Source organism: Lactuca serriola, chromosome 5 (genome assembly GCF_051521515.1).
Source record: "Lactuca serriola cultivar US96UC23 chromosome 5, Lser_US96UC23_V15, whole genome shotgun sequence".
Classification (NCBI taxonomy): Eukaryota; Viridiplantae; Streptophyta; class Magnoliopsida; order Asterales; family Asteraceae; genus Lactuca; species Lactuca serriola.
Genome location: NC_136412.1, coordinates 38,920,490 through 38,992,578, shown reverse-complemented (window position 1 = coordinate 38,992,578; position 72,089 = coordinate 38,920,490). Strand labels below are relative to the sequence as shown.

Sequence of the window (72,089 nt, the reverse complement as noted above, 5' to 3'; positions counted from 1 at the left end):
GACAACACCAGTGCCATTCAGATCACACAAAATCCTGTTCAGCACTCAAGACTTCGGAGCAACTTGCTGATATCTTCACAAAGGCACTGGATTCTCAATCAACTGCTTACATTATTGGAGAGCTGGGAATGATTTCCTTGTAATTAAGTTTGATGCTTAATTGTACTAATGTTTGATTTTGTCTTATAAGCTGATGTACATTGTGCTGATGATGACATACTGATGATATTTGCTACTGAGCACTTTGGTTTGATTTTTTATCTCTATCTCTTCCTCAAATCTTCTAAATAAAAGTTGAATGATTCACTGTATTAAACCATACACTGATAACAACTTGCAACTCTTTGCCGATGGTTAGATCAAAACACCAAGATCTATCACACGCAACTACCCCTTCTTACCAATCTTACACTGACTCTATGATTCAGTGTGCCAAAACACACACTGATGAGAATCTAAAAATCTTTGCCGATGGTTAGATCAAAACACCAAGATCTATCACACGCAACTATCCCTTCTTACCAATCTTACACTGATTCTGTGATTCAGTGTGCAAAAACACACGCTGATGAGAGTCTAAAAATCTTTGCCGATGGTTAGACCAAAACACCAAGGTTTATCACACGCAACAATCCATTCTTTATCCTCCTCTTATTCAGTGTCTAATGATTCAGTAAGATAAACCACTCACTGATGAAGTCACAACACTCTGTGCCGATGGTTAGATAATGTAACTAGTATCTATCACACGCACCAATCTCCTTGCTAGCCCTGAATAAGCAAGCTGTACCATGAATTGACGGAGAAATATCTTCAGCATGTAACTTTTGTGACACTGAGCTCAGCGCTTCCGCAAACACTGATTGACGTTTCACCTTCAGTCAACGGCTCTTTTATCCAACGGCTATTTTCTACTCTGACAGGTTGTTACGATGCGCCGTTATCCTTAATGAAGATAATCATCACCTTTTTAATGAAGATAATCATTACCTTTTAAAAACCCCTTTTTCATTCCATATTTAAACCTCTTTCTCCCTGGGTTTAATTTTTTCCTTCCAAAAACCTTGAACTTCTCTCAAAAACCCTAGAATTCTCAAATACTCTCCAATGGCGGCATCTCTGTTCACATACTCCTCAACCTCTCGAAGGGTCATTCCTGCCCCAAACTCTCCTCCTCTTCCCATTCACATCAAGGCCACCAATGTAGTCTTCAACCCAGACATTCCAGAGGTTCATCGAGGTCTTGGACTCGATGATTTCGTAAATTTCTTGGCTTCTTGTCGCCTTCGATATGCAATTAGCGACGTACCATCCGAGTTCTTCCCAGAACAAGTATGTGAGTTCTACTACACAGCAACCGTTAATGAAGAAAACAACGCCATCACCGGAACCATTGGCCATGGAAGACACTCCGTCTTCATCACCGCAGAACTTCTCAGTGCTGCTTTAAGGTTACCAATTTTCGAACCCTTCTCTGAACCCCCAACTATTGAAAGATGTAAACGCATGTTTGATCAACTGGGCTATGATCACTCAAAGGCTGGTACTCGATCAGCTCTTATTTTGCGTCAGTGCATGACCCCAGGCTGGAAGTTTTTCACTGGAGCTCTATGCAAGTGTGTGGGTCACAAGTCTCGTAGTGGTGACCAACTGAGCAACTATGAGCAACAAGTTGTCTGCTCCCTTCTTCTCAACAAAAGGCTGGATTATGGGGCACTATTCTTTGATCAGCTTGTTCAGCTTCTACGTGCAAATGTACGTGCTGATCATGTTCCCTTTCCACGCTGGATTGCCCTGGTATTCGACAAGTTCTTCGCTGCTGACTACTTTTCTCACTCTAGGAATCCAATCCAATGTCCTCGAATGTCAGTTCGTATGTATCAGGATGATCCTTTAGATACCGACATTGGAATCTCCGATCGGATGAGAGAATGGATTGTCAATCCATACACTGTGCCTTCTCTCACCGCTGACACTGATGAAGGAGGTGCTGATGGTACTCATATGGATCATGCTGATCAAGAGGTGGAGCATCATGATGGGGATCATTTCTCCCCTCAACTGTCTCATCACATCATCTCAGACTCTGGCAAAGCCTCCTCAGCACCACATGATTCGATGCCTCAGGGGGAGCATCCATCTCAGGGGGAGCATCCCTCACAGGGGGAGCATCAGTCTCAGGGGGAAAATCCCTCACAGGGGGAGCATCAGTCTTAGGGGGAGCATCAATCACCGGCAACTCACCATTTCTCTCCAAGGATGCCTCCTAGCTCTCCAGTTCCACCAGGTACCTCAATGGTTCAAATTCCCGCTTCAGCATTTTCTGAACTGATGTCACTGACTCGGGACATGAGTCAGCGTCTGCTTCGAATTGAGGCTGATGTTCAACAAATCAAGGAGGTTCTCTTACTTACTCCTCCCGCTAGTCCCCACTTTGATGATGCTCAAAAAGGGGAGATACTGATGAAGATGCTGATGCTGATGATCATGCTGATGAACCAAATGCTCATGATGATGGTGAACCAAATGAGAAAGACACAGAACCTGCTGCTGACAACACTATCTCTCAGCATGAATCTCCCAACCCCGTTCGTGAATCTGATTCTGCGGGGCATAATGGTCCAGCAGCTACTGAAAAATTGTATGAAGACAGTGAGCATGATGAAGAGCATGATGAACCTGATGACGAATGTCAAATTCTTGACATGAACTTCATTGATCCTCTCATTCCAGTTCAGCAAGAAAGCTCATATGACCTTGATGAATCTCATCCGATTCTAGCTGATGATATTGCTGATCCTATCATTCCGGTCCAAGGAAAAGATTCGGATGTTGCCAGTGAAGAATCTCATCCATTGTCTCGAAAGCGGAAGGTAGCAGATACTGACTTGGATTTTTCGCAAACTGATACTTCTTCAACTGTGAAGAAACCCAAATCTATTGTCAGTATTTCAAACCTTTCCACTGAATGGAACATGTCCCCTGACCAAGTCAAGCAAATTCTTGATGAAGCCAATCGAGCTCAGCTTCTAAAGAACATTGCTCAAGCTGATGAATCCCTTATTCAGCACAAACTTCAGGCCAAGGGATCGTTTGAAGCTCAGATGCAGAAGTTCCTGGAATTTCAGTCCAAGGCTCAGTCTTCTCAACCTCCTACTGGCCCTAGTAAGCCTAAAGCTGACAGTGTTCTTGACCGGATTGATCGAAAGAGATTTGAAGATGTTTTCAATCGGCGAATGTGTGGTGACAAGATCATCAAGGTCAAAGCTTCCAAACCTCGAAACGAGAAAATCCTTTCGTTGCTGATTACTCGTCAAGGTCCTCAGCATTCATATACTGAGGTTGTCAAAAGAGATGAGCTGATCAGATATGGGTATTCGGAATGGATGGAACTGCTTGATCTAGCATCCAAGCAAACCTCAGCTCACTCTTCTGAACTAACTTGTGCTCTTCATCTACTGATCAAGAAGGTTCAGCGTTTGGATCTTGTTCCTAAAGAACGACCTCAGCATCAAGGCCAAAGGTTGTCAGTTCCTAGATCTCGAAGGACCAAGTTTCATGTTGATGGTGAAGAAGTACTGGTTTTAGACTTCGGTGCTGATGTGATTAATAATTCTCTTCCTCTCGGTGTTGATCCGGTTCAGCATCAATTCATCTCAGCTCCTAAACACGGGATGTTCTACCTTGATAAAAACAGGAGGATGTGCTTTCAGCGCACTACTGAGATTCCAAAAGCTCCAACCACTCACCTTGTTGGCTTAAGGCAAATATGCATGAGTCATCAAGATCTATCCGGAGAATTTCACATTCTTATCGCCATGGAGCTGCTGAACAGAAGACAGGAGTTGCTGGACAGTCCTTACTGGCCCGTTAAAATTGAAGCTGAAGCTGAGTATGAAGAATTCCTTTCAAGGGGTGTCTTAATTTAGTTTGTTTTGAACATCATCATATTGGGGGAGATTGAAAGGTCAAGCCTTGAAAATATGATAATGCTTAAAACAGACTCAGCATCAGCACGTATCTCAGCAACAGCGCCAGCACGTCAGCAGCTCAGTTCGTAATAGTTTAGTTTATTCAGTGCTTTGTAACAAATCTTGTACTTATCATGTTTCCTTAGTTATCTTGATTAATTAGCTAGCGTATCCCTGAATTGTAGGGATCGTCTAGAATAGCAGTATATATTATCTTGTATAGGTTTGTGAATGGTCACGCCTTTCACAAACCCTAATTGTCGCTTTGTGCACACGATAATCTCTTTGTGAGATTATCTTTCTTAGTGAAAGTTTTTCTTCGTGAATTTCTCTTGTTCTTATTCATAGTCATTGTTTGATATTTCGATTGATCTAAAGGCCTCTTCACGAGTTTTGTGATGAAATGAAAAATACATTTCTTTAAGAAATGCTTTGATAATTTTTATTATATTTTGTTTTGGGGACAAATTCCGCAAGAGCTTTTGAAAAATTACTCTGATTTTATTTTAAAATCATAAACGAAATCGGTCTTTTCTGGCTGTGAAAAATAGGGATGCCACATCCTTTACCACATCTAGCCACGACGCTGCCACATGTTCAGATTTGGATGATCAATGAGGTACGTCAAACTCTTGTGATCCGTGTAAATGATACATTGGACCCCATAGAGGTAATGCGCCAAATCTTGAGGGAGAATACAACCGCTCCTAACTCCAGATCATGTGTCGGGTATCTTTATAATATTTCATGTTTTTTGTAGGGCCGGTCCTGAGAAATTAAATATATTCAAAGGCTCAGGACGAGTTAGAAAAAAGGGTGTCATCATTATTATAAGTTTTATTTTTAAACTCTAAAAAATATATATAATATATAATAAAAAAAATTGGACTCTGTGCAGCTGCCTACTTTACCCACCCTCAATACCCCATGCAATTTGTGTTGGCTAATATTAAGCTTTAATTAATGGTCCATTGGTAGGTCAAATGATGGACAATGGTTTCGATTTGTTTATTTTATTATACATGTTGCTTAGAATGTTATATCGAAATTGAAAACCAACATTCAGTTAATCATAATATTGGTGAATTGTTTCCATTACATAATATCTTAGAAACGGAACTTCGAGATACTTCCAATTATTAGGGAATTCGTCATCTATGACAAGGATATGATTCATTTCCCGATGAAGGACCCAAATATTGCTATAGGGTATGTGTTTGCAGTTTCGCATCATGAAAAATATGTATGATGCCATTGATTTACATTATTACTGATATTGGTTTTTCAACTAGTCGATTGTTTTATTAATATTATAGATAGATGTCATCAACATACGTAATTAACCCTAATGATGGACGAGCAGTCAATAGCTTGGTGGATACTCAAATATTTTATAGCGTTCATTAAGGAGCTTTAGCTACATAGAAGAAGAACCGATAAAAGTAATCATCTCATTCAACAACATATTGGCTATTACCATTATCATTTTCAAAGGATGACAACACCATCCTGAATTTGCTACACCACTAGACTTTTGGGTGGTACCCTAGAGGCAAGGTTGTAGAACTCGCTACTCAATGCCTGCTCGGCTGACTGTCGAGTAGCGAGTACTCGGGAGTACTCGGATTCGGTAATTCATGTACAAATATTTTTAAGAAAATTATATACGTCAAAATCATAAGTTAAAATCATAATTTGATTGAAATATATAACAAAATTAGATACATATGTGTTAAATAATAAATCACTAAGTGTATTATACATATTAATCTTGAAATTCTTTATTTTTTTTTCTCTTATATGACAATTTTGACCATTTGACCAAGTTTTACCGAGTAGGCCGAGTTTGACTTTGTTGACCGAGTAGGCCCGAGTTAGAGAGATTTTGACCGAGGTTGACCGAAGTTGACTGAATGTGACTTAATCTGAGTTTTTTTTGCCGAGTTCGCATAACTCGCCTCGGTGGAGGGCCGATTTCGAGTACTCGGCCGAGTAGGCCGAGTTTTGCAACACTGCCTAGAGGACGATTTGGCACGATCAGAACATGACATGATAAATGATCTAAGTTTAGTCAATGGTGACATGGCCTAATACATGAATGACATGACATCTACTCAACATTAGACCATACATGACTTGCGTTGTGCTTATCGAGCACCATTAGGAGTATGAATGGTTCCACTACATGTGTGTCCTCGACGAACACCAAGAGGGTGAATGACGTCGCCTAACATATTGAGGCAAACATTCTAAGATTTTATGGTTAAGTTAGTGAATTCTTTTTGAAAGGGAACTTGAAGTACCAAATAAAAACTTGATTCAGATTAATCTCCAAACACAAAATATTTATCTTAAGACAAAGCTCACAAACAAAACGCAACCACACAAAAATATGTGTAAGCAAAAATAAAAGAAGTTAATATTGCAAATAGAACATCAATATTTATAACGGTCCACCAAAATTTGGTTACCTTTACTTTCCATTTAACTTGCTAGACTAATCTACTAAATGTAATCTTAATGGTAGAATTCATTAGGGTCGGTCCTGAGGATTCAAATACTCCGGACGAGCAGGAAAAAAAAAGTGTTAGGCCTTAACGTGCAACGAGTTAAATTATATAAACTATTTTTTTTAAACGATGATAAATTTTATAGCAATAAACATAGAAAATAAGATCTTTATAGCAATTAGGCAAATAAATGATTAGCAGAGAATGAAATTGAATAGAAAATAAGATGGTCACCTATCAATGGTTATGTAAAAGCAATGACTTTCAAACGAGAAGTTTTACATCATTATTCACATATGTGTTCAAAATCCATAACAATTATGGTGAAGGTATGTCGATTATTTCTTATTAGTATACAATAGATAAGGTACATGAGAAAAGGAACAATACCTGACCACTTGCCTTTATGACCTTTGGTGCCATTTTGACCTTTATGATCGTTGTTGCATTTGAGCTATTGCAAGATCAGGTGGTCCACCTAGGAACATATGTAACCTACCATCTACAATACCTTCTTGCATAAGCATAAAACAACAAAATTATAAAATATCATTCACAATATTACGGAACACCAGAATCTGAAATTAACCATTTAATATACATATGAGTACCTGAAATGTAGAAATCGTGATTGTCATATACTACATCAACAGATCCATATGCATCAAATTTATGATCCAATAACCTTCCAAGATTGGTTAGCTAAGTGTTCCTATCTAATTGGTTCCGCTTTGGGGTTAATAAAGATTAAATTTGATTTTTTCGATGCATATTAGTTTCTTAAAGTATTTTGGAATTGATATAACCCCGAAAATGGTATAAGAGTCACTTTTATACATAATATTCACTAAAGTTAACTTATCTTGATCATTCTTGTTTTATGTTTTATGTGTTACGTGTTGATGTAATGATCAAAATACTTTTTTTAAGAGACGTAATGATCAAAATACTTTAATTGTCAAAATTGGATTTTAGCGTCTTAATGATTTTAGGAAATTTTATTTTAGTAGAACCTTATTGCTTATAAAAACTTACATGCAACAATTTATAAACAAACAATTAATTTCGTACAATATGAATGACTATGGTGGTGGACATAGGGTGTTTATGGGGTGATCTGTGCAACTCCTCAAATTTTAAAGCATAATGTAATTTTTTCATAAATTTTCCAGCATAATGTAAATTTTTCAGTGTCACCCCTAAAAATCATGTGTGCTACCACTGATATTTTTTCTTGCATCTGTGTCACATACCCATTTTTCACGGTCAGAAAAGACCAATTTTGTTTATGCTGTGTAAAAATAAGAGTATTTCTTTTTATAAAAATGTTGCGGAATTTGTTTCCAGAAAAACACGATAAATACATTATCAAAACATTTTCGAAGAAACGTATTTTATTCATTTTAAAACATTTGGGATGTCATCGTCAATACAGAAACATAAGCATAAACGGAACTTACATTTATTTACACTAGTGATCTACATCTCTTTAATCTCTCAGTGTAATGTGACTTCATATCAACATCTGTGATATAAATAAACTAAGTAGGTCAGGTTGGGAAACCTGGTGAGTACATAGGGTTTTCAACCCACAATAATATAATTATTATGTTTAAACAATCAACCCAATTACCCATCCCCATTATCTTCTTTACGCTTAAGGATCTATCCTAAGATTCATCTATCCTGCATTCGTTTATTATGAAGTCCCTTGCTTCCAGGGTTATATGACTGGCACTAAATCCATAACTGCCAATGCTCGTTCGTAAAGCACTAATTCCATAACTGCTATAGTTTATTCCTCGGGTACTAAATTCATAGCTACCAGTGTTTATCTAATAGGTACTAAGTCCATAGCTACCAATTCTTAACAGGTACTAAGTCCATAGCTACCAGTGTTTATCTAGTAGGTACTAAGTCCATAGCTACCAATTCCTAACAGGTACTAAGTCCATAGTTATCATTGTTTATCTAGTAGGTACTAAGTCCATAGCTACCAATTCCTAACAGGTACTAAGTCCATAGATACCAGTGTTTATCTAGTAGGTACTAAGTCCATAGCTACCAATTCCTAACAGGTACTAAGTCCATAGCTGCCGATGTTATTTATTAGGCACTAAGTCTATAGCTGCCAATGTTTACTCACATCATATTTTATCTCTCATCATTCATCTACCCATGTCATACCCAACATATTCGTATATATAAAATACGTATACAGTTAAAATCATTTAAATTATGTATAAAATGTTCATCCAGCATAGACAACAAGTATTCAGATAATATGCACACATAGCACGTAGTTTATATAAAATACTTCATATCTATGTGTAAGATGAAAGTAACTATGCACTCACCTGAAAGGTGGTGACTCAGCACTCGGACAGCGCTTCGATATTCTCAAAACAATTTCCTTCGATAAAACAGCGAATTCTAGAGAAAACCAGGCTTTGCTCGGAGCAACGTTTCCGAAACTGAAAGACCCTTTTTCTCGGGAAACCGGGAGCCTCGGGGCTTCCTTCGGGTGCTAGGGGTTCACCTAGGCTTTAGGGGGCTCAAAATAGGCTAGAGAGAGAAAGTTGTGAGAGAAAGATGAGAGAAAGGTGTGGAAATATCGGCTGCCCTCGCATCTCTATTTATAGGTGCGAGGCCTCGCAAGTACGTGTTGCGTTCAGCATAACTACGCTGGGCGTAGTTCGGATAAGGGTGCCAGCGAGCTTCGTACGAGCCATGTGTTGGATAAAGACCGGAGCTACGTGGCTGGTTGTGGACCGAGGGATACAGCTGTACGCTGGGTGTACCGAGCTTCGGACGTTGGGCGTATGCGAGGGCAACTTGGCGTGATCCGAAGTGACTCCTGAACCAACATCGGATGGCCCAGATGCTGACACGTCATCAGGTTCTTATCATACTTCACAATTTCGACTACAAACTTTAAAAATTCGTATTTTTCGCATACGAGCTCTGTTTTTGACATTCTTTATATCCACGCGAAGGCGGGAATGTACTCTACAACTTTTATTTAGACTCCGTCGGCTAATTTTGAATTTATTTTAAAAGTTACATTATTAATAGGCCGGACAGGATTGGTCCGTTAAATTCTCGTAACTTCTTCATCCGATATCCGTTTTTGCCCATCTTTTTCTCGTTACTCTACTCTTAATGAGATCTTCAATTCTCGTTTAGTTCATGTTGGCTAAAAACCGCTCGATCTATTATTCGAATTTCGGGTTATACACTGCTAATCCAAAACTTCGAAAAATCATAACTTCCTCATACGAAGTCAGATTTTGGCGTTCTTTTTATGGATGCTCTCGGTTTAACGTATTCTATGACTTTCATTTAGATCGCTAAGGCTAAATCTCGCTCTATTGTAAATTCACTATTTACGTTTCCCGGTATCGTGCCGATTCCATCGCGAAACTTCGACGGGTCATAACTTCTTTGTTATAACTCGCATTTCGGCGGTCTTTATATGTACGGAAACCTTGTAACATATACTACAACTTGGTTAAGATTATTTATTCTAAATAATATTTTCTGAAAAGTTATTTTCGACACTTATTGCCTCTAATTTGACTAGCCCGGATCTACGGGCGTTACAATTATCTCCCCCTTAGGATGATTACGTCCTGGAATCATCAACGAAACAGGGCTCGTATAATGACTCCATACGTCATCTCTTCATCCTAGGTAATAATTATAACTTCTATATTCCTTCAAGTCTACCTCTTAGACTTATTGATTGTAAGCAGTACTCGATCGTGCACCTGCTTTCTATCTCAGGTTAGACTCCAAATTATGACCTACCATCATGTGATGCACATTTAGACTCGGGTCTCTTATAGTTATATTCAAAAACAGAGTATGCCTTCCTTCATGTTCTAATGTGATACAATCACATTTTAAAAGGTAGCATTTCTAGCTACAAGCAACTTTTCGTGATACCTCTACTGATCGCTTTTTATTCCAATCTTTCGTCTTAAGCCAGATGCTACATCGAACTTGATTTTCTAAACCACATAGCATACTCAGCGTAGTCGGGCTTAATTCGATATGACCACTAGGGTCGTAATATCAACAATCTTTTTAGTCATTACCGAAACGATGGTAACGACATACTTGAATAAAACGGTATCAATTACTAGCTTCTTGGTAACCTTGTGACTTTCCCTGATCCAAGCGTGAGTCATATGCTTCCGGTAGTATATGCATCTACTACCTTTCACACCTACTCATACTCGTCCCAAGTATTGTCTCACAATTTTCCAAGTCACCATACAAGAAAATTACATAACAGTTTAACACATCAGATAGCAAAACGAAGGCTTCATTATTTCTTGAAACTATTACATAGGTGTTCAAGTTCACCCTAGACTATGCCTCTAATAGGCTACATCATATTGTTCTATCTCTTAGGCTACCTCATAACTCGATCTTCGGGTATGGATTCCTCATCCTTGGTTCCTCGCATGGTTTTCTGCCTCGTCAAGGATCATGTGGAATGCCCTTGGCCTTGGTGGTGTGTTTGGCTTTGCTGCTTCGTTTTTCTTTGGAATATTTCTAGAGAGGTGCCCCTTTCCTCCACATCTGTAGCACACCTTATCATTATGTGTACAATCCTTGGAATAGTTGTAATGCCGTAAAATTTTAAACAATTTTTCGCATTTTCAAAACACATTCCCATTCATATTTATTATAAAAATCTCAGTGTATCACATCTCAATTCATAAAACATATCCCCAAGATCAAAAGAACATATAAAACTCTGAGTGTGTGTACGAATCATACTGGCGCCTTCCCGCGATCGTCACTAGTACCTGAAACACAAAACACAAAACACTGTAAGCATAAATGCTTAGTGAGTTCCCCAAAATACCACACATATAACACATACTAGCCACTCAAGGCTATAGCTCTGTGGGCCCTTGGGCCCTAACTCTGTGGACCCTCTGGTCCTCGCTCCGTGGACCTTCCGATCCTAACTCTGATATACCCACAGCATAAGTCACATAGAAATAATGTAGTGCAACGCATCACATAGATATCATACAAGATTCTCTATCTCATAACTCTGGTTACCTACTCAAGGTAAAGTATAGTGAGAAGACTCACCTCGGGTGTCTCGGTATATCTCTGACTCGGTAAAATTTGGTCTAGCCTCTGCCTAATCACATGGATAAACACCCTAATCAATATCACTCTCAAAGGCTAGACTAAACTCTCTCATGGCACTCTCAGAAGGACAAAAGACCATTATACTCCTCCCATGGCTCAACTACCCATATATTGATCAAACCCTAAAAGTCAACAAAAGTCAACCCTCTCCAGGTTACACTGCCCGTACCAGACATGTACATTGGGCGTACCCGGCAACCTCACAGAAGCAGGGGAACACGACCCCTACGCCCCGCGTACTGGGATTACGCCCGGCGTAACTCCCAGTTTCAGTGTTCTTTGATTTTTGGGTCTTAATCAGTTAAGACTTGCGTCCAAATTCCAGATTTGACTTCTCTAATATGACTTAATCCATAAAGTCGGTGACTTTAAGCCTTTGCATGGCTGTGGAAGTCACCAACACCCAAACCACCCAATTTCCAACCTTTAGAGGTCTATATCTCATGCATGAACAACTTTTTACAACCAAGACTGGATTTTTATCACATAACAACCCTAAATGGGCTAGCATGGGATAGATCTCGGCTTCTAAGAGCTCATTAACTCATAAATTTATTAACTCATAAAGTTATTAACTTGGGGACAAAAACCCTAAAACTTCTCTTACAAGGTATGAACAGAAAAGATGTAAAGCTTGAAGCTTTTTACCTCAAAATGAAGCTTCTTTCACTGCTAATCTCGGATCCACAAGCTTGAGCTCTAACTCTTCCTTTTCCAAGGCTTTCACTTTGCTCCAAATGGCCAAGAACACACTACAAGGCTCTCCTAGACACTCCCTTGCTATATGAACGAGATTTAGGGTTTAGAAAAGATAATACTCTGGGAAGGGTGGCCAACAAAACGGCCATAAGGTTTCTTAAATAGGGAGGCTCAAGGAATTAGGGTTTCTCTTCTGGGCCGGGTACACCCCGCGTACCTGGCAATCCTTCACGATCAGAACGGGGGCAAGTACGCTAAGCGTACACCCCAGTACGCCCCGCGTACCTGCCAACCAAACATCTTCTTATCAAGAGCTAAATATGACAATCATTCAAAGAAAAAGGTTCACAAGGTATACCTGATTTTTGAGATGTTACAATAGTGACCAGTCCTTCCACACTTGTAACAAGTCACTTCTTCGTTACACTTCCCATAATGCTTCTTCTTGCATTTATCACACCATCTCGCTTCACCTCTTTCTCCTCCTCCTAGATTTGAGAATTTGCCTCCTTGTTGGACCTTGAAGATCCTTCAAACTTCCGCTTTTCTCCTGCCTTATCTTTTTCTAGACCTTTTTCTCTTATCTGGGTCTCTACGTTCTTAGCTGCTCTAACGGCTGTTTTCAAAGAAGTTGCCATTTTGACCATTGGGCCAAAGTCTGTGGGCAGTCCGTTAACAAACCTATCAATCTTGGAGAGTTCAGTAGGCACCAGGTAGGGGAATAGCTTCATCCTCTTGGTGAATGCGGTGGCGTACTCATCAACACTCATCTTCCCTTTCTTCAGGTTCTGAAACTCGTTGTTTAGGTCTATCAGATCTATTTCTGAGCAGTACTGCATTTTCAACTGTTCCAAGAACTCTTCCCATGACATCCTTAGGGCTTCTCCTCGTGGCACCGTATCTGCCAATAGCTTCCACCAGCTCAAGACTCTAGTTTTCAGCTGTCGTACTGCGAAGACAGTCTTCTATTTCTCGCTACAGCTGTAGCTCTCAAACACGATCTCCATCTCGGAGATCCCATCCATAATCTCAACCAGCTTCGGGCTTCCTGAGAGACTCGGTGGTTTCGCACCCAAGAAATTCTTGTATATTCGCCCATCCTTGTCATTTCTCCTCTCCGGGCCATCCCTTCGTTCACCTTGAGTCCCAAATTAACTCACTTGGCGGTTGTAGTTCCCTTCCTCCGATTGCTCGGGAATCAGCTCGGGTTGCTCAACGTGTAGGGTAGGCTACTCCTTATTTTCCAGCAACATCTGCCTCATCTCTTCCCTTTGTTCAGCCAACATAGCCCATATCATGCCTTGTACTTCAACCATTGTGATTGGCTCGGGTGTGGCTACCACAACAGGTATTTGCTCGATCACCGGGGGTTGATTCATATTCCTATTTCCATTCACGTTTCCGCTACAGGTCCTTGCCATCTTGATCTATACACCGAATAAGGTGAATCTAGTTCTTTATTTAGGATTGACGTTTTAAATCGTCCTTATCACTACGAAACGTTTATATGCTAGTTCTAATATCGTAGTTAAATGCTAAGAATTCTAAACACATAAGGTTTTCAGATCCGGTCGGCAATAGACCATAGATCCAAACAAATAACAGCATATTAGGCACAAGCATTTAGCACATAAAAGCATTTTAGGCACAATTCCTAAAATAAGCTAGTTCTCACACCTCACAATCATCGCTTAGCATTCTAAGTTTAAGCCTAGAAATAAATCCATATTCCTAGTTCGCTTAAACAAATGCTCTGATACCAACTGTGACATCCCCATTTTTCACGGCCAGAAAAGACCGATTTTTTTTATGCTTTGTAAAAATCAGAGTACTTCCTTTCATAAAAATGTTGCGGAATTTGTTCCCATAAAAACACAATAAATACGTTATCAAAACATATTCGAAGAAACGTATTTTATTCAATTTAAAACGTTTGGGATGTCATCGTCAATACTGAAACATAAGCATAAACGGAACTTATATTTATTTACACTAGTGATCTACATCTCTTTAATCTCTCAGTGTAATGTGACTTCATATCAACACCTGTGATATAATAAACTGAGTGGATCAGGTTGGGAAATCTGGTGAGTACATAGGGTTTTCAACCCACAATAATATAATTATTATGTTTAAACAATCAAACAATCAACCCAATTAACCCATCCCCATTATATTCTCTACTATTAAGGATCTATCCTAAGAGTCATCTATCCTGCATTCGTTTATTCCGAAGTCCCTTGCTTCCAAGGTTATAAGACTGGCACTAAATCCATAGCTGCCAATGCTCGTTCGTAAAGCACTAATTCCATAGTTGCTATAGTTATTCCTCAGGTATTAAATCCATAGCTACCAGTGTTTATCTAATAGGTACTAAGTCCATAGCTACCAATTCCTAACAGGTACTAAGTCCATAGCTACCAGTGTTTATCTAGTAGGTACTAAGTCCATAGCTACCAATTCCTAACAGGTACTAAGTCCATAGTTATCATTGTTTATCTAGTAGGTACTAAGTCCATAGCTACCAATTCCTAACAGGTACTAAGTCCATAGTTATCATTGTTTATCTAGTAGGTACTAAGTCCATAGCTACCAATTCCTAACAGGTACTAAGTCCATAGATACCAGTGTTTATCTAGTAGGTACTAAGTCCATAACTACCAATTCCTAACAGGTACTAAGTCCATAGCTGCCGATGTTATTTATTAGGCACTAAGTCTATAGCTGCCAATGTTTACTCACATCATATTTTATCTCTCATCATTCATCTACCCATGTCATACCCAACATATTCGTATATATAAAATACGTATACAGTTAAAATCATTTAAATTATGTATAAAACGTTCATCCAGCATAGACAACAAGTATTCAGATAATATGCACACATAGCACGTAGTTTATATAAAATACTTCATATCTATGTGTAAGATGAAAGTAACTATGCACTCACCTGAAAGGTGGTGACTCAGCACTCGGACAGCGCTTCGATATTCTCAAAACAATTTCCTTCGATAAAACAGTGAATTTTAAAGAAAACCAGGCTTTGCTCGGAGCAACATTTCCGAAACCGAAAGACCCTTTTTCTCGGGACTCCGGGAGCCTCGGGGCTTCCTTCGGGTGCTAGGGGTTCACCTAGGCTTTAGGGGGCTCAAAATAAGCTAGAGAGAGAAAGTTGTGAGAGAAAGATGAGAGAAAGGTGTCGAAATATCGGCTGCCCTCGCACCTCTATTTATAGGTGCGAGGCCTCCCAAGTACGTGCCGCGTTTAGCATAACTACGCTGGGCGTAGTTCGGATAAGGGTGCCAGCGAGCTTCGTACGAGCCATGTGTTGGATAAAGACCGGAGCTACGCAGCTGCTTGTGGACCGAGGGATACAATTATATGCTGGGCGTACCGAGCTTCGGATGCTGGGCGTATGCGAGGGCAACGTGGCGTGATCCGAAGCGACTCCTGAACCAACATCGGATGGCCCAGATGCTGCCACGTCATCAGGTTCTTATCAGACTTCGCAATTTCGACTACAAACTTTAAAAATTCGTATCTTTCACATACAAGCTCTGTTTTTGACGTTCTTTATATCCACACGAAGGCAGGAACGTACGCTATAACTTTCATTTAGACTCCATCGGCTAATTTTGAATTTATTTTAAAAGTTACATTATTAACAGGCCAGGACAGGATTGGTCCGTTAAATTCTCATAACTTCTTCATCCGACATCCGTTTTTGCCCATCTTTTTCTCGTTACTCTACTCTTAACGAGATCTTCGATTCTCGTTTAGGTTGTGTCGGCTAAAAACCGCTCGATCTATTATTCGAATTTCAGGGTGTACACTGATAATCCAAAACTTCGAAAAATCATAACTTCCTCATACGAAGTCAGATTTGGGCGTTCTTTTTATGGACGCTCTCGGTTTAACGTATTCTACGACTTTTATTTAGACCGCTAAGGCTAAATCTCGATGTATCATAAATTCACTATTTACGATTCCCGGTATCGTGTCGGTTCCGTCGCGAAACTTCGACGAGTCATAACTTATTTGTTATAACTCGGATTTCGGCGGTCTTTATATGTATGGAAACCTTGTAACATATACTACAACTTGTTTAATATTATTTATTCTAAATAATATTTTGCCGAAAAGTCATTTTCGACACGTATTGCCTCTAATTTGACTAGCCCGTATCTACGGGCGTTACAATCTACCACTGGATGACCCAACCATGAATTGCAATTAAAGTGGAAAATATTTACTCTTAAATGTAGTTCAACTTAATAAATCAATCTTCAATGAGTAATTAGTTTATTAAATCAAGATTTAGCTAGTCTCAACTTCAAAAACTACATTAAGAAGGCTATGTTTGGCGTACTAACTGAAAAGCTAGATGTTAGCTGAAAAAGTAGTTGTTAGTATATGAAAGCTGATAAAAAATGATGTTTGATAAAACTAGCTGATAAGTTGGCTGAAATATATTAAATGACATAAAATGACTTTTAAAAGAATAGGTTTTTTATAATTAATTAAGAGTATATTAGAAAAAAAATTTAAAGCTCCTGAAAATCTAGTCTGAGTAGCTTTTTAAGAAACTACTTTATAAGGTACTTTTGGGCTTGCTAAACATAACTTGAAAAAAAAACTCAAAAAATAAGTTATCTTATCAGCTAAGTATGGCGTCTAAAACATTGAAGTTTTTCATTGGAGATGTTAGTTTCATGATTTAGCAAATTATGTTGAGAATCTAAATTCTGATTTTCAATCGAAATCGACAACACAACTTTTTTCATCTGATAGATCAACTCCAAATCACACCAAATCTAGGGTTAGAAAGTTTATTAAACTACACGACAAACTCAAACATGAAAATGAGGCTGTACTTCTACTTTGATGATAAAATCATAGAATTATAAACAAAACTTTAGACTGAACCACAATCCATCTATGAAATTCAATATTGGAAAGAGTTGCAACATCTATAAGCTTAAATATAAATGAGAAATGGAAATTGCTACCTCTCAAGTTTTCCTTTGGAGATTATGAATGCAAATCGCCAAAATGTTCTACAAAGCTTTCAATTTCACCAACTTGGTATAAAAGAAATAGATTCATGCACGGCCAACCCATGGGTCTGGACAAGCTGGGCGGCCACCCCTGGCCCCCAAATCCTAAAAGGCCCTCAATTTATACTTGTTATATTGAGGTATATAGTGTAATCCCATTACTTCTTAGCCTATTGGACTAGTTATGGCCCAACACTCTGATAAGCGCCCAATCCAAACGAGGGAGCGGGAGCAAAAAGACATATACCGTAATGCCTAGCGACCGGAGTGCGTTCTGACTTCTAAAGCAACTTTATGAACAATTTCTATTGAATATCCAAACAACATCTAGTCGTTCACTTCTCCGGAACCTAATGCCCAAAAATTTAGTTCTCCTTGACTCCTTCTTCGATTTATTCTCCTTATTTTCTAATTTTCTGAGATTTTCTACAACTCAACAAGGCACCACAAGTCTACAACGTTTTTAAAAAACTGAAATTCTATTCTTTTGCCTTAATCCTTTCTTGTTTCCGATTTCCTTTTTTGAAATAACATTAAGCAAGACTATATCGAGTGACATTGAATTGGATTAGTGGAAGTTAGTTGATTTTTCTAATTTTTGAATGAGATCTTTTAGAGACTACAATCGATTTCTTCTCTACAATGGTTTCCTGCCTCACTCACTAGAAATCTGGAATCAAGAAATGTATGATATAGCCTTTTTGATTCTTGAAATATCTTATCATGTCATATGTGAAATTCGGATCTACTGAATCTTTGTATATAAGAGATTAATTGAAATTCTCAAAGTTAATCTGTGTAATTTAGAGAAGAAATCAAATTTATGAATGTCAATTTCTTTAAAGACATTTTGCCTTTGACTTCTCCGTCATTCTGACTTTTTTTTCTTTTTGTTATTAATTTGATGTATTGGCCTTTTGATGATTACACCGAAATTCGATTTCGTTTTCTTTAAAGATATTCTACTTAATTTCGTTTCCTTTGTCATTTTGAATTTCAATTTTTTTTAATATGTTGTATTGAGTTTTTTTAAACAGATTAGAGGGAATTTACACCGACATGAGGTACTCTTTTACTGTTTACTGTTTTACTTTTTACTAGTTTATAACCCGTGGGTACCACGGTTACAATATTAATTAAACTTATCTAGTAAAAACTCAAAGTTATTAATCAATTATTTTAAATAAATTATTAATTAAGAGATTTTTTAGTTATATAAAATTATAATCATTGATTTAAATAAATATATGGAATTATATCACTTTATAATTTATATTAATTTTATTTTAATGTTATTAATTTAATATAGATAAAATGGGAAATTTAAAATTTGAAATGAAGAGTCAATAGATTGACAAGTGACAAGTATTTAATTATGAGGCAAAATAGAGTGATACGTGACAAAAGAAGAATAAAATATGTATTAATTAGAAGGTCTAATAAGGTGACACATGTTAAAAGAAGAATAAAACTATTTTTTTATTAGAACAGAGAGAAAAGATGTGAGGGTTAATATCATAATATTTATATATGTTATGTTATGCATTGTAACTTATACTATAATTGATAACCATGCATTTAAAAAAGAATGTACCTATAATTTTTTTTATTTTTGTTATGTTTAATATTAACTTACAATTGTATTACTAATTATAATTAATAAAGTTTTCTGGAGTTGCTTTCCTTTACAATATATATATATATATATATATATATATATATATATATATATATATATATATATATATATATATATATATATATATATATATATATATATGGCTAGGTTATAATGTGGATGTACAACTATTATGCGGACGTGTGGATAATGCTATTCTTTGAGAATTACTAAAAGAATAAGTTGTTTAGTAATGTGAATACGTTCAATCTCCCATAATTGTTGTCATTTTCATGCATTCTCACTAATTTTTATTCGATTGTTGTTCTCATGCATCGTTTTTCACTCATTTTCATTCTTACAGAATACGACTCAATAAACATCCTGATAATATTCTAACCGAATGAGAATAATAAAAAAAAAAGTCTATAATAACTTTATAAACGATTTAATTGGTGAGAATGTGTGATAATGACAATAGTTATGTAACATTGAACATATTAAAATTATCAAACAACATATTTTCTTTGTCATTCTCACATAATAACATTATCCATACGTCCGCACAATAGATGTTAATCTACATTTGAACTTAGCTCTCTCTCTCTCTCTCTCTCTCTCTCTCTCTCTCTCTCTCTATATATATATATATATATATATATATATATATATATATATATATATATATATAAAGTATGTTATATTTTTACTTTGTCCTGGACTTCAAATCCTCTTGAACCGGTTTGTCGCTATACTTTCTAATTTATAAGGTTGGTGGATGTAGTGTCACACTTGCCATAGTCCACGTAAGCGTCACGCAATGTTTTAAAACTCAGGTTTTTAGTTGACCCGGTATGATGACCGGTTCACGGTTCAACCGGTTGAACCGTCGGGTCAACCCGGTTTATGGTCTTTTTCTATTTTTATACATTTTTACTTTTATGCATAATGCATAAACATATAAAACCAATAATTTGATGTCCACAAAGTTTAAATATTTAAAAACATTGAAAAACATTGAAGAAACCGCAAACGGCTCGTTGTTTTGGCGTTCGCTACTTGTATCCAACTATCCAAACCCTATTAAAATGAGTCAATCCGGTTTTAACTGGTTTGATATAAGTGGTTGAACCGCGGTTTAGGGAAAACCCGCCCGGTTCGATCCGGTTTGTATTTTTACAAAAAAACGGTCTCAATTGACCCGCCTTCTACCCTGGGTCACGGTCCAACCGGTTGAACCGGCCGGGTCGACCCGGGTTTTAAAACATTGGCGTCACGTTATTTTTGACATACTTTAGCCAAAACTTGTCATTTGCTAGGTGTGGGTTTTCATACTTGTCATGCTAAATATATATTTCTTTAATTAATTTAGAAAATAAATATTGCAAACATTATTTTTTTAAAAAACTTAAATTCCATTAAAAAAACGTAGAAATTAGAAAAAAAAAATTCACTAGAAATTCAAAAAAAAAACATAGAAATTAAAATTTTCACAAGAACACTAGAAATTCAGAAACATTACATTATAAATTCAAACACACAACCCACTAAAAATTAAAAGACAAAGACTTCAAATTTGATGCCATTTGGGGCTCTGCCTCATAATTTGTCAAAACTCAACAAACTTGAAATCTTTGTCAGTTTCAACACGATAAGACTTAAGAGCATTCTGTAGCAAAGCATTTTCGTTTTCACCATTTCTGGCATCATGCATCCCTACGAAACACAATGGTAAACCGAGTTGCAAGTGCGTTTTTCCATTTGGCATAGCGTAGATCTTTTCTTCGTGGTTGAATGGCTTGACGGTTGTATATGTCGACGACTCTACCCCAAAAAGTAGTCGAAGAGTAGTCATTGTGATTTGGATCTTATGTTACATCAATCCATGAACGAGCGAGTAAGATCTCTTCTTCAGTCGACTAAACAATAGTCATTTTTTGTGATGAACTGTAGAAAAGAATGGAAAAATAAGAAAGCTAAGAGAATAGAATTAAAGAGATTTGAATGGGTGTGAAGAATGAATAAGGATGAGGGTATTTATAGTTGAAGATTGAGTGTTTAAAAGTTGAAATTTTGAAAAAAAAAAGGTTATATTTTTGAAATTGAGTATTTTTTGGAAAAAAGGTAATTTTTGAAAAAGAGATTTAAATAATAAATCGGTTAAAAAAAACTCCCTCTCGACGGTTAACCCTTGCCGAGTTACCGATCCGAATTCGGTATACCGAGAGGTCTCGCTTGGTGTTCGTGGAGTGCCCAAGTACTACTCCCACCTGCCTAAGTTTGCTCTCCACAGAAAGAAAGAAACATATATTAGCTTACGAAATGGGTGCAAACTCCTTGAATGAAGGTTAACGGACAAGGATAAAAGGTCCCAATTGGGCCTAGAAATTAGTGGTCCATACTTTGAGGTCCGATTGGATGAACTGTAATGCTGATAGCTTTGAAGAACAGAAAAGGAAGGTCGACCAACATTATTCGGACGTTATTGCAGCAGGGGAAGTTTAAGAAATTGTTATATGGTATTATGTCAGATATCAACATTTATTCGGAAAATGTCATTTTAGATTAGATTAACCCGATCTATAAATTATAATGTAATCAAGATAAAAATAAAAAATAAATAAAATCGATTTACATTATATTTAAGAATGATTTTTGCCATATTTAAAGGTTTTCCTTTCATCGTGACACGTTTTGATAACTTCCTTGATTACGTAAAATAACATCTCCCCCTAATAATTCACAGGGAGGTCCTGAAATTATTTGCCATGGATTTCCTTAAAAGTCATCATCGCCACCACAGCTCGGCCACCAGTCACCGATCAATCTCCGACACCGATTCCCAACTCGATGAGTTCCACTCCCCTCTCCGCGCCGACTCACCTCTCCGCTCCGACGACTTCTCCTCATCCGCTTCTACAGCCATCGTCGCTGTTGACAAGCTACAAAACCCCTTCAGATCTCCGCTTTCCAACAGCCAAAAATCTTCTCATACCATCAATGTCTCGCCGCTTGCAAAATCTCAATCCCCTGCCATATCGTATAACCGGTCAGTGAAGGAGGATGTGTTGACCGGCGGAAATACTAAAGCAGGGCCTCGCGGTGTTGAAGATGGCGGAATACCTCCCGGTAATGGAGGAAATAAGAAAACAAGATTGCCGGTAATGTCGATTGTCAGGAAGTCAAGGAGCGAAGTGGCAATTGAAAGAGCAGCTTTAGGATGTAGAGTATGTGAAGTGATTTTAAGCTTGATTGCTTTTTCCGTGATGGCTTCCGATAAAACTCAAGGATGGAGTGGTGATTCCTTTGATCGATACAAAGAGTACAGGTATGATCTGATTTCAATTCCAAATTAGCTCGAATTGTAACCAATTGTTGGGTCAACGTTGAGTCAAACAGTTGATGATTTTTATTTCCTTATTCATAGTGATCTTTGAACTTCCTTCGTTTGATTGCATAGGTACTTGGTAGCAGTGAATGCTATCGCTTTCACATATGCAGCATTTGAAGCCATTGATATGACATGCCATTTAATCTACGAAAGACATATTGTCACATATCTTCTTCGTTTTCATTCCGAGTTCTTTATAGATCAGGTAAGTGCTATAAACCAATAAGTATTCATCCATTATAACTCATTGCAAAGTTAACTTTTCTAAAAAGTACTGATTTGGGACAGATATTGGCGTATCTGTTGATTTCATCATCATCTTCAGCAGCTACAAGGATCGATGACTGGGCATCAAATTGGGGGAAAGATGAGTTCACCAAGAAGGCTTCTGCATCTGTAGTGATGTCTATTTTGGCTTTTGTTTGTTTTGCGATTAGCTCTCTCATATCTGGTTATAATCTGTGTGATCAAAGCTATATTTGATCTCTGATAATGGAGGTTAAACAGATCAATTGTAAAGAGTTTGTAAATTGTACAGATTAATTAATAGAGGGATGAAGAGAACATTTTTTTTTCTTTTGAAGTTTGTAAACAATTCGGTTTATTGGGTCAAATAAAATCGACCACTATTTAACATTTTGTCTCTTTAATTCAGTATTTATGCTAGTTAATTTGATTAAAACTGTGTGTGGGTTTCAACCTAGCATTATAGATCATGATAATATGAACAACTTTGTTTTGGATGACTTATATATTGTCAATCAACTTAGACCATGCGGTGTGCACTTAGACCATGTGGTATGCAGTGTATCGCACACTAGGGTATAGTGCGGTGTGTGTTAAACACCGCATCGACCCCCAAACAAAAGTGTGGTATACATCTTGCGTGTTACAACTCTACCGCATGGGAAAAAAGGCACATCCCTCAAATGTAGTGTTTTATGCATAAAAATATATACTGTGGTGGATGTAATATGTGGCATGAAACTATTAGGTTTATTGGGTGAGAGGAAAATGACATGACATACCAAATATGTATTATGACATACCAAATATGTATTATAGTGATGATCGCATCCACCAGCCTTAATAATAAATCAAATAGTTTACTTCTAAACTCTGTCCACTAATAAATAAATATAGGATGTTATTATATGTACCCCTCACTCACATAAATTGTCATATCATGGGGATACACAAACACTATTACACTCATATTGGGGTATACAAAACATTTTGACGGGTACAAAATTTTCCAAAATATATTGTCACATACCTAACTCTTTCAACCAATAACGACACTATCATTTTATCGTTATTCCAAAAAAAATTCAATTTACATTAACTTTGAATATATATATATATATATATATATATATATATATATATATATATATATATATATATATATATATATATAAACTTGAAATAACTATCGTATTTATTATATTTTATATATTACAGTTTTAATGAGTAAATTAATTAAATTGTCTTTGTGTTTTGGGGGAATGAACCATGTTGCCCATAAAAACATAACGAAATTTATGTAATCATGATAAAAAAAGGCTTAATTTGAGTTTTTTCAAATAAAAAATAAGTCATAACCGAAGTCTATTAAATTCAGGTATTAGTTCGGGTTTGGATATATCGTATTACCGGAAATTTTTTTGCTAAAAACTATAAATAAAAAATATTCAGCATTTTATCTAAATTGTAAGGACGAATTGTGTAACTATCTTTTAATTAACAGAAATAAATAGTAGAAATGAATTCCGATTGGACTGTTAATATTGATTTGCATCATTGCATGTCCAATTTGTTTAATACTAACGTGATAGAGATATTGTATCTTCAATTGTTTTGGCTAGAATGAAATCTTAGTCAAACATTTTGTGGTCTTAGCTTGTCGGATTAATACAACATATGATTATTCATTAATATCGTTTGTGTGTGGTTGTTCAAAAAGTTGTTGATAATTATCATCAATATAAATTATTTTTTATTTTGATCGGATGATAAATTTGGTAAGTGAGCCTTGGCGATGTTATTATTAACTAATTAAATTATACTGATAACTTATATTAGTTAAATAAAAGGTTTAGGTCATTTTTGGTCACTTAACTTTTTGTTTTGAGCTCATTTGGTCACTTAACTATTTTTAAGTTTTAAAAGGTCATCAAACTTTTGACTTTGTGCTCATTTAGTCACTTAACTTTTGGTTTGGTCACATTTAGTCACTTAACTTTTAGATTTGTGCTCATTTAGTCACCTAACTTTTAAAATTATGCTCATTTAGTCACTAAACTTTTAAAAAAATTTAAAAGTTTAGTGACTAAATGAGCATAATTTTAAAGCCAAAAGTTTGATGACCTTTTAAAACATAAAAAGAGTTAAGTGACCAAATAAGCACAAAATCAAAAGTTAAGTGACCAAAAATGACCTAAGCCCTTAAATAAATATAATAAGGGAAGGTAGTTATGATAGAAAGTGAGCAAATAAGCAAAATGCATTACATCCTACCTCGATTATTGAATGCAAGCGAGGAGGAAACGAACAATCGCGACAACCGTAACAAACTCAACAACCTTCTTGCTAGTGGTGGTGGTTTCAATGGCGATGGACAGGGACATGTGAAGCTTAGTGACTGATGTTGATGATGGTATGTATTTTGTAAACAAGACTCTTGCAAATGTTATTGATCAGTCGTTGAAGGAGATTAAAACAATGATTGATCTTCAAAGAAATTCAAATCTTGAGAAACATACTAGCTTTGACAAGTGATGGAGCGATCAACAAATTGCAGAGTTTGATGTATTGGTCAAACGTCTGAAGTTAACGGTGGAGCTTTCTTCGTTGGTTAGTAAATCAAATCTTTGTGATGAGATTAAAACTTAATCTTGAAGATCGATTAGATCTTAAACAGGTAAATAAATATTAAACAGCAAGAACACGAAAACAAAGAACAAGTCAAGAATGAATCAAACGAGTCGAATGATTAAACTTAAACCCTCAGAAGAGCTCGATCAAGAACATCAACTGTAGAGGGTTGGAAGGTTTACAAGGAACGATAAAGAAAATCAAAGCTATCGTAATTCTCTATCTTGTAATCTAGATCGTTAACCTAATTATGCATGCAAGCATATACTTATATAATAAACCTAACAGACTCTCGGTTGGACAGGCCCAAACCGGAGTACAAAATAAATGGACTAACAGTCGAGCCCAATGACGCAATCTTCAAACGAATCTTTAACCCAACAATCTCCCCCTTTGCGTCAATTGGAGCGAGATCTTCACTTGTTACTTGGGCCAGCAACGGTGGCAGGTACTTTCTTCTTCACGGTATTAAACAGACGCGAGATAAGAGCCAGTATCGTCTGTCTAAACCTGATGTACCATTGGATCATATCGTTGAAGTATTTAACATCATCCGCTGCATTCTCTTTACACCTTCGGATGATCGACAACACGTGCTCTAGACAAGCAGTGGTGTAAAGATGTTTGTCAGCTAAAGCAAAGAGACATTTCTGTCCTTCTGCTCTAGTGAACATGACCGAATTGCGTCTCGGGTCGATCTTGCCCATTTTCATTTGATTGAGATCACTGGCCAATCCCACAGGAGCTATCTTCGGTTTCTTCTTGAAGACAGTGGCTACCTCCTGATCCATTAGGGCTACCTCCATGATGTAACAGACTAACATCCTTTTGAGATGGTCTATAATCGGACCATATTCAGCTTCATTCGTCAAGAGGATGTTATGCAAAACGATCCAATCATGAGGATTTAGGTTCGGTAGATCTGCCAGGGATATAAGATGTTTAGTTCTTGCAGACCCTCGAATCACCTTGAACCGAACATTGATGAATCTTCCTTCGGTATAAGGCTTCAATACCCGAACATTCACTATCTTCTGGGCGCTCCATGTTTGATACTGAGGACGAGCAGCCTTCAGATAGAATTCGATCAGCTCCCTATCAACCTCAGGGTTCAAATGAGGGACTTCAAAAATATTGGAGAAGGCGTGGAAGACAAACGCCTTTCGAGTCAACGACATGTCGAACTGCGAATCGAAAGAGTTATAGCAGTCGAAGGAGATCACTGGCTCGAGCCATAGGATGCTAGGAGTATCTATGGCCTCCTTAATCATTCGCTCCCGAGTCCAGGCAGGGAAGAGAGTCTTCCTGCTCTCAAGGAGATCGTGGACTTCTTTCTTCTTGCGTTCGGCTTCTTCAGCCTCTCGCGCCACACGATTGATATCATCATCAACATTGCGACTGTTTTTACGTTTCAACATGTCCGCAATGGTTTCTTTATCTTCATCTTCATCTTCTTCCTCAGCTATGTTCTTCCCTTTATCCTTCACACCCGAACCCGAAGTTTGACCAGTCGGAGGTGGTTCGGTTGTGTGAGTAGCTTTGGAGGAAGGAGGTGGTTTCGATCCGAAGTTCTTCCCTTCTCCCCCTTGTTTTGGATTGGACACGAAACTAGGTAAGCCTTCGATTTTGCTGAGAAGGTCCATGGCGGGAGAAAGTTTTTCAGCAAGGGTTCGCCTCACCGAATGATTGAGAATCGGATCGTGTGCTTCTAGGATGTTAGATAGGGCAGCATGTACATCCGAAACACATGTTTTTATGACCTCCCGTTCGGATCGAAGAGCTTCAAGCTGTTGCTGTGAGTTCGAAAGCTGAGTGCTCTTGACCTTGAGGGCGGTGGTTTTGCTTGCCAGAACGTCCATTAATGAGTTTTCAGCTGCGAGATCCTCTTGAAGCTTAGCGAGGCGCTCATCAATGGAGGCACGAAGGGCCGAGTTGTCATCGCTAATGGATTGGCGAAGGTTAGCGAATGACTGTAACTCCGTTGAGACGAACTTTGCCAATTGCTAAACGATTGGTTCCAAAGTTGTCTTGGTGGCATTAGCGCTCTCCTGTAAGGACTTCAACAGGGAAGAGGCGTCTGAGAATAGTTTATCGACTTTTGCGGTCGCCGCCTCACAGGCTTTTGTGGAGGCGTCTATGGCGGCTGTGGCTAAAGCTACCGAATCATGCTGAGCCCTGGAGAAGGCATCAACAATCTTCTGAAGTGCGGCTTCAGATAGAGAGGACTGAGAGTTGGTGGATGACGCAAGAAGTAAGTCAACCTTCTCGTTTAGCTCCTTTAGATGCTTCTTTGTTACTGGAGCATCGTCCTCATCGTCAATTTGAACCTGAAACGGACTAAAGTAGACCGAATCGAAGGTCATGTTTTCACCGCCAAGAAATGGGTTATCTCCATCAGAGGCATGATCTGGAGATGGTGGGGGTGGTGAAGCTGGGGGTGTGGTGGTTTTTGTAGGTTCAGGTTGAGTGTTGGTTGGGGTAGTTTCGGGTGGTGGTTGCGTGTGGGTAGGTTCGGTTGTATGCTGGGTGTCGGTTTGAGGTGGTTCGGTTACAAGTGGGGTTTCGGTTACAGGTGGTGTTTCGGTTACAGGTGTGAAAATGGGTGGTGGTATAGGGAAAGATGTTGGAGGAATAGTGGTAGTGGGGGTTATAGTGGGAATGGAAGTAGGGATTGTTTGAGTGGGTGAAGGAATGGGTGAATTATGGATTTCCATGTCTGGGGTAGGAGATCGGGGTGGGGTGTTGCCTCTTGGAGGGGTTTCGCCTCGTTGAGAGCCGTCCGAATCCGAACTCTCGCCTTCTGAGTCACTCGAAGAGGAAGGGATGAGAAGCTTTCGCTTCGGTTGAGTCTTCCTTCTCTTCGGCTGCGGGGATGTTGCAGGTTTGGTTGGTTTCCTCTTCCTGGGAGAAGGACCTTTAGCCGCTTTGGTCACTTGCTTCCCTTTATCCGCCTTTTTACCCCTATGAACAGGTTTGTCAGCATCATGGATGGACCTGAGCATTTCCTGTGTGAGTTCCCTCGGTCCTGACTGTTTGAACTCCTTAATCGTCCTGATGATCCTGCTGTCAGAAGGAACATCGCCGTACATTTTCTCCGGAATAGAGCCAATGAAAGAAAACTTGGATGCATCGGAGACGATGATCTTCGTGGTATTAAAAGTACCAACCGAAGACATCGATGCACCAGCAGTAGTGGGAACGTCGAACTTATCCATTGCCCACTTTGTGATGAGAGTCCAGAACCAGGCATACGACACCTCAGAATGTCGTGAAGAGGAAGAGAGGCTTTGGATGAGTTGTTGCCAGAGAACAAACCCATAGTCAAGATTGACTCCGTTGTAGACGCCATACATAATCGACAAGAACAGTCGACTAGAACCATCGGATCCTGAGCTCCGTTCAGATAAGCCCTTGAAGAGGACTGTGAACATGCCGTTCCACTGCGGCGGCAAGCAGGATTTCTTGAACTTTGCGACGGAGGTGAGCGCCTCCGTATACCCCATATTGTAAAACATATTGTAAAGATGGCCCACCGGAATCGTCTCCGGATTGATTCTTGAAGGGTCAGCAGCAAACCCTAGCAGTATACCAAATCGTTGCCTTGAAATCGAGGTCTTGTGATCAGACACCTCGAAGAACACCCTGTCGACTGCTTTATCGTAATGAGCAGTCGCATACACCTGCGATAGGAGCACCATGGGCACAGACTTAACCCGAGATAGTGCAGGAGCTATTTGTGAGTACTTCAGGCACTCAATGATCGGAAACATGTAAGAATCATACGCCTGAGGTGTTAGGTCAATCACCAAGCACTGTTGAGGACGAATGGGAAGGATGTGTGAGGTGGCATGGACGGATGATGATTTTGCCATTGTTAAAGGTAGGAAGAAGAAGATGAACAGGAAAGCTTTAGGGAAATTTTTGCTCTCTTGGAAATCCGGATGCAGTAAAGAGGTAAATGGGAATGGAGACTGCCTTTTATAGTGATTGTAAGGAGAGAGAAAAATTTGTTCAAATCTTCTATGGAAATACGAAAAGGTTTCCCGGAATGACAGATGCGTGACAGTTAAGGCATGCGATGATCACGTAGGAGAGAGAGTGTCAGATTCCTAGGAACACGCTGCCCAACAAGCGCCGTTTCAGAACAAACCGTTTCAAATCCTCACGCGCCTTTAAGTGCCAGAGAGGAATCGCTTGAAATTCGCACACGCGTCCATTATGTCAGTAAAAGAGTGGGCGTTTCAAATTCACATGCGCCCTTTTTTACCACCGGTTGAAATTCAATCCTTTTGTTTCCCGCCTGAGTCAGCAACCCTTCGTCTTATCTTTTGAATCGCATCTTTTGAATAAATTGCCCACGTGGATGATTGTTGATCACGTCTTAATAATTAACCACCAGTGCAATAAATCAGCCTGAAATTATTAGAACCAGATTTTTGGAAAATCAAGGATTTTTGTGCTAAGAGTGTAAAAACAAAAGAAATAAAGCAACTCTTTGTAGGAATAAATGTGATGTCAATAATGACACGAAACAAATGACCCCGGGCACGAATCTCTTCCTTCAAGGTCAAGAGAGACCTTAAAGTGTTAATGTGGATTCCCATTGAATTACGATCAAACACTTATTAATAAATGTTGACAGGCTTCTTTTAATTAGGCTACTTCAGGGTGGCTTTCGCTTTGATGCAACAATTCTAATCTTGAAATAAGAAAGAAAGTGATCAAAGTACTTGTGAGACCGGTGTAGTCTGTTGAACAAGTAGGTAGGAATTAATTTGAAATTGGCTTGGAAGATAGAAAATCTCAAAAAAAATTAAAAACTGGATCCCAAGGGAAGAAATGTTATGGTGTTTAACAATTTCATAGGAATCACACAAAATAAAATTTGAGATTTCATGAGGGTACATCCGTCAATTCTTTGGTGAAAACTTGAGCAAATTAATTGTTCACCGTCAATTCAAATTTGGTGTTGAATTTTGGGTTTTACTCAGCTCGTAGTAGCACGAAACTAAGATCATAAACATAGTTGTTGTGTAACCATAAACCTCAGTGGTAATTTCTGAGAGTCTCAAGGGTTACGTTGATGAAACGAATGTAATGGAGAAATGTAATGGAGATGGTGTAAGAAAATAAAGTACCTCAGCTGCAAAAAGAAGGACCAAGCAGAAAACTCTTAACTCATGTGAGAAGAGAGTGAGGTAGCTCACGATTAGAATAAATGTGGTAGCCTTATTGGGAAGACAAGGTTTGTTTATACCAGGTCATGAAGGCTATTATTCAAAATCTTATGAGGCTTGGGACACATACAACAGCATGCTTCTAGGGACACTTAAGTAATCCAACAATTATATCCCCATAAACGAACGAGCACAAATAAAATTAAAAGAGAAAAATATTTTTGGAGTTTTTGAAATAGATAATAAAAAAAATAAAAAGAAAAAAAAATTAAAAGATAAAAAGTAAGCAAAGAAAATAAGACTAGGAAAGAGTAAAAAAAAACTTTGGAAAACTTTGAAAAACTGAACCCGAACGTTCGGTTGGTTTCGGTTGGGAAAAATTTGAAAAACCGAACCCGAGCGTTCGGTTGGTTTCGGTTCAAGAAAATTTTGAAAAACCGAACCCGAGCGTTCGGTTGGTTTCAGTTCAAGAAAATTTTGAAAAACCGAACCCGAGCGTTCGGTTGGTTTCGGTTCAAGAAAATTTTGAAAAACCGAACCCGAGCGTTCGGTTGGTTTCGGTTCAAGAAAATTTTGAGAAACCGAACCCGAACCGGTGGTGACTGATCCGGGGGTGACTGATCCGGGGGGAAGTGATTTGAGCCAGTCTTTTGCAGCACCTTTGAATGTCACCGGGAGCATACGAAGTAGCTGAGTCTCGCGGGGCACATTTGGAACATTAAAGTAATCAGCTACATCATTGACTTCATCCAAGTGTTTGTAGGCGTCTTCATGGTCTTTTCCATAAAAGGGTATTTCTTTAAGTAAAGCTAGGATATGACCCTTTAGCTCGAAAGTAGCAGTCGCGGGAATTGCGGGTTGCACAAGTCCCGGGCCAGTATCGTCTCGCATCCTCTTCTTCCATTCTCCCATGGGGATTTCATCAATGTTAGCCATTGTGACAGCTAACTCTTCCTCGGATTCGGTTTCGTGCTCGTATGTCGGGTCCTCTTCTTCTTCGGTCTCGTAATCGATATCTTCCTTAGCCGGTTCGTCGATTACTAGGGAAGCGCTGGATGCTCCTGATTTGCTGCTCTTCTTTTTCCCAAAAACAGTCTTCAAATTGGACAAGGGTGATTTCTTTGGTGTACTTGAACTCTCCACGTCCTTTCCCGTGTTTCTTTTCAATGCGGTTTCGGGATCTTCAAATGGAGTTACCAGCGGGGTGTTTGATCCTCTGGTGATGAAAGTCCTGCAAGAAACAGAATAAGAGCGTAAAAAGAACAAAAAAATTGTACTAAAAAAAATTCGAAATTTTAACTGCTGATTACGCTGCTACTCACCGAGTAGGTGCGACTACACTCGGCGAGTACCAGTGTATTTTTGAAAAAAATTAGAAACTTACTATTAAAACTTAAACAGAGACTAAGACCTAATTACTGACTACTAAACTGCAATAAAGTAACTTTATGCAAGTAAACTCACACAAAGGGTCGAAAAAATTAGGAATTAGATTAATTAATTAGAACCGTTCCCCGGCAACGGCGCCAAAAACTTGTTGTGTGTAAAATGCACTTGTTTTATCCCTACTTTAATTAATAAATTAAACACACAAAGGCAGTGAACCTGTCTTTTAGTGGTATAGATTAGTAAGTAAGGTGTCGAACTCAGGGAACGGAGAATTAAACTAATAACTAATTTTAACTAAACAACTAATAAAAGTAAAAGGGTTTTCTTCTAGTTTTGCAAGACTAGAAACTTAGGCACACTAAATTAACTAAATAACTAAAGCAACAACTATTCACCAAGTTTGATAAAGATGTTTCTATTTAGGTTCAACCAATTCACTCCTATGGTTATTTGTATTTATGATAGATTAATTGTTATTGGTTACCAATTAAAATGGTTAGGTTCATGTTCATTACTCCTAACCCTTAGACAATTAACTAATTTAAGCGGTGATCAAGTGTTTAAACTAATTAATTCCCTAGATTAATGATTTGGATTAAATAAGATTTGTAATGGTCAATTAAGTTATTAATTCAATTAACCTCTTGTTGATGGTTTCTCAAGCAAGCTCACACATTAATCTTCCTATTGTCTTATTAATCTTAGTTTCATAATCATTACTTCTAAGCATGTGGTTTAGTATTTACATAGATATATGAGGTTAACAACTAAGAGATGTTCATGCAGCCTAATTGTCTTCCAATTAACAGAAAATAGTAATGATTAATGCATAAGGTTCTTTAACAGACTTAATTTAATGAATCACCAATAAACAATTAATCAAAGTTAAGGATTTAAACCATAGGAGTTCCTTGGTATTCCCCAAACAGAAACAAAAACGAAATTAGTTCATAGTTGCAGTAAAAACAAACATAGAAACAAATTCAACTAGATTAGACATCATCAAATCCTAAGCTTAAGTGGAATGATTAACCTAGTTGCTTCAAATCTTCAAAAGGTTGAAAATTAGGGTTCCTCAACGTCTTCTGGTGCTCTTAATCGCAGAAGGATCTTCAAAAATCGACAAAGGTGTGTTCTCCTCGGATAAAGGTTCGATTTTTATAGATATCTCAAAACAGGGGGTACTCGGCGAGTAGCAGACCCAACTCGCCGAGTAGTCGCGTTGTTATCCGTCTAAGATCAGGAAACGTGGTGATCTTCTGGAATATTCAATTGGACTCGTCGAGTAGTCGCGTGTACTCGCCGAGTAGGTATCATTTTGTTCCTCAATCTTCACTCTTTGGTCTTTAATTGTTTTCCCTTGCTCCCTTTTACTCCCAAGCATATCTTTTGGACTGAAAACAAAATTTAAACAATATTAAGTACCTTTTGTCCATATTATTCACATAACTAGTTAAAAATGAATAAAAATATATACTAAATAATTAACTAATTATGCACATATCAGACTCAAACAAGCTCCAAGAGCCTGGTATGAAACGCTAACTAAATTCTTAAAGATGTCCAAATTCAAACAAGGTTCGGTTGACCCAACCTTCTTTTGTAAAAAGGAAGGTAACCACCTTATGATCGTTCAAATTTATGTCGATGATATCATCTTTGGCTCAACGAATCCTAGCCTAACAGCTGAATTCAGAAAGCTGATGGAGACTAAATTTGAAATGAGTTCAATGGGTCCTATTAGCTTTTTTCCTTGGTTTAAATATTAGACAGGGACCCGAAGGCATCTTTATCAATCAGGAAGCTTACACGAAGACTCTCTTAGCAAAGTTTGGCATGATGGGAGATTCCAAAGTCAAAGTCCCAATGGCATTCGGCACCAAGCTCACCCCATCCCTGGACAAACCAGCTGTTGATATTACGCTCTATCGTCAAATGATAGGCTCTCTGATGTATCTTACTGCTAGCAGGCCTGACATCATGTTTTCTGTGTGTTACTGTGCTAGATTTCAGGCAAACCCACGCGAACCTCACATGCTTGCAGTGAAGAATATTCTAAAATATCTCAAGCGAACCGCTTTCTTAGGTCTATGGTATCCCTCTAACTCAGACTTCTTCGTTCAAGCCTATTCTGATGCAGACCTTGGAGGATGTGGACTCGACAGAAAAAGCACCACTGGTGGCTGCCAATTCCTTGACGGGAAGCTGGTTAGCTGGCAATTGAAGAAACAAACGTGCGTGTCTTTGTCTACTGTCGAAGCTGAATACATAGCAGCTGCCTCCTGCACCTCTCAAGTGATTTGGATCCAGAGTCAACTTCGAGACTATGGACTCAATATGAAGAAGATCCCTCTATATTGTGACTCTGAAAGTGCAATTAGGATCTGTCATAACCCAGTGCAACACTCCAAAACCAAACACATAGCACTGAGGTATCACTTCATCAAAGATCATGTGGAAGATGGAAATGTCGAAGTTCACTTCGTAAGAACCACTGATCAACTGGCTGACGTCTTCACCAAAGCTCTTCCAGAAGCATCATTCAATAAAATTTTGCAAGGGCTAGGTATGATGGAATCAGAGTCAGTTCCTCACACTACCTCTCGATCTCAAACGTAAGAAGCGAATCCAACCGAACGTTCGGGTTCGGCTGAATCATCTGACTCGCTCATCACTTCAAAGGTAGTTTCCTTGGTTGTAAATTTCATGTACAAAGTTGTTTATCTTATTGTCAAAAGTATTTTCTTATTGCAAGCCTAAATTCCTTGGTTCTCTAAAAATTTTCTAAACCGAAACCTACCGAAGGTTCGGGTTCGGTTTTTCAAAATTTTCCAAAACCGAAACCAACCGAACGCTCGGGTTCGGTTTTTCAAAATTTTCCAAAACCGAAACCAACCGAACGCTCGGGTTCGGTTTCTCAAAATTTTCCAAAACCGAAACCAACCGAACGCTCGGGTTCGGTTTCTCAAAATTTTCCAAAACCGAAACCAACCGAACGCTCTGGTTCGGTTTTTTAAAATTTTTCAAAACCGAAACCAACCGAACGCTCGGGTTCGGTTTTTCAAAATTTTTCAAAACCGAAACCAACCGAACGCTCGGGTTCGGTTTTTCAAAATTTTCCAAAACCGAAACCAACCGAACGTTCGGGTTCGGTTTCTCAAAATTTTCCAAAACCGAAACCAACCGAACGCTCGGGTTCGGTTTTTCAAAATTTTTCAAAACCGAAACCAACCGAACACTCGGGTTCGGTTTTTCAAAATTTTTCTCAACCGAAACCAACCGAACGTTTGGGTTCGGTTACAAAATTTTTCCAAAGTTTTTTTTTTCTTTCTACGTCTTATTTTTTTTCTTCTTTCTTGTTTTTTTTTTATTTTTATATATCAAAAACTCCAAAAAAGAATATATATATATATATATATATATATATATATATATATATATATATATATATATTTGTGTGTTCGTTCGTTTATGGGGATATAATTGTTGGACTAGTTAAGTGTCCCTAGAAGCATGCTGCTATATGTGTCCCAAGCCTCATAGGATTCTGAATAATAGCCTTAATGACTTGGTATAAACAAACCTTATCTTCCCAATTAGGCTATCACATTTATTCTAATCGTGAGCTACCTCACTCTCTTCTCACATGAGATAAGAGTTTTCTGCTTGGTCCTTGTTTTCGCAGCAGAGGTACTTTAATTTCTTACACCATCTCCATTATATTTCTCCATTACATTCGTTTCATCAACGTAACCCTTGAGACTCTCAGAAATTACCACTGAGGTTTATGGTTCCACAATAACTGTGTTTATGATCTAAGTTTCGTGCCACTACGAGCTGAGTGAAACCCAAAATTCAACACCAAATCTGAATTGACGGTGAACAATTAATTTGCTCAAGTTTTCACCAAAGAATTGACGGATGTATCTTGATGAAATCTCAAATTTTTATTTTGTGTGATTCCTATGAAATTGTTAAACACCATAACATTTCTTCCCTTGGGATCCAGTTTTAATTTTTTTTTGTTGAGATTTTATATTTTCCTAGCCACTTTAAAATTAATCACTACCTACTTGTTCAACAGACTACACCGGTCTCACAAGTACTTTGTTCACTTTCTATCTTATTTCAAGATTATAACTGTTGAATCAAAGATAAAGCCGCCCTAAGGAGCCTAATTAAAAAAAAAAAAAAAAAAAACCTTTCAACACTTATTAATAAGTGTTTGATCGTTATTCAACGGGAAACCACACTAACACTTTAAGGTCTCTCTTGACTTTGAAGGAAGAGATTCGTGCCCGGGATCATTTGTTTCGTGTCCTTATTGACATCACATTTATTCCTAAAAAGAGTTGCTTTATTTCTTTTTTTTTTACACTGTTAGCACAAAAATCTTTGATTTTCCAAAATTCTGGTACTAATAATTACAGGCTGTTTTATTGCATCGGTGGTTAATTATAAAGATGTGGTCAAAAATCATCCACGTGGGAGTATTATTCAAAAGATGCCATTTTAGAGATAAGATGAAGGGTTGCTGATTCAGGCGGGAGTCTAACGGATTAAAATTCAAACGGCGGTAAAAAAGGGACGCATGCAAATTTGAAACGCCCATTCTTTAACTGACGTAGTGGACGCGTGTGCAAATATGAAGCGGTTTCTCTCTGGCACAAAAGGCGCGTGTGGATTTGAAACGGTTTCTTCAGAAACGGCGCTTGTTGGGCGGCGTGTTACAAGGAATCTAACACTCTCTCTCATGCGTGATCATCGCAAACCTTAACTGTCACGCATCTGTCATTCTGGGAAAACCTTTTCGTATTTCCATAGAAGATTTGAACAGATTTTTCTCTCTCCTAACACCCACTATAAAAGGCAGTCTCCTCTCCCATTTACCTCTTTACTGCATCCGAATTCCTAAGAGAGCAAAAATTTCCTAAAGCCCTTACTGTTCATCTTCTTCTTCCTAACTTCAACAATGGCAGATTCATCATCTGTCCATGCAACCTCACACATCCTTCCCATTCGCCCTCAACAGTGTTTGGTGATTGACTTAAACCCTCAGTCGTACGACTCCTACATGTTTCCGATCATCGAGTGCCTGAAGTACTCGCCAATCGCTCCTGCACTTTCTAGGGTTGAATCTGTGCCCATGGAGCTCCTATCGCAGGTGTATGCGACTGCACATTACGATAAAGCAGTCGATAGGGTTTTCTTCGAGGTTTCTGATCACAAGACCTCGATTTCAAAGCAACGATTTGGTGCATTGCTAGGGTTTGCTACTGACCCTTCAAGGATTAATCCGAAGACGATTCCGATTGGGCATCTCTACAATATGTTTTACAATATGGGGTACACGGAGGCGCTCACCTCCGTCGCGAAGTTTAAAAAATCATGCTTGTCGCCACAGTGGAACGACATGTTCACTGTCCTCTTCAAGGGTTTATCTGAACGGAGCTCAGGATCAGACGGCTCCAGTCGACTCTTCTTGTCGATCATGTACGACGTCTACAACGGCGTCAACCTTGACTATGGGTTGGTTCTCTGGCAACAACTCATCCAGAGCCTCTCTTCTTCTTCACGACATTCTGAGGTGTCGTATGCATGGTTTTGGACTCTCATCACCAAGTGGGCGATGGATAAGTTCGATGTCCCCACTGTTGCCGGTGCATCGATGTCTTCGATCGGTACTTTTCATACCACGAAGATTATCGTCTCAGATGCATCGAAGTTCTCTTTCATTGGCTCTATTCCGAAGACCATGTACGGCGATGTTCCATCTGACAGCAGGATCATCCGGACTATTAAGGAGTTCAAGCAGTCTGGACCGAGAGAACTCACACAGGAGATGCTCAAGTCCATCCATGATGCTGATAAGCCTGTTCATAGAGGGAAAAAGGCAGATAAAGGGAAGCAAGTGACCAAAGGGGCTAAAGGTCCTTCTCCCAGGAAGAGGAAACCAACCAGCACAGTCCCCGCAGCCGAACAGGCGCAAGACTCAACCGAAGCGAAAGCTTATAATCGCTTCCTCTTCGAGTGAATCAGAAGGTGAAAGTTCGGATTCGGACGACTCTCAAAGAGGCGAAACCCCTCCAAGAGGCAACACCCCACCCCGATCACCTACCCCAGACATGGAAATCCATATCTCACCAATTCCCTCTCCTACTCAAACAATCCCTACTTCCATTCCCACCATAAACCCCTCTACCACCATTCCTCAAACCTCTTTCCCTATACCACCACCCATTTTCACCGATACAACAACAACAACAACCACTGCAAAGGTTACAACCAACGTATCTGATATGGGGGTTCATACCAATGCAACCGAACCACCACCTGTAACCGAACCCCTTCATACAACCGAAACACAACCACCACCCGAACCTACCCACACTCAACAACCACCCGAAACTACACCCACTCACACTCAACCTGAACCCACTCATACCACAACACCCCTAGCTTCTCCACCCCCAACATCTCCAGGTCATGCCTCTGATGGAGATAACCCTTTCCTTGGAAGGGAAAATATGACCTTCGATTCGGTCTACTTTAGTCCGTTTCAGGTCCAAAGCGACGACGACGAGGACACTCCAGTTACAAAGAAGCACCTAAAGGAGCTGCATGAGAAGTTTGATCTGCTTATTGCCTCATCTTCCAACTCTCAATCCTCTCTCTCTCTCTCTGAAGACGCTCTTCAGAATATTGTTGATGCCTTCTCAAGGGCTCAACATGATTCCGCCGCTTCTGCCACTGCAGCAATTGACGCCTCAACGAAAGCTTGTGAGGCGGCGACCGAAAAAGTCGATAAACTATTCTCGGATGCCTCTGCCTTGTTACAATCTCTACAGGAGAGTACCGCTGCAACCAAGACAACGCTGGAACTGATTGTTCAACAATTGGCCACGTTCATCTCAACAGAGTCGAAGTCGTACGCTACCCTTCGCCAATCAATCAGTGACGACAACTCTGCCCTTCGGACATCTATCGACGAGCGCCTCTCTAAACTCCAGGAGGATCTTGCTTATGATAACTCATTGATGGATGCTCTCGCAAGGAAGACTACTGCCCTCAAGGTCAAGAGTGCTCAACTTTCAAGTTCTCAACAACAACTTGACGCTGATCCGAACGGGAAGTGATAAGGACGTGTGTTTCGGATGTACACTCTGCAATATCTAACATCTTGGAAGCGCACGATCTCATTCTGAACCACACTGTGAGGCGAACCCTTGCAGAAAAACTCGCCCCTGCCCTGGATCTTCTCAGCAAAATTGAAGGGCTGCCTAGTTTCGTGTACACTCCGAAACAAGGAAGAGATAAGGAGTTCGGATCTCAACCACCTCCTTCCTCAAAAGCTGCTCACACAACCGAACCTCCTCCAACAGGTCAAGCTTTGGCTTCGGGTGTGAAGGATAAAGGAAAGAAGATAGCTGAGGAAGAAGATGAAGATGATAAAGAAACCATTGCTGACATGCTGAAACGCAAAAACAGTCGCAATGTTGATGATGACAACATTCGTGTGGCGCGAGAAGCTGAAGAAGCCGAACGCAAGAAGAAAGAAGCCCATGATCTCCTCGAGAGCAGGAAGACTCTTTTCCCTGCTTGGACTCGAGAGAGAATGATAAAGGAGGCTATCGATACTCCGAGTATCCTATGGCTCGAACCGGTGATCTCCTTCGACTGCTATAATTCTGTCGACTCGCAGTTCGACATGCCCTTAACCCGAAAGGCGTTTATCTTCCACGCCTTCTCCAACATTTTTGAAGTCCCTCATCCTCATCCTGAGGTTGATCGGGAGTTAATCGAGTTCTATCTGAAGGCCGCTCAACCACAGTACCAAACTTGGAGTGCTCAGAAGATCATTAATGTTTGGGTTTTGAAGCCATATACCGAAGGTAGATTCATCAACGTTCGGTTCAGGGTGATCAGAGGGTCTGCAAGAACCGAACATCTCATATCTTTAGCAGATCTGCCGAACCTCAACCCCCATGACTGGATCGTTCTGCACAACATCCTTTTGACGAATGAAGCTGAATATGGTCCGATTATAGACCATCTCAAAAGGATGTTAGTCTGCTATATCATGGAGGTCGCCTTGATGGATCAGGAGATAGCCACAGTCTTCAAGAAGAAACCGAAGATCTATCCTGTTGGCTCGGCCAGTGATCTCAATCAGATGAAGATGGGAAAGATTAACCCAAGGCGAAACTCGGTCATGTTCACTAGGGCTGAAGGACAGAAATGTCTCTTTGCCTTAGCGGATAAACATCTTTATACCACTGCTTGTCTTAAGCATGTGCTGGGGATCATCCATCGGTGTAAAGAGAATACAACAGATGATATCAAATACTTCGATGATATGATACAGTGGTACATCCGATTCAGACAGACGATACTTGCCCTTATCTCACGTCTGTTTCAGACTATAAAGAAGAAGGTTCCTGCTGCTGCTGGCCCAAGTAAGAAGTGAAGATCTCGCTCCAATTGACGCAAAGGGGGAGATTGTTGGGTAGTAGATTCATTTATGTGTTGCGTCTTTGAGCTCGTTTAATAGTCCATTATTTTGTACTCCGGTTTGGGCCTGTCCAACCCTGAGCTGTTAGGTTTACTATATAAGAATATGCTTGCATGTATATTAGGTTAACGATCGAGAGTACGATTGATAGAAGACGATAGCATTACAAAGTTCTTTCTTTATCGTTCCTGTAAACCTTCTAACCCTCTACAGTTGATGTTCTTTATCTAGCTCTTCTGAGGGTTGTTTTATAATCATTCGACTCGTTTGATTCATTCTTGAGTTGTTTACTGCTTTTGTGTTTTTGCTGTTTGTTCTTTATATTACCTGTTTAAGATCTAATCGATCTTCAAGATTAAGTTTTTAATTTTAATCTTAACAAGAATATTTCACGTATTTAAATGGTAATTTTTATTTATTTATAGGTAAATAAAATGACGAAAATAATAATTAAAAAAAAAAAGAATTTTTGGATTTTTCCTTTTATTTTACATTTCAAAATTATTTTTAGATAGTGTCTCACGGTATCACAAAATTAGCATGGTGTCAAATGAACATGAATATATATATATATATATATATATATATATATATATATATATGTATATATATATATATATATATATATATATATATATATATACAGGGTGAGGTTCAATAGAGAATCATAATTAATGTAACATCCGGATTCCCAGGTACATTATTTATTCTTTATTTTGGAGGGACTCGGCGAGTTGATGCTTAGACTCGCCAAGTAGAGTCGCGATTTCCATCCGGGTTAATGACTGGACTCGGCGAGTCGAGTAGTGGACTCGCCGAGTCCGCGCTGTTTAATGAATCCCTAATTCTCGGGGTTTGAGACCCATTTGAAGGGGCTTATAGCCACCAATTGTGGCTACCAGACCCCTGAGTGAAACCCTAAGCGATCTAGAGCGTTTGTGAGGAAGAAGAAGCCATTTTTGATCCTTGTGTGGGTGTTTTTGCAAGAAGAAGGTGACCAAGGCAAGAGGGAGCTGAAGAGGGTGCTATTATGTGGATTTCAGAGCCTAAGGACTTCATATTGAGGTATATATTCGATCCTTCTTCAGTTTTGGGTGTTAATCCTTGAGAGTTAGGGTTTCTAGCCCATTTAGAGTGTGAATGATGGTGTAATTGGTCCCTTCTTGTGTTGAGGCTTCGAATCTGGATCCAAAGAGGTCCAGAGACCATAACTCCTTGATCTTTATGGGGTGACATTGGGTAATATGAGCTTAGGGTGACATATTGAGGCCATTTCTTCAAATTGACCCATTGGGTCTTTGCATGGGCATCAAGATCCAGACTTTACGTGTTTATATTGCTTAAGGAGGCCAGATCTATGGGTTAGAGGAACGGATTTGACCTTAGGAGGTCATTTGAGCTTGATCGTGGCATGAACTCGCCGAGTCCCAAGAGCCGACTCGACGAGTAGAGCTTGGGTTTTCCCATAGTTCACTCAGTGAGTAACTTGCCGAGTTGGGGGAATGACTCGGTGAGTCAGAGGGAAATAGAGGGCTGGAGTTCAAGGCAGAACTCGCCGAGTTCATATGGGACTCAGCGAGTTGAGTCGAGGTGGCCTCGCGATTCATGCCACGTGTAACCCGTCGAGCAGGGGAAAGACTCGACGTATCATGCGAGACTAGAGGGATAGTGGACACGCGTAGACTCGCCGAGTCGCCCAAGTGCACTCGGCGAGTCGGGTCAAAGTTTGACCGTTGACTTTGTTGACTTTGAGGGTTTGGTCAACAATGGGGTCTTCGTGTCAAGAGAGGGGTAAAATGGTCTTTTACCCTTCTGAGGGTGCCAAGAGATGGTTGAGTCTAGTCTCGAGAGTTATATTAATGAGAGTATTTACTTTATGTGATCAGGCGGAGGCTAGACCATATTTCTACCGAGTCAGAGATTTACCGAGACATCTGAGGTGAGTCTTCTCACTATACTTTACCTAGAGTGGTAACAGAGTTATGTGACAGAGTTATTGTATGCTATCTATGCGATGTGTGGCACTGCATTATTTATATGTGATTTTTGCTGTGTGTATATCAGAGTTAGGACCGGAAGGTCCACAGAGCTAGGACCAGAGGGTCCACAGAGTTAGATTTAGAGTTATGTGCCATTGTATTTGTATGTTATTTATTTTATGAGATTTATTGTGATATGTGATATGCATGATTCAGAGTTATCAAAGTTAGGACCTTTGGGTCCATAGAGTTAGGGCCAGAGGGTCCATAGAGAGTTGGGACTGGAGGGTCCCACTGAGATACACTGACCAGAGGGTTAACAGAGTTATAGCCTTGAGTGGCTAATATGTGTTAGAGTGGTATTCGGGAAACTCACTAAGTTTCGTGCTTACAGTGTTTTGTGTTATATGTTTCAGGTTTTCTCAGGATCATGGGACGACACCGGTTCGATTGTACACACCAGAGGAAGCGTTTGTTTTGAGGATCCTAGTTTATCAATTGAATTGAACAAAAGAGTCATGTATTGTAATTTAAATAAAAATGAAATTTTTATGAAAAAGTGTTAAAGAGATAAGCAAATTTAAATGAAAATTTTGTTTTGAAAATTTCGGCGTTACAATTAACCAAGGAATCAAGGAACTAATTTTTTTTTTCAACTTTTAGAACTTATTTTTTTATCAAAAAAAAACTAAAAATATTGAAATTCATAACTTTTTATCATTTTTCCAATGATATAAAATTCGAATTTTTTTTACGTCAAATTCACAATGTGATTTTTGAAAATTCACAACGTGAATCCGGATTCACACGGTGAATCTGAAAAATATTTTTCACATTCACAATGTTAATATATGAATTTAGATATTTTTAGATTTTTTTCGATAAAGAATAAGCTCTAGAAATTGAAAAAAAGATTTGGTTCCTTGAAAAACCAATAATTATGGTTCTTGAACTTTTTCATATATATATATATATATATATATATATATATATATATATATATATATATATATATATATATATATATATATATTAAAATCGACTATACCAGAAGGTAGAGATGGGTTATATATAATCGATGGGGGAGGATGATCATAATAGAATTGAATATATGAATAAGAATAAAAAAACTAAGACTAGAATTTTTAACAAGAATCTTAAAATGATGCTAAAATCTTTAAGTAACCAAATACATGGAAAAATAATCTTTGTCTAGTAACTTTGTATTTGGATGAAAGTAACCGAATAACTCCTATGTGGAAGAATTTGGTTACATATAGCAACATAAACAAGTAGTTTTAGTACGTGTATGTATATGTTAGTACATGTATATGTATATGTATATGTGTATTAGTGTATATGCTCATGCTAATGAAGATTAGTCTCCAAGTGGTATATGTATAATGTAAATGCCTTCAAGAGAATCTATTTTATGTTTGATTCGTTAAGAAACCGTCCAATTGGACCCTTCGCCAAATATTAACTTATATACATTTATACATCAAATTAATCATGAGCCGGCTATTCTATTTTATGGTGTAATTAAGTTAACTATAAATCTCCATAATAGTCCAAAATGAGCATCTTGTCTAGCCTCCTACGCCAAATATGCTTCTTTTATTTTCTTAAACCAAATGGTATTCAGTTTAATTTTCGTTTCCTGATATTATTAGTTTATTACCCACTCACTAAATAAAAAAATTGTTGTTAAACCCAGTTTCGAATGTCATTTTGTGAAGAAAAAAAATTGATCAAGTATTTTAAGGCATGAAAAATAATATTACCTGTAAATACATATAAATTTGAAAAGATATCTCATTGTTATTCAAATATACATCTAGGAATATCATATATTTGAAAAGTTTTTTCTTGAAATTTGGTTATTTTCGTGTTAAAATAACTATAATACGTTTCTTCAAACATTATACAATTGATTATTACCGTATAACAACAATAACTTGGTAATGATTAATTTTGATTATTTTACCACTAAAATATTAATAATCGGTTTCATCAAATTATTAAAATTATAAATAGTAAACTGTCAAAGATCCAATATATAAAATGTGTAAGAATCACTTGCCATCCAACATCCATAGAAGTCTTTAATGTGTGAATTTGGAACTCATTTTGGTTTAAGCGTGAAGATGATAATTTTGTTTATTTGATTATATCTGAGTTAAATAATTGATTCTAAATAATCAATTTCATATTAAATGCTACAACAACACTCATTGTTTAATAAAAAAAATTAAATTGCGTACACTTATTCTTTAATCCGAATTTAGTAGACTGAATACTTCCCAATTATTGTTAGCTACAATCCATTTACGATTATTTAATCTTATCAAAAAATTTCGTCCATGAATAGTAGACTCCCCACCCTCTCCCCATAAACAGAACCAGTTTTCCCCTGTATAGTATGCGTTTCTCGAAATACCTCTACGCACTAGCTTAATCTCTCACTTTCTAATCCGAAATTTTTGTGTATCAAGCTTTTGTTAAGTTCATAATCTACTGAATTCGAAAGAATTCATACAAAAATGTCTTTGAATTTTCTATCTCCATTGCAATCCAAAGTAATCGCTTTCTCCGACACCTCCATATCCCAAACCCACCTTCTCAAGCTCCAAGGTATGTGTTCTACCAACTCAATAATTATTTCATTTCATGATTTGATAATTCAAGCAAGCAGTATGTCAAATTGATGTAAATTCGATTCTTTATTGTTAATTTGAGAATTTGGGTTCATTTTAGGCGGGTTTTCGTTTAAGAGAAAAGATGTTAAGGTAGTAATTGGAAAGGGGGTTCGATGTTCAGCGCAGCCTTCGCCACCACCGGCGTGGCCAGGGACGGCTCTTGTGGACCCGGGGACTAAGAATTGGAACGGCCCTAAACCTATCTCAATTGTGGGATCTACTGGTTCGATTGGTACTCAGGTGAATTTTATCAAACACTTGGCGGGTGTTGAAAAGATGCACATAATTTGATGATTTCTAGCTTTAATTTGCATAGTACTGTAACAAGAATTGATCATTTCAAGTTCTATATTTGTAGACACTTGATATTGTTGCTGAAAACCCCGATAAATTTAGAGTTGTGGCACTTGCTGCCGGCTCAAACGTGACGCTTCTCGCTGAACAGGTAATTATGGTGTAACCCTAGTCTTTAATCTCTATTTCATGGTTACCGAATCGTGTTTTATTCAATTAAGCTTTGTGGATTCATCATGTAGGTGAAGACATTCAAACCTCAATTAGTTTCAATTAGAAACGAATCTTTGGTTGAAGAACTCAAAGAAGCTTTAGCTGATGCTGATTACATGCCCGAAATTATTCCCGGAGAGCAAGGTGTGATTGAGGTTGCCCGTCATCCTGATTGTGTGACCGTAGTCACCGGCATAGTTGGTTGTGCTGGTTTAACGGTAAATCTTTACTTCTTCCATTTGAATATCTGTTTTCATCGTGTTTTCTTCTAGAATTCTTTTCGTAATCCATTAAAGCTTTTTGCTTTATGAAATGTTTTCATGCGATGATTCTTTTTCTTTCGTAATAGCCCACAGTTGCTGCCATTGAAGCAGGAAAAAACATAGCTTTAGCTAATAAAGAAACCCTAATTGCCGGAGGCCCATTTGTCCTTCCTCTTGCACATAAACATAACGTAAAGATTCTTCCTGCAGATTCAGAACATTCTGCTATCTTTCAGGTAATACAAAAAGAAAAAAAAAAAAAAAAAAAAGTAGTAGTTGATTGTGAAAGACATCATTTAGTCAATAAGCATGTTTTATATTTCAGTGTATTCAAGGCTTCCCTGAAGGTGCTCTAAGGCGTATAATCTTAACTGCATCTGGAGGTGCTTTTAGGTATTGTAATTCTTTCGATTAGAGAAAAATAAGTAAGTATTCCGAGGGGTAAAAAAGGAAAAAAATAAAATAAAAGTTGTTATATTTATAGGGATTGGCCAGTTGAAAAACTAAAAGATGTAAAAGTAGCCGATGCGTTAAAGCATCCTAACTGGAGCATGGGGAAAAAAATCACCGTGGATTCAGCTACACTTTTCAACAAGGTAATAATATTTCTCTTCTTTTTTATCGACTTAATGTATACATGACTTAATCTGGTAAGCTATATATTTAACAGGGTCTCGAAGTTATTGAAGCTCACTATCTATACGGCTCAGACTATGATAATATCGAAATTGTTATTCACCCTCAATCTATCATTCACTCAATGGTCGAGACACAGGTCCAATTCCTATAACTCCACTTATCTTTCCATATATAGAAAGATTAAAAAAAGTAAGGGTATTATCCGAAAATCAAATCATTTCTATTTTGTATATTTTTTACAGGACTCGTCGGTTCTAGCACAATTAGGTTGGCCCGACATGCGTATACCGATTCTTTACACATTATCTTGGCCCGATAGAATACCCTGCTCTGAAGTCACATGGCCCCGCCTTGATCTTTGCAAGTATGTATATTGTTTTGCTTTATTAAACTTTCTATAAATGGAAGGAATGTTTTTTCTAATTATGGAAAGTATAACTGTGATGCAGGTTGGGATCACTTACATTCAAAGCTCCGGATAATGTCAAATACCCATCGATGGATTTGGCTTATGCGGCCGGGCGAGCTGGCGGCACGATGACCGGAGTTCTTAGTGCCGCTAACGAGAAAGCCGTTGAGATGTTCATCGATGAAAAGTACGTTTTTAGTAACTGTCACTGTCACTGACAGTCCCGTCACTGTCACTGTTATTGTTACTTAGTGTCACTGTTATTGTTACTGTTACTGTCATACTGTCACTGTTACTGATACTGATATGTTAGTTCCTGCTAAAGTAGGTGATTGTTGTTTATACAGGATTAGTTACTTGGATATATTTAAGGTTGTGGAGCTAACATGTGAGAAGCATCAAGAGGAATTGGTGACGGCGCCTTCCTTAGAGGAAATCATACATTATGATCTGTGGGCCCGGGAATATGCTGCCAGTGTGAAACCGACGTCGACATCGCCGACCCCTGTGGGTGTTGTATGAGTAAATAGATATGATGTTGCAATGTTTACATGGGATATGAATGGAATCCCTTGTAATGTTTTAATGGGGAAGGGTGTAATAAATTTAAAATTATAAAAAGGCCAACACTTTTTTAATACTCGCAATTATACAAGTAATGGCATGTAAAATTTTGTCACTTACAAATTACAATTTCAAATTGAGGTCATTGAAAAAAAACACGCATTCAATAAAAGGATTTGTTAATAACTTATTAATACACCTACATATAATCGTATCAATAAATCATTTTGTTAATATTTATTAAAGTCGTTTTGCGTCCCGATAAGTTATAGAATATGATCAAATGCAAACACCCACAAAGAACACCAATGCTAAATATGATAATGCTTGGAACACAAGAAATCAACACAAAGAACAAAAGAACATACTGATATAAAGTGGAAAATCTCAAGACTCCCAAGACTTTCAAAGCCGGAAAATCTTTAGAAGTCTAACAATAGACAGGACAAGAACCTGATACTCTAGTTCAATCCACGATGAAGTTCCATTGAGTGTAGATGATTGCAAACATCTCTCTCCTACAAAATAATGAGACAAAAGATCTCACATCTTCACTTTGTTAAAAAAAAGCTTATACCTCGATCCAAAAACTGAAGTTCATGTTTGAAAGCTATGAAATAATAATATTGGGTAGAGAAAAAAAGCGATTTATAGGCTGTGTAAATGGCTGGAAGAATCCTTATTGGGCCAAAAACAAAAACTATTATGGGCTGCTAATTTGGAATTAAATTGAGAAAATCAATTATAACTAATACTCGTTCCAAAATTATAATCATTTTTTCTTTTTGGTTTATCTCAAAATAATAGTCCACTTCTAAAAATAAATAACATTTTTACCAAAATACTCACTCATTATTACTTAACTAATTAAGCATTTAATGGAACATTAAATGCAAAGTAAGGACAAAACTGTTATTTTATTGTATAAGTTAATGGTAATTAATGCTTCCTTAATCTGTGTGTTTTTTTGTCTATGGACAATAATTTTAGGACGGAGGGAGTATAAAATATGCGGGAGAATAGGCCGCAACAAGCAACATTAGTATTCAGATAGACATGGTTAATCTTTCTATTATAATAAAATAATAGGTTTATTTTTTTAATCATGTGTTATCTTATAAGTCTCTTAATTAATATATCCTTTGTAAACACCTATTGATTCTACATTTTAAATTTTGCATTTCTCACTTTAATACGGATTATAAGGTGACACATTTATTTAAATCAATGATTATAATTTTATATAACTAAAAAATATCTCTTAATAAAAATATATTTAAAATGATTGATTAATAATTTTGAGTTTTTACTATGAAAGTTTAGTTGATATTGTAACTTGGTTCCCACGGATTATAAACTAAGGGCCTGTTTGATGTGTGGCTGACCGGGTCTGGTCAGCTCTTTTTGCTGACTCGGTCCAGTCAGCGTGTTTGATAAAGGGCTAATTATGTTTGACCCGGTCCAATGAGCTGATTGGGTCATGAGAAAATGTCTGATTCGGTCCTAGGAAAAAAAGAGGCTGACCGGAACATTTCCCACATTGCCCTGATGCTTTCAACGCTCCATTGTGAACGACCCAACCTTTTCTCCCTCTCCCGCTTTTGTGTTCGCCGGAGTTTGCTCCCTCTTTTGCCATCGTCGGTGCATCCATCCCCCTCCAGGCCTCCACTTACTCCATCACAACCATTCTCCACCATTTACCCAACAACGCAACCTTAACGACTCCATCACAGATTATCAGCCGACCTTGTCCTCCATCTCCTCTGGTAAGGTCTGTAATCGAACGTGGTAGTTTTCCTTAATTGCTTCAAAGTTTGATCTGAAAAATCATTGATTGATTTTCGATTTCTTTTTTATGGAAGGAATTGGTGAATTCATTAGTTTAATAGAAATTTTTGGCGACCTGATTATTGATTCAAATTATCAAAAGTGACTAGAATCAATTCGAAATCAGATGTGACTAAATTTGAAAGTCAAATTGATTTTCCAGGGCAAGCTTTCATTTTCCATATGTGATTTAATTTGAAAATCGAGTTGAATTTGATTATTGATTCTAGATTCAATTCGTGGAATTACTGTTAGAACATGTTCTTAAAATAAACTTGTTCTGGAAGCTGTTTGTGATTTAATACTTTCAGGCCTTTTGAGATTTGTATTTCTATTGTTATTTTGCTGTTAAATGAAGGTCTTAGCAAACATACAACTGATGAAGGACTTAAAGAATGCTTTGGGAAGTTTGATGAAGTTTTCTGTGGTTTATTTCTTCTCAGTGAATTATGATTTTGATTCATAAATGTGCTGTTTTTTACCTCTATTATATTTTTGGATTAGGAAGTAATAGACTTGCACAGATGTACAAGCAATCGGTCATAAAGGTTTCAACTTTTTTGTTCTTTATCGAGTTTAATTGGGTTTTTTTGCCATCCCTTTGTTTTCTTATTTTTGGGAAGATATGGTCTTTGGATTGTTATATCAAGATGACGATTTGTTGATAGCAAAAGTTTGAAGGTCGGTGGAATAGCTAATACAAGTGTTGGTGGAAAAGCAAAATCTTGAATGTTGTATTTATTTTTATAATTCTCAAATAAATGAAAGTATGTTGTGATTAATATTAATTATAGAGTTTTATGCTAATTCCAATATGTGTTGTATTTCAGATGTTACAAGGGTAAAACAGTCATTTTGCACAGTCAGTTAAATGCAAAATCAAACAGAAAATTTCAGCCAAAAGTTAACTCAGTCAGAAGTTTTAACCCAGTCAGCTTCTAACTCAGTCAGCTCTGACCCAATTAGTAACTATCAAACGACCCCTAACAGTAACTTAATATTGTAGTTTTATGTCATTAGGCTGTTTACCGGTTATTCCATAGAGAAAGCTCATTTCTCTCGGTTTTAGCCATAAAAATCAAGTTTTTGTCTAATGAGAAAGATAAAGATCATACTATACTTATAAATGGGACATTTTCTTATCACCTCATGCATTTGAAACCTCCACACAAATTTCCAAGCACCTCATGCATTTAACCCCCCCCCCCCCCCCCACATTTTCAGATTCAAAGTAATTAATCACACATCATGAAAGGTTTTATAACTTATATAATATGTTTAATAAACAATTAATGGATAGTCTACTATAAAAATGTCATTCTCTTTTAATAGACACATAAATACAAATCACATATAAAATTCACAAAGAAAAACAAGTTTAAAGGTTTTGTTTTGGTTTGAGGGCTTTAGACAATTTTTCGATCCATGTTATTATGTTAAAGTTTTTAATTTGTAAGTTTGTTATATACTAATTCTTTTTTTTATATTTTTTTGGTTTACGTTTTCTTTTAAAACAATCATTGTATGTTGTGGTTGAAACTTTAATGTAAATTTGGTTAGATTCATGTTATCATATGTTATGAAACATGATATAGATAATATTTAATTAAATATTGTATATATGTTTATATGTTTTGTGTTGCTTCAAACTAATAATTAATAAAAAACCATAGATATGCAATATTATCTATAGTATCCATGTAAGTCTCTTTAAAATACAAATTGTCTATCTTATCACTTTATATTTTAGTATATGTTTAATATTTTAATTATAATAATAAGTGTCTTTTAAAAGTTTTCTTTCGATTATTAGTAATAATAAGTGACTTTAAAACTAATGAACCATAATTATAAATAATAAAATCAAAATATAAAAATCATGAATATGTCATATTATCCACGCAAGTCTCTTTTGAAATGCAAATTGTCTATTATCTTATCAGTTTATTGTTTAGTGTATGTTTCAAATTTTACTAGTAATATTAAGTGTTTCTTAAAAGTCTTCTTTAACTTATTAATAATAATAAGTTGTTTAAAACTAAAGAACAATAATTTTAAATAATAATCACATCAATTTATAAATTACATAACATTAACAACAAATAAATTGTATTCTAAATGAACAACATTATTGAAATTAGAAATAATCGCATAAGTAAAAATTTAAATTAATCAATCATAACAATTGTTAAAAATAATATTAGATACATAATTATATTTAGGCAGAATTTCGTATATGCCCTTATTAAACGTCGAAATATCATATTTTCCCGACCTAATATCTAAATATCAAATTTGCCCTTCTTAATATTTTTAAATATCATATATACCCAAATCTATTTTTTTTTGATAATTTTTATTGATTTATAATTTTTTTCATAGTCTTAAGTCATTATAATTGAAAATACATATGAAATGGACAATAATGCCCTTTTGCTTCTAAATTCCAATACATCTCAGATCACACACGTTAATTTACTTTCACAGCATCCTACTACTTACGATCTCAGCACATCCTCCTATTCCCTTGTTGCCGCATCTTCCTTCTTAAAATCACACGCATCATGCATCAGGTAATCGACAGGATTAGCAAGCAAAAGTTCTGTATCATCTGGGCCCCAGTTTGTGATGATGACTCTTAATGGATGTAGTATCTCTTCTTTAAGATGTGAACATGAAGCAACTTGGTTTTCAATATCCATTATTTTGTTCCATCATCTTTCTGTATAAACAAGTCCAAGCTTCGGTAACCTTTCATACTATTAGAAATTCTTCCATATGCAATCTGAATAATTACAAGATAACCTATTCATTTCAAACATCAAACAAAATAAAATAGTATTATGAAGTCAATTTGAGTATATACACCTTTATATTGCAGTATTTGGATATCTTTAACTTGTGAGAGCTTTCTGATCAAGGCATTGCATTTGAATCAAAAGTATGAGATGGGTTCGTTAAATTATCAACCGTAATAACATCTTCCTTGGTGGCAAGCTGACAACTAAACAATTCATCAACAATTTCTTCTGAAAAAGAAGTAAACCCTTTTTGGCTCTCATATCCAGGTCCTGCTAACTCAAATTAACAGCTTATATACAAGATTTCAAAAGGGCTTACAAGTGATCAGTAACAAAGAAGAGATCCAAGACCTTGCTATCTGGGTTTGTCATTACTTTCAAGCTTTTGAATTGTGAGCTTGAGTTCACAAATCACTTGTGTAACATCAATAAAATTGGATCTTTATATGTCAATTTTAGTTTCCGAAGGAAGAAGAAAGGGAAAAAGACGGAATGGTGGTAGTGGTTACCATGGATTAAACTTTTTCGATCAAAAGGGATGACCTTTAACAGATAAACTAGAGGTGGTTTAGAAGAATCAAGTAATTGATTGAGATGGTTATTGACCGAGATAAAACGCAGGCAAAAACAATAGGAAACAAGATAAAAGACATGTTTTTAACCGGCGATCCTATGAAGACGACCAGAAACCTCATCTCAAAGGATTCCTACGATTTACGATTTTGAACAGGTAAGGCAAGGGTATTAGGGTCTAGATAAGGGTATTATTGTCTATTTTATTATTTATTCAATTTTAAAAAATTTCAATTATAAAAAATGATTATTAAATAATAAAATCTTTTAAAAAAAATAGATTTGGGCAAATACGATATTTTAAAACATTAGGAAGGGTAAATATGATATTTAGATTTTAAGTCGGGTAAATACGATATTTAAACGTTTAATAAGGGTATATATGAAATTCTCCCTTATATTTAATTTTATTAATGGAAACTGTGGGTTGATGTTAATGAATAATATTGCTTAAAATATTATGTCAAAGTTAATATCAATAACATAACCATTTTAAAAATACATTTTTCAACATTTTAATAATATATTTTTAACCTATACTGCGCAACACGAGGAAATTCGTCTAGTATGAATATAAAATAAGAAAATATTACAAATCAATTTGCAAATCTTGCATCACATAAAAAAGCTTTATTCCGTTTTTAGTAACTTGTATTTTAACACTTAACATAGTGCATGTGATCACCAATATAGCTGGTAGTGATGCATATGAGTTATAGGCCTCAGTAGGTGAGGTCAGGAGTTCAACTCTTGGCTGAACAGATTTGGGAGATTTTCCCTGGAGTGACGAATAAGGGGAAATGCCGAGGTGTGTGGGCTTACCCGATACTAGATCCACATTACTAGAGCCCAGTACGTTTGCGGAGATATCTCGCCGGTTAAAAAAAGTTTTACACATCAATGACAATTCATAGACAGTAACATAGCTTTTTTTCTTTTTTCAATTCTCTTGTTTGAATCGTCTAAAGGATTGAATCCATCGACAAGTTAGTTAAACTGTTGCTAATTAAACACAAAAAAATCATATAAAATAGGGAAATACACAAAAATACCATAATCCAAAAAGAAACCAATAAAATAAAATTTGGATCTAGGTGTATTGATTATCATCGGAATACATAAACACGTTTCATATAAGGCCGAGTGGTATACCCACCTCAAACCTGATCATGGTCTAGGTGGCCACGGAAATTTTTCGTGCACACCACCTCAAGGTTTCGTGGTGGCTCGTGCTCTTGGCTCTTCGTGTTGGGGACAAAGAATGCAAACGACCAATCGTTGCCTTTTTTTTTACCGTTTAACGGTCATTTTGCAAGTTTTTAACTTTTTACATTTTTTTTACAAACTCAATACCTAAATATAAAACCCTCATTTTTCATCAAAATTGACACCTTCATTCTCTAAAAAATCTCATTTTTCACCAAACAACACATGCATTTCTTTAAGAATTTTGAGTCGGATGATGACGGAGAATTCATCTCGACCTTCTTCAACGTTGTGCAACACCTTTACGATGAAGAAAGTTCGAATATTGCTCGTACAAGGGCGGTCGTTAATCGTGATCGACAGCCCGCACACGACTTATTAGTACGTGATTACTTTGTAGATAATTGTATTTACAATGATGACTCGTTTGAACATCGTTTCCGTGTAAATAAGGCTATATTTTTATGTATTAGTAATGCTTTTGAAGCCCGTTATAACTTTTTCAAACAAAAACCCGATGCGAGAGGAAGAATGAGTTTTAGTAGTATACAAAAGTGTGCGGCTGCGCTTAGGTATTTTGGATACAGTATAACATTTGATGCATCTGGCGAATACTTGAAAGTATCCGAGAAAACCGCAATTGATTATGTAGATTGGTTTTGTGCATGTGTGTATGAGGTTTTTCACAAACAATATCTGTGTAAACCTACTCCACGTAATATTGAGAGATTATATTTGACTCATTAAGTGTAACGCCCGTAGATCCGGGTTAGTCAATTTAGAGATAATAGGGGTCGAAAACGACTTTTTGACAATAGATTATTTAGAATAAATAATCTTAACCAAGTTGTAGAATATGTCTCAAGGGTTCCGTACATATAAAGAGCGCCGAAATCCGAGTTATAATGAAGAAGTTATGGTCCGTCAAAGTTTTACGGCAAAACCGGCACGGCACCGAGAGACGTAAATAGTGAATTTACGATGGAGGAATTTTTAGCCTTAGTGATCTAAACCAAAGTTGTAGTATACGTTAAACTGAGAACATCCATAAAAAGAACACCCAAATCTTACTTCATATGAGGAAGTTATGATTTTTCTAAGATTCGGCTTAACAGTGCACACCCCGAAACTCGAATTTTAGTTCGAGGGGTTTTTGGTTTACGCGACCTAAATGAGATTTGAAGATCTCATTAATAGGAACTCAACGGTAAAAATACAGACGAAAACGGATTCCGTATGAAGGAATTGCGAATTCTTCGCGGTCATTTAACAGTCTAAACTCCTCCTACTATTAAATTTAAGATTGGTCAAGAATTAGCTGACGGAGTCAAAATGAAAGTTGTAGATCCTATTCTTACATACACGTGGATATAAAGAAGGTCAAAAAATGGAGCTTGTATGCGAAGGTTATGAATTTTTGAAAATCAGCTGATTTCCACCCTGTGTACGATGCCACGTGTCAGCACCAGGTGAAAACTTGGAGCCTACGCAACACCACGATTTAAAACGTCAATCCTAAATTAAGATCTAGATTCACCTTATTCGGTGTATAGATCAACATGGAAAGAACCCGCAGTGGAGCTGAGAATGCAAATGGGAATAGGAATCAACCCCCGATGATTCAGCAAATACCTGTCGTAGTGGAAGATGTACCCGAGCCAACCACCATAGCTGGAGTACAAGCCATGATTCAGACTATGTTAGCTGAAAAAAGGGAAGAAATGAGGCGGATGTCGAATAGGGACGAACCTACTATGCCCATTGAGCAACCCGAGCTGATTCCCGAGCAATCGGAGGAAGGGAACTACAGTCGCCAAGTGAGTCAAGTGGGGACTCAAGGTGAACGAAGGGATGGCCCGGAAAGGAGAAACGATAAGGATGGGCAAATGTACAAGAATTTCTTGGATGCGAAACAACCAAGTCTCTCAGGAAGCCCAAAGCCTGTTGAGATTATGGATTGGATCTCCGAGATGGAGATGGTGTTTAAGAGCTGCGACTGTAGCGAGAAACAGAAGACCGTCTTCGCTGTAAGACAACTAAAAACTGGAGTCTTGAGCTGGTGTAAGCTATTGGCAGATACGATGCCATGAGGAGAAGCCTTAAGGATGTCATGGGAAGAGTTCTTGGAACAATTGAAAATGCAGTACTGCTTAGAGATAGATCTGATAGACCTAAACAACGAGTTTCAGAACCTGAAGAAAGGGAAGATGAGTGTTGATGAGTATGCCACCGCATTCACCGAGAGGATGAAGCTATTTCCCTACTTGGTTCCTACTGAACTCTCCAAGATTGATAGGTTTGCTAACAGACTGCCCACAGACCTTATCCCAATGGTCAAAATGGCAACTTCTTTGAAAACAGCCGTTAGAGCAGCTAAGAACGTAGAGACCCAGATAAGAGAAAAAGGTCTAGAAAAAGATAAGGTAGGAGAAACGCGGAAGTTTGAAGGATCTTCAAGGTCCAACAAGGAGAGCAAATTCTTAAAGCTTGGAGGAGGAGAAGGAGGTGAAGCGAGATGGTGTGATAAATGCAAGAAGAAGCATTGTGGGAAGTGCAACGAAGAAGTGACTTGTTACAAGTGTGGAAGGACTGGTCACTATTCCAAGGATTGTACACATAATGATAAGGTATGCTACGGATATGGAGGCAAGGGGCACCTGTCTAGAAATTGCCCAAAGAAAAAGGAAGCAGCAAAGCCAACCACACCACTAAGGCCAAGGGCATTCCACATGATCCTCGACGAAGCGGAAAACAACGCAAGGAACCAAGGATGAGGAATCCATACCCGAAGATCGAGTTATGAGGTAGCCTAAGAGATAGACCAATATGATGTAGCCTATTAGAGGCATAGTTAGGGTGAACTTGAACACCTATGTAATAGTTTCAAGAAATAAGAAAGCCTTCGTTTTGTTATCTGATGTGTTAAATTGTTATGTGATTTTCTTGCATGATGACTTGGAAAACTACGAGACAATACTTGGGATGAGTATGAGTAGGTGTGAAAGGTAGTAGATGCATATACTACCGGAAGCACAGGACTCACGCTTGGATCAGGGAAAGTCACAAGGTTACCAAGAAGCTAGTAATTGATACCGTTTTATTGAAGTATGTCGTTGCCATCATTTCAGTAATGACTAAGAAGATTGTTGTTATTCCGACCCTAGTGGTCATATTGAATTGAGTCCGACTACAATAAGTATGTTACGTGGTTCAGAGAACCAAGTTCGATGTAACATCTGACTTAAGCCATAGGATTGAAGTAAAAGATAATCGAAGTGATCGGTAGAGGTATCACGACGGTTACTTGTAGCTAGAAATGCTACCTTTTAAAATGTGATCATCTTACATTAGAACATGAAGGAAGGTATAGTATGTTTTGGAATATTACTCTAAGAGACCTGAGTCTAAATGTGCATCACATGATGGTAGGTCATAGTTTGGAGTCTAACCTGAGATAGAGAGCAGGTGCACGATCGAGTACTACTTACAGTCAATAAGTCTAAGAGATAGACTTGAAGGAATATATAGGTTATGTAACAGCCCAAATTTTAAGTCCAAAAATTTCTTTTTAAATTAACTGATTCATAAAAATATTCATGAGGAAATACTGTGAAATTACATCGTCCCATAAAACAATATATCATGTCTGAAAACCCAAGTCACAAAATAATAACAAGTCAGAGTAAAATCCCAGAATATCCATAGTGCGGAAAACAAAGGGTGTGTGTATGATGTGCCGCTACCGCGCCATCTCCTTCCCCTTCGCTGAAGAGGTACCTGAAACCAAAACTGTAAACTGTAAGCACGAAGCTTAGTGAGTTCCCCCATTGTACCACATACCATACGATCATATAGCATACATATTGCCAGGCAATTCTAGTGTGCCCGACCTACCCGGTACAGCCATTCTGGGGTGCCGACCTACCCGTACGGCCATTATGGGGTGCCGACCTACCCATGTGGCCATTCTGGGGTGCCGTCCTACCCATGCGGCCATTCTGGGGTGCCGTCCTACCCATGCGACCATTCTGGGGTGTCATCCTACCCGTCGGTCCTAACAACCGACCTTCGGGGACTATTCCACCCCTTATTACTACTATCACATGTATCATAACATAAACATACTATCAAACATATCTGGGGTGTCCGAACTACCCTTCGGTCCTAACAACCGAACTTGGGGACTATTCCCCTCCTACTACCACTATCAACTGTCAGACATATCTGGGGTGTTTGACCTACCCTTCGGTCCTAACAACCGAACTCTACTACTATCATATATAACATATCATGCTAGCATATAACATATAAGGTAGTAGTAACCTAGATGAATATCAAAAAGACAATCATCTAACATACCACTCCTACTGGTGGGCCAACATTGTGGTCGTAGACCCACCGCTACTGGAAACTCACCTCGAACAAGTAGCTGCTGATAATCCGTGTGGGAAGTCTTTGTCTGTTGCTGCTCCGGAAATCCTCCAGCTACAATCCCCACAAACACTTAGTCAGAAACTGACATCTACTCTTAGGGTAAAATGACTATTTTACCCCTAATCAAGTCCAAGTCAAAGTCAACTTCAAGTTAACCCGACTCGCCGAGTCCCTCACCCTTTACTCGTCCTCATCTATGACCCACTCGTCGAGTTGGGCCGTCAACTCGACGAGTTCTTCTCTCATATGAACATCACATGAAAACTCATCCGACTCGCCGAGTTGATGAACAACTCGTCGAGTTCACCTTCATCTGATGAACACGTTCTGCTCTCGACTCGCCGAGTTGATGAACAACTCGTCGAGTTCATCTTCAGCCTTAAAAACATTGCCTTGGACTCGCCGAGTCCAAGAACGGACTCGTCGAGTCCAGTCTTGACCAATTCCATACAGTCGATTTAAATGAGATCTAATACACCAAAACCGTAGATCTGGCCTCCTAATGTTCACTTTATACGTAAAGTTCCAAACTTGATGCACATGCATGGGGTTTTTAGCTCAAAAATACACATAAAGTGTCCTACAATGTGCATGGGGCTCTCATGGCCTTAAAGTTGGCACCTTTATGTCATGAGACACCTCTTATGGTCCAGATCTGAAGTCAAAACCCACACAACACTTTCAATTCCGAAACATGACTTAGCAATCCAAAGAGATCCCAAGTTAAAGATGAATAAGCACATAGATGAGTCAAGACAGGGCCATTATACCTTGAAGCTGCTGAAAATGAAGTAAAATCCCTGGATCTACAGTCCCCAACTCAAGTTCCAAGCTCCTTCCTTCCAAGCTTTACAACCACACAAGAACACCAAAAATGGCCTCAACAAAGCACAAACGGCTAGGGTTTCAATGAGAAGTGTTTTGGGAGCATAAGGGACAATATGGCCGTCATATCATTGCTTAAATAGGGTGCAAACCCTCAGATTAGGGTTTTTGTCCGAACAGTACCTACTCGCCGAGTCCGGGACCCGACTCGCCGAGTTCATCACTTAAGTACCATGTTCCGTCCCGCTTCTACTCGGCGAGTTGGTCCTTCAACTCGCCGAGTCCAAGGCCAAGATGCGAAAAATACTTAGAGAGAAATACGTACCAAGAACTAGGTGCTACAGGTTATAATTATTACCTAGGGTGAATAGATGAAGTATCGAGTCATTATACGAGCCCTGTTTCATTGATGATTCTGGGACGTAATCATCATAAGAGGGAGATAATTGTAATGCCCATAGATCCGGGCTAGTCAATTTAGAGATAATAGGGGTCGAAAATGATTTTTCGACAAAAGGTTATTTAGAATAAATAATCTTAACCAAGTTTTAGAATATGTCTTAATGGTTCCGTACATATAAAGAGCGCCGAAATCCGAGTTATAACGAAGAAGTTATGGCTCGTCGAAGTTTTATGGCAAAACCGGCACGGCACTGGGAGACGTAAATAGTGAATTTACGATGGATGACTTTTTAGCCTTAGTGATCTAAACCAAAGTTTTATTATACATTAAACCCAGAACATCCATAAAAAGAACGCCCAAATCTGACTTCGTATGAGGAAATTATGATTTTTCTAAGATTCGGCTTAGCAGTGCACGACCCGAAACTCAAATTTTAGTTCGAGCGGTTTTTGGCTTACGCGACCTAAATGAGAGTTGAATATCTCATTAATAGGAACTCAACGGTAAAAATACAGACGAAAACGGATTCCGTATGAAGGAATTACGAATTCTTCGCGGTCATTTAACAGTCTAAAGTCCTCCTACTGTTAAATATAAGATCGGTCAAAAATTAGCTGACGGAGTCAAAATGAAAGTTGTAGATTCTATTTTTACCTACGCGTGGATATAAAGAACGTCAAAAACGGAGCTTGTATGCGAAAGTTATGAATTTTTGAAAATCAGCTGATTTCCACCCTATGTGCGATGCCACGTGTCAGCACCAAGTGAAAACTTGGAGCCTACGCAACACCACGACATGGTGAGAGGCACCACGACGTGGCGACGCCCCTGGAAGCCTATAAATAGAGGCTCGAGGCTGCCTCTTTTTCTCACACCTTTCCCCACTTCTTTTCTCTCTAGAACATCTCTCTAAGCCCTAAACCCCCCCCCCCCCCCCCCCCCCCCCAAAAAAAAAGCCTAGGGAACCCCCCAACACGAGGCGGAAGCCCCGAAGCGCCCGACGGCTCCGAAAAGAAGAGCTTTCGGCTTGGGGACACTGCTCCAGCGAAGTCCGGTTTTCAATAAAACCCGCTGTTTCGTCAAGTGATAATTGTTTTAAGAGAAACGAAGTGTTGTCCGAGTGCCGACTCACCACCTTACCAGGTGAGTGCGTGGTCCCTTTCATCTTACTCATAGATATGAAGTATTTTATATAAACTACGTGTTATGTGTGCATATTATCTGAATACTTGCTGTCTATGCTGGATGAACGTTTTTATACATGTTTTAAATGATTTGAACTGGATACGTATTTTATATATACAAGTATGTTGGGTATGACATGGGTAGATGAATGATGAGAGATAAGAAATGATGTGAGTAAACATTGGCAGCTATAGACTTAGTGCTTAACAAATAACATCGGCAACTGTGGACTTAGTGCCTATTGGACAAACAATGGTAGCTATGCACTTAGTACCTGATAGGAATTGGTAGCTATGGACTTAGTACCTATTAGATAAACACTGGTAGCTATGGATTTAGTACCCGATGAATAAACTACAGCAGCTATGGAATTAGTGCTTTACGAATGAGCATTGGCAGCTATGGATTTAGTGCCAGTCCTATAACCCTGGAAGCAAGGGACTTCGGAATAAACGAATGCAGGATAAATGACTCTTAGGATAGATCCTTAAGAGTAAAGAAGATAATGGGGATGAGTAATTGGGTTGATTGTTTGATTGTTTGAACATAATAATTATATTATTGTGGGTTGAAAACCCTATGTACTCACCAGGTTTCCCAACCTGACCCACTCAGTTTATTTATATCACATGTGTTGATATGAAGTCACATTACACTGAGAGATTAAAGAGATGTAGATCACTAGTGTAAATAAATGTAAGTTCCATTTATGCTTATGTTTCTGTATTGACGATGACATCCCAAACGTTTTAAAATGAATAAAATACGTTTCTTCGAAAATGTTTTGATAACGTATTTATCGTGTTTTTCTGGGAACAAATTCCGCAACATTTTTATGAAAAGAAGTACTCCGATTTTTACAAAGCATAAACAAAATCGGTCTTTTCTAGTCGTGAAAAATGGGGATGTCATATGAAGATAGGCATAGATTTCCGGGTATGCTTGGGAGTCTAGATTGTATGCATGTGACTTGGGAAAAATGTCCAACTGCATGTTATGGTTGATTCACTCGAGGTGACTTGGGAAAAATGTCCAACTGCATGTCATGGTTGATTCACTCGAGGAGATATATGTGAACCAAGTATAATCTTAGAAGCTGTTGCATCTCAGGATTTGTGGATATGACATTTGTTTTTCTGAGTTGTAGGGTCTAACAACGACATTAATGTTCTTGGTCAGTCTCCGCTTTTCAACGATCTTTGGACCGGTAAAGCACTTGATATGATGTTCACGCTGAACAAACATTCATACAAATACGATTACTACCTTTGATGGGATATACTCGAATTATTCTACACTTATAAAGGCATACTCGGTTCCTCGGAGTGAAAAGACAAAGTTGTTCACAAAAAGGCAGGAATCTGCGATGAAGGATATCAAGAGAGCATTTGGAGTCCTTAAACAGACATGACATGTAATGAAATACACTACACGACTTTGGGATAATAACAGAATTAAACAAATGGTCCAAGTATGTATTATAATGCATAATATGATCATTAAAGATCAATGTTGATCGATTTGCATGTATGATCTGGATGAGGTCGTCTTCCTAGTTGAAAAGTTCGTATCTTAATGTAGTTTGAAGTTGTATTTTTATTTTTAGAATTAATAAAAAACTAGTTAAAAAAATTCAATGCTTTTATTTTTTTTATTTTCGGAAAAAAATATAATTTTATTGTATTTTTGAATTAAAAAAAATGATGTGGAGTGGAGTGTTTAGTGGTGGGTATCTTATATGTTTGGTGGTAGTTAGTGATAGTTAATGGTGATGACATGACACTCATCACTATAATGGTTAATGGTGAGTATAACAGATTGTCTAATCTTAAAAATATAAATAAATATAAATGATAAACTAGATTTGGGATGTAGGGCTCTAGGCATCTAGCTACTAAATTTCCCTGTGATTAAAATTAGATATTATCTAATTAATAGTTATTATATAAAATTCAATCAACACGTTACTCATATTTTTATGAAAAATAGATACTCTTGATACCTATTGAATAAAATTTATACAATTATTGTTAATATACGTTTTGTTTTATCATCTTACATGTCTGATACATTGGTGTGCATTACGTGTATACGAAAACCAAAAATAAATCTATGCCATAAGAATTTAACAAAAAAATCCCAAAAACTATGAAAAGAAAATTGGTAACATCCAATATGGAAAATTGATTGAGATGTGCATTTAAATGAAAGGATGCTTGTGGTTTGTACCCATTGACATTGACTTGAAATAAACTATTCATGTATACATATATGGCCACCTCTTTCTTTTCCACTTCAATGATATTTCCACCCACTTTCCTTCTTAATTTTATGCCTACCTGTATTTCCATCAATTCCACATCATATATACATACGTAAATGCAATTCATAAGAAATTGTGTCATATATAATATATTGAATAAAAATAAAGAATGGAATGTTCATTGCAATAGTAAGGAAGAATGGGGTTATTGCACCTTGACAATACCATTATACCAAAACAAATAAAACTAAAAAGGAGTATTGAATAAAAATGAAGTTAATTGGAATTCTCGGGTTTTTTTTTCAATGATTTTGAATTTTAATCAACTCTTTAGTTGGAATCTTTACAACCCATCAATGTGTACACTTGAATTTTAAAGAGATTATATACAAAATGATTTTATATACTTATATTGAGTTATTATTATAATTTTTTTTAGCACATCATTAATCATAAAAATATATTTGTTATAACAATGTTATTTAAATATAATTATATAAATCGATAAAAATTTCAAAATACAATAGCTTGCTTGTGGAAATGGGCGTTGACATCGTTAGCATAAGCTTGTGGCCTTGGTTTCTTGTTGTATATTTGTTTCTTCTATTCTTGTAAACATCGTGTATAATTGAATGGAATTCCATGTCCATTTCATTAGAATTGATCGTTTTAAGAAACTTGAATTTTGATGAAACATTTAGGATATGGAGGAAGTCTAACGCATATACGACCGCTTTTGAATCTGTTTATAGTTAACCTATATTTAGGAATTTGGTTCGAAATAAATTGAATATTTAATGATGATTTGTGTTTGGTTATTAATTGCAGGTTGTTCATATAGGAAAGATACAAAAAGAATACAAAGAGGAGAGGAGAGAAAGAAATAAAGGAGAATGACAGAATGATAGGGAATAAATTACGACGACAAAGTTATATGGTGGTGATTGTGGTGGTAGTCGGGAACCTAAAAGTGAGACTATTGTTTAAGAAAATATTAATTACCGTCAATTTTATTTAACAAAATAACAATTTTGTCTTTACTTTGCATTTAATGTTTCATTAAATGCTTAGTTGGTTAAGTATAAATGAGAGAATATTTTGATAAAAATGTTATTTATTTTTAGAAGTAGACTATTATTTTGGGACAAACCAAAAAGGAAAGATGGACTATAATTTTGGGACGGAGGGAGTAACTCTTTTTTAATATTATGAAAATATATTAGAAAAATCACTATCACAATTAATGATGATAAGATTTTAAAAAATTAATTTAAAGTTTTTATAGAAACATTACTTTTTTTTTTTTAATTATATGTTAAATTTAAAGTTATAAATAACTTTAAATTTTAGGTATATATCTATTAATTAATAAATTATTTTGAAATAACTGATTAATAAATATGAATTTTTACTATGAAAGTTTAATTAATTTAGTAGTCATGGTTTTTACGGGTTATAAACTAGTAAATGAATAATTCAATAATTTAAATGGTTCTTTATATATTTATTATTATATTTTTTAGTAGTATATGTATTTAAACTCTGCAATTAATTTCAAAAACATGATTCTTTAAAGATTAAAGGGGTAAGTTGTTACTGACCGAGCAATCCAATTAGCATTTTAATCATAGTAACCAACCAACTTTTGAGTTTTGGTTGGTAGTTTAGGTGTTTAAACTCTAAAAATCAGTATAAAAACATCATTCCTTCAAAATTAAAGGTGTAAACTGGTTACTGTGTTAACTGACCAATACAATTGACATTAATATAAGAGAAATTAAATATCCTTATATTTTTTGTTCCTACAAATCTTTCTATCCAATTAAATGATGACATGTGTCATCTTTAATGCTCATTTAATGATATTTTAGTATACTAAAATGACACATGTCATCATTTAATTGGGTAGGAGGATTTGTATGAACAAGAGTAGGAGGATATTTAATTTCTCTATATAACAAATCCATGTTGCGGTGAATGGAGTTTACATGGATAACTCTATTCAAATATTTGTTCCAAATGAAGAACAAGAGATGAATATGTAACACCCGTTTCCGTTTGAGTTATGAGTTAATTTTTAATATTGAATTTTCATTTTTGGATGGTCACGGCGTGGCAGTGCCTTTTTGATCGCGTGGTTTAAATGACCACCATAGTGTGGTTGTGTGTTGTCTGTTTTTGGAGAAAATCCTAATTCTTGGTGTTGAGTTCGTTTGTGTTGCGTCTAGGGCCTTAAGTTTTGTATCCGGGTTGGGCCTGTCCATCTATAATTTTCTAGATTAGCTAATATGGTTTTACTATAAATATGCATGCATGTATGCATGATAAGCTGTTGATTTTGACGTTCATTATTGTAAACCCTAAAACACCTGTACAGTCGAAGTTCTTTATCGAGCTCTTCTGAGGTGTTAAAGCTTTAATCATTCGACATATTCAGCTCTTTTCTCGTGTTCTTTATTGTGTCTTTATTCGTTAACTTACATAGAATCATTCGATCCTAAAAGAACTTTGTTCTAACAATTGGTATCGGAGCAGGAGATTATGTGATCAATACACATTCCTTCTGTATTTTAGAAAACTTTAGGGTTTCCGCTTTTATCGTATAAATAGAAGCCGTTTTCTTCATATCGACGGTAATTCTGTTTCTGATAAAACCCTAATCTCAAGATTACAGGTTTGATTCTAGCAGCTCACCATGTCTCACGATGATTCGCAAACAAACCCCATCAACATCTCAAACAACATTGGATCTACAACCAGGGTACCCATACTCTATACTCAAGACTACGAAGTATGGACTCATCACTTTGAAGTAGGGATGAGCAACGGGCCAAACCCAGACCAGACCGACCCAAAGACCGAAAACCCGAAGACCGAAAATCGTGAATTTTTTTACCCGAAAACCGGACCGTTTTTGGATGTATCGGGTTCGGGTTCGGTCCGGTCCGGTCACGGGTACTAAACCGGGTTTCAGGTTTTGGACCGAACTAGGCTTTGAAATTGGTACAATGTGGGACTTTACTTAGATCACGTGCAAATGAGGTGTCTACAAAAAAAATACAAACCTTATTAACATTTGGAACAAATAAAAATTACACTATTTAGCATAAAAACTACACTTTTTATAAAAAAAATGCATGTTTTAACAAAAAAGAAACAACATTGCTAATAAAAAACTGCATTTTAACAGCTTTTTTTGTGTAAAACACAACAAAAGACAACATTATTTATAAAAAAGTGTATGTTTTTATAAAGAAATTTGCATGTTTTTATAAAAGAATTTGCATGTTTGAACAAAAAATAGCATGCTAGATACATTCTTTCTTGTAAAGTGATAGGAACAAACGTTGATCAAGATTTATAAACAATGTTACAATAAAAACATCAAGTTTTATACATGATGTTAAATATAACATTAACTAATAATTTAATATCCTTATCTATATATTTTAAGGAGAAAAAAATTTCCGGTCCGGTCCGGGTTAAATCCCGTATTCCGGGTACAGTCCGGTCCAAACCCGAAACCCGATTAGTGGTAAAAACAAAACCCGAAACCGGCCCATTAATATGTATATCCGGTCTGCTCCGGGTCCGGTCCCGATTTTTTTTCCGGTCCGGTCCGGTCCAACGGGTCATATGCTCATCCCTACTTTGAAGACTACGTGGTTGGATCTGAAGATAATGGCTATCTCATCTGGGAAGTTATCACTCTTGGACCGTTTGTACATTCGGGAACGAACACGAATGTTAAGTCTCAAAAGGATTACAACAAGCTGGTGACGGATGTAGAAAAGATGCCACAGGATGAGAAAGATAAGCTATTGTGTAACGTGAAGGCCATGCGAATGATAAGATTCACCCTGCAATCTGAAACTTTTTGGTTAGTAGGTTCATGCACAACGGCTAAAGAAATCTGGGATAGGTTGAAGGAACTTTACTCACCTGATGAAGATCTGGAACACTCCATTCAAACCCTGCTACTGTCAGAATTTGTAGTTTTCGAACAAAAACCTGAAGAGAAGCTCATATAGACTTTTGATTGGTTCAATCATCTCCAAAGTAAGATGATCAAACATGGAATAGAGAGGAAGTTGATCGAGCAGAAAGTGACGTTCATGAACGGGCTGAGACCGGAATGGATGGCTGTAGTTTCCACTGTGAAGGCGCATGAACAGTTTAAGTCTTACTCTCTGGCGAAACTTGTGGGGATACTTAAGTCCCATGAAAGTGTAGTAAACAAGGAAGCGAAAGTGGTTTCTGGTGTGGGATCGTTGGCTCTTGTCTCTAAAGGAAAAAGTATTGCAGAAGAAGAAGAAGAGTCAGATATGTCTGAATGTGACCTTACAAGTGAGGAGTATGCAATGATGGTCACTAATCCAAAGAAGTTTGCAAGGAGAAAATTTCCTGTCAGCAAGAACCGAAACTAGCAGGGAAGTTATAGTTCTGAGAAGATGAAGGATGAACCGAAAGTCTCCTCTCAAAAGGATGAAGAGAAAAAGGAGAGCAAGCTTGCAGGAGATTCTGGATATGACTGCAACTACTGTCATGGCAAGAATCATTTTTCCAAAGATTGCATGTTAAGGAAAATGGCTGAGAAGAGAGAGGGTGAAGATGATGAAGCGTACTATATGTGCAAATTAGAAGAAATCAAGAAGAAGAAGGCAACTAACAGCTCAATGAACGCCTTGATTGTTCAGGAGAATGCTGGGGAAGATGAATTCGGTGGCGTAGAAGTGTGGTCAACCGACTCTGAAGATGAAGAGGTTAGAAGGCCCACTCATGGAAAGGCTTGTGTGACAAAGGAAGGAGGTTCGTCTAGAAAGTGTTTAATTGTCACTGCTGGCCCATCAACCGAAAGTACAGATAAGGAACCGAACCTGACCGAGAACAAATGCTTTGCAGCCAAGCCAGTGAGTGAGAAGATCAACGACTGCGATCAACTGATCAAAAAGGTACAATCTATTCTTGAATCTCTTAAAATTCCGAAAACATATTATGAAGAAGAATTAACTGAATTAAACTTTAAGTTCTCTAACCTAAGTAGTAGCCTCATGCAAACTCGCTTAGCGAATTCTAACCTAACTGACCAACTCAGCTGGGTGTCTTCAAAAAGTGAGGAGAGAAGAATGTGGATTGAGCTGAAGGAAGCAGAGTTAGTTAGAGCTAGGGATGAAAGTATTTATTTGCAAAGAGACAATTTAAAGTTTTTGAAACAAAGAAATGTTTTCTGTTTAATTGTTAAGCGTCTTTATACTAATATTGCTCAATTACATTTAAGCTGTGAAATTGGTAAGAAAATTCATAAAATGATATTACCCTTTCTTGAATTTAAGGAAGATGAGGTCATAGCAGAATGTGAATTAGAAGTGTCTTCTGAAGAGACATCCATGTCTTATAGGCTTGGTCTGGACAAGATAGAAACCTTCATCGATTCTAAGGAACACAAAAGTATGCTAAAAGATATCTTAGATGAAAATGATAGGCTAAAAATTAAATCTGAAACTATTCAAACATTTGATCTTTCAAACGCCAAACTTGTCAATGAAAATAAAATAAACTTAGATAATACGTCTGAATTTGATGAGGAAAGCGAGATGAGTGAAATCTTAGTGGAGGACGAAGTTGACTGCTCTAAGTTTATGAAAAGTGAAATCGAGAATGAAAAACCACTAATATCAGAAAACTCGGTTGAATTCGCTCGTATGTCAAAAGAACAGAAACTGAAACTCAAGGAAAAGGCCATGGTCTATCAAAAGGTTCAGACTGTGCCAAATCAGGTATACGCAGTTACAGGAGTCACTCCAAAGCAAACGGAAGAACTAAGAGTCTTGGTGGAAAAAGACAATGAAGAAGGATGTAAAGATTTCTTATGGTCAGCTCCTATAGATAATGCAGACGAAACAGTAGGCTTATCTGACCAGACCTCTTTGAGAGTTAAAGGAAGATACATAGCTGAACCCTTAAATAAAACCTCAAGTTCTGACAAACCAAGTACGAGTGGAACCAAATATATTCCTAAAGAACCGAAAGAAGAACCGAAAGCACGATTCAAAACAGCCGAAGCTCAAAGAGACAAGCAAAAAGAAAGCTTCTACATGCACAAATCACAGAAGCAATTGGCTGAGCAAAAACGCTTAAGAAATCAACGATATGCAAAGAATCTAAATGAGCGAAAGAGTTACTGGAATTCACAAAATTTCAACTATGTTCCTCCCAATAAAATCTCAACGGACAAGGGAAAGGAAAATTTCATCCCAAGTTCTTACTATTCCAAGTTAAAGAATCGAAAGTCATGTTTCGGTCCACAGACTGGCTTCGGTCCTAGGTCAACTTTCGGTCCCCCTACTAGTTCTAAACCTAGTTTCATTCCTAAGTCAAATCTCTGTTACAACAAACCTCAAGGCAAAGCAAATTTCAAAACAAATATCAAAGGAAAAGGAAAGCTAGCTTCTGATACTAGGATCCATAACAAGCAATCATCAGCTAATCCTAGGAGCCCCACACCATCAAACAAACCAACCAACGAATTCAGATTTAAACAAGATAAACCAAAATTAAGGTATACACAATTAAAAGAAAAGATAAAACCACTCTCATTAAACAAACATATTTGGTTTATATTTCTACTGTAATTCCTTTTTCTGTGAAAGACTCACCTGGACCCAAGAAACTTTGGGTTCCTAAATCTGCTTAAATTTGCAGGTAATCAGTGACGAGCAGTTTGACGATGAATGGTATATAGATAGTGGCTGCTCGTGTCACATGACATGAAGGAAGGAAGAACTGAGGGAGTTTCGGTCCCTGAAAGATGGTGGATGTGTAAAGTATGGAAACAATTCCTATAGAACAATCAAGGGGTATGGCATGATAACCAATGGAGATTTCTCAATTAGGAAAGTGGCATATGTAGAAGGAGTACAACACAACCTCATCAGCGTGTCAAAATTAGTTGTGGGCATAGGTTTGAAGGTATCATTTGATGATGAGGAGTCTGAGATAATTGAAAAACAATCCAAAAAGGTTCTGCTGAAATCTGAACGTAAGGGAGAAATGTACCCTCTGAATCTAAACCCAATTCGAGGTACACAAGCTATTTGTCTGTTGTCAAAAGCGAATACCGATGAAAGCTGGTTATGGCATCGACGCCTATCGCATCTGAACTTCAAAGACATCAACAAATTGGTGCTTGGTGACCATGTTTGGGGTCTCCCTCTTCTCAAGTTCGAAAAGGAGCATCTATGTGCTGCATGTGAGATGGGAAAACAAAGCATAAAGAGTCACCCTACACGCATAAATACAAAGATAGTTGAAGCTCTTGAACTATTGCACATTGACTTGTGTGGACCTTCGGCTATCGAAAGTATCGGTGGTAGTAAGTACATTCTTGTAATTATGGATGATTTTTCACGTTTCACCTGGGTTTTCTTTCTTAAACAAAAATCAGATGCAAACCCCAAGTTGAAGACATTTATTAAACAAGTGGAAGTACAGCTGAGGAAGACAGTCAGAAACATCAGAAGTGACAATGGTCTGGAATTCAAAAACAAAGATTTTGAGGACTTTCTAGCTGATAAGGGGATAACTCACAATTTTTCAGCCCCCTATTCACCACAACAGAATGGGATTGTTGAAAGACGAAACCGTTCTCTTTGTGAAGCTGCCAGAACAATGCTTACTTTCGCTTCACTACCATTATACTTCTAGGCTGATGCAATTGCCACTGCTTGCTACACTCAGAATCGGTCCTTGCTTAACAAAAGATTCTCAATTACTCCATATGAGATCTTAAATAATAGGAAGCCTAATGTCAAATTTTTCCACATATTCAGTTCAAGGTGCTTTATTTTCAACTCTAAAGAAAACCGAAATAAGTTTGACGTCAAAGCTGATGAGGGAATATTTCTGGGTTATTCTCTGTCATCAAAAGCATACAGAGTGTTGAATAAACGCTCCAAAAGGATTGAAGAGACTTATTATGTCACCTTTGATGACAATTATATGAAGAAGGTTCAAAGGATTGAAAGTGACATAGGTGACATATTCCCAGAATCTAGACAAGTCTTGGTTCCAATATCCAACCCGTTCGAGGAATACATTCGGCTATTTGATGAACCAGAGAAAGCGATTCATTCATAAGCGAAAGCAGCAGATAACAAAATCGATAATCTCAAAAAGGTCATCGATGAAGCTGCCAAAGAGATGGAAAGTGAACCTCCTATAGCTAAAGGTGCACAAACCACAAATGACTCTCCACGCAAAGGCTCAACGTTCAAGGGGGAAAGTTCTACAACTTCAAAGACAACTGAAGTCTCTGTCGAGGGGGAGAATCCAATTCCCTCCCCAACGCATAAAGGTCCAGATGAAAAGGAAAGTACTAATCCAAAACCAACGAGTAGAAGTACAATCAAGGGGGAGAATCCAACTTCCACGGGGGATGCAGACACTGATGCTGCCTCAGGACACTCTTCGCCAGTCGAGGGGGAGAAAGACAATGACAGTACAACTGACGAAGGCGAGGATGATCAATCAGAAGTTGAAGTAGAAGTGGAAGCTGAATTGAATCTAGAATATGACCCAAACTATCCTCCATTATTGAAATGGACGAAGGACCATCCCAAAGAACAAATTATTGGTGAATCTTCAAAAAGTGTTCTTACTCGTTCTCAACTGAAGGTGAAACAAACTGCATTATTCTCTAAAGTGGAATTTTGTATGTTTAATTTGTTTATTTCCAAAATTGAGCCGAAAACTGTAAATGTTGCACCTGATCATTCTGATTGGGTTCAAGCAATGCAAGATGAGCTCCATGAGTTCGAACGCAATCGAGTATGGAGGTTGATTCCTACAATGGAAGATGCTTCTATTGTCGGCTTGAAATGGGTGTTTAGAAATAAGTTAGATAAAGAGGGGAATGTCATTCATAACAAGGCTCGGTTGGTGGTAAAAGGATATTTTCAAGAGGAAGGAATAGATTATGACGAAACCTTCGCTCCAGTAGCACGATAAGAATCAGTCAGAATCTTTTTGGCATATGTTGCTCATAAAAACTTCGAAGTTTTCCAAATGGATGTCAAATGCGCTTTCTTGAATGGAGAATTAGAAGAAATAGTCTACGTTGATCAACCACCTG

At 37.5% G+C, this 72,089-nt stretch overlaps 2 protein-coding genes and 1 pseudogene across 3 annotated transcripts; 2 read left to right on the top strand and 1 right to left on the bottom strand.

Annotated features, from left to right (window-relative positions):
• Positions 1 to 21,717: 21,717 nt before the first annotated feature.
• On the top strand, positions 21,718 to 23,063 carry LOC145052332 (CASP-like protein 4A3). 2 transcript variants are annotated; one of them, XM_079000139.1, is made up of 3 exons: positions 21,718 to 22,364; positions 22,497 to 22,632; positions 22,753 to 23,063. In XM_079000139.1, the coding sequence occupies exons 1-3, from the start codon at positions 21,805 to 21,807 to the stop codon at positions 22,825 to 22,827; spliced, it is 771 nt and encodes a 256-aa protein (XP_078856265.1). In that variant the 5' UTR covers positions 21,718 to 21,804; the 3' UTR covers positions 22,828 to 23,063. The 2 variants fall into 2 exon arrangements, with proteins under 2 accessions (XP_078856265.1, XP_078856263.1); XM_079000137.1 differs by having other exon boundaries at positions 21,720 to 22,364; positions 22,716 to 23,063.
• A 21,697-nt stretch (positions 23,064 to 44,760) lies between these two features.
• Positions 44,761 to 47,516, top strand: LOC145052331 (1-deoxy-D-xylulose 5-phosphate reductoisomerase, chloroplastic-like). Its single transcript, XM_079000136.1, has 11 exons — positions 44,761 to 44,995; positions 45,119 to 45,300; positions 45,419 to 45,505; positions 45,597 to 45,785; positions 45,917 to 46,066; positions 46,156 to 46,223; positions 46,315 to 46,426; positions 46,501 to 46,605; positions 46,712 to 46,833; positions 46,919 to 47,065; positions 47,226 to 47,516. Exons 1-11 carry the CDS (start codon positions 44,905 to 44,907, stop codon positions 47,398 to 47,400), a joined length of 1,428 nt encoding a protein of 475 aa, XP_078856262.1. The 5' UTR covers positions 44,761 to 44,904; the 3' UTR covers positions 47,401 to 47,516.
• A 4,272-nt stretch (positions 47,517 to 51,788) lies between these two features.
• On the bottom strand, positions 51,789 to 52,664 carry LOC145049439 (ACT domain-containing protein ACR9 pseudogene; annotated as a pseudogene).
• Positions 52,665 to 72,089: the final 19,425 nt, after the last annotated feature.

What these genes read in the sequence shown, in the direction of transcription:
- LOC145052332 (XM_079000137.1), top strand. Translation starts at nt 21,805, where the DNA reads ATGGATTTCCTTAAAAGTCATCATCGCCACCACAGCTCGGCCACCAGT. An exon ending in GATCGATACAAAGAGTACAG is followed by an intron (nt 22,365 to 22,496) that starts GTATGATCTGAT and finishes TTGATTGCATAG; the next exon opens with GTACTTGGTAGCAGTGAATG. An exon ending in CCGAGTTCTTTATAGATCAG is followed by an intron (nt 22,633 to 22,715) that starts GTAAGTGCTATA and finishes GATTTGGGACAG; the next exon opens with ATATTGGCGTATCTGTTGAT.
- LOC145052331 (XM_079000136.1), top strand. Translation starts at nt 44,905, where the DNA reads ATGTCTTTGAATTTTCTATCTCCATTGCAATCCAAAGTAATCGCTTTC. An exon ending in TTGGTTGTGCTGGTTTAACG is followed by an intron (nt 45,786 to 45,916) that starts GTAAATCTTTAC and finishes CTTTCGTAATAG; the next exon opens with CCCACAGTTGCTGCCATTGA. An exon ending in CCCCGCCTTGATCTTTGCAA is followed by an intron (nt 46,834 to 46,918) that starts GTATGTATATTG and finishes ACTGTGATGCAG; the next exon opens with GTTGGGATCACTTACATTCA.